This window comes from Anomaloglossus baeobatrachus, chromosome 12 (genome assembly GCF_048569485.1).
Source record: "Anomaloglossus baeobatrachus isolate aAnoBae1 chromosome 12, aAnoBae1.hap1, whole genome shotgun sequence".
Lineage (NCBI taxonomy): Eukaryota > Metazoa > Chordata > Amphibia > Anura > Aromobatidae > Anomaloglossus > Anomaloglossus baeobatrachus.
Window position 1 is genome coordinate 9,872,467 of NC_134364.1, and position 67,792 is coordinate 9,940,258.

The following is a 67,792-nucleotide window of genomic DNA, read 5'->3' on the forward strand; positions in this document are numbered from 1 at the left end:
ATTATTCAACCCCTAGGTGTAATATTTTGTGGAATAACCCTTGTTTGCAATTACAGCTAATAATCGTCTTTTATAAGACCTGATCAGGCCGGCACAGGTCTCTGGAGTTATCTTGGCCCACTCCTCCATGCAGATCTTCTCCAAGTTATCTAGGTTCTTTGGGTGTCTCATGTGGACTTTAATCTTGAGCTCCTTCCACAAGTTTTCAATTGGGTTAAGGTCAGGAGACTGACTAGGCCACTGCAACACCTTGATTTTTTCCCTCTTGAACCAGGCCTTGGTTTTCTTGGCTGTGTGCTTTGGGTCGTTGTCTTGTTGGAAGATGAAATGACGACCCATCTTAAGATCCTTGATGGAGGAGCGGAGGTTCTTGGCCAAAATCTCCAGGTAGGCCGTGCTATCCATCTTCCCATGGATGCGGACCAGATGGCCAGGCCCCTTGGCTGAGAAACAGCCCCACAGCATGATGCTGCCACCACCATGCTTGACTGTAGGGATGGTATTCTTGGGGTCGTATGCAGTGCCATCCAGTCTCCAAACGTCACGTGTGTGGTTGGCACCAAAGATCTCGATCTTGGTCTCATCAGACCAGAGAACCTTGAACCAGTCTGTCTCAGAGTCCTCCAAGTGATCATGAGCAAACTGTAGACGAGCCTTGACATGACGCTTTGAAAGTAAAGGTACCTCACGGGCTCGTCTGGAACGGAGACCATTGCGGTGGAGTACGTTACTTATGGTATTGACTGAAACCAATGTCCCCACTGCCATGAGATCTTCCCGGAGCTCCTTCCTTGTTGTCCTTGGGTTAGCCTTGACTCTTCGGACAAGCCTGGCCTCGGCACGGGAGGAAACTTTCAAAGGCTGTCCAGGCCGTGGAAGGCTAACAGTAGTTCCATAAGCCTTCCACTTCCGGATGATGCTCCCAACAGTGGAGACAGGTAGGCCCAACTCCTTGGAAAGGGTTTTGTACCCCTTGCCAGCCTTGTGACCCTCCACGATCTTGTCTCTGATGGCCTTGGAATGCTCCTTTGTCTTTCCCATGTTGACCAAGTATGAGTGGTGTTCACAAGTTTGGGGAGGGTCTTAATTAGTCAGAAAAGGCTGGGAAAAGAGATAATTAACACAAACATGTGAAGCTCATTGTTCTTTGTGCCTGAAATACTTCTTAATACTTTAGGGGAACCAAACAGAATTCTGGTGGATTGAGGGGTTGAATAATAAATGACCCTCTGAATAAACTTTTCACAATTTAAAAAAAAAAAAAAAAAAAAGAAATAACATTCTTTTTTGCTGCATTTCACACTTCCAGGCTGGTCTACAGTCCAAATGTCACAATGCCAAGTTATTCCGAATGTGTAGACCTGCTAAATCTGCAGGGGGTTGAAGACTACTTGTAGGCACTGTATATTGCTGTACATAGGGGGCGGTATTATAGAGGTTATATTCTTGTTTATGGATGTGTAATCTGCCTTATTATGATGCGTGGCTGGAGGAATAATATGCTGTTGTTGGGGTCTTTCCCATGTGATTTGGGGGCTGCTTCTCTATTGCTCATGCTTGTATCCTTAATACATAAATATTTCACTTTTCCTCCGTTGCTCGCGGTCCAGGTCTCGTCTTCGCTGCTCGCGGTCCAGGTCTCTTCTTCGCTGCTCGCGGTCCAGGTCTCTTCTTCGCTGCTCTCGGTCCAGGTCTCTTCTTCGCTGCTCTCGGTCCAGGTCTCTTCTTCGCTGCTCGCGGTGCAGGTCTCTTCTTCGCTGCTCACGGTCCACGTCTCTTCTTCGCTGCTCGCGGTCCAGGTCTCTTCTTCGCTGCTCTCGGTCCAGGTCTCTTCTTCGCTGCTCACGGTCCAGGTCTCTTCTTCGCTGCTCGCGGTCCAGGTCTCTTCTTCGCTGCTCTTGATCCAGGTCTCTTCTTCGCTGCTCACGGTGCAGGTCTCTTCTTCGCTGCTCGCGGTGCAGGTCTCTTCTTCGCTGCTCTCGGTCCAGGTCTCTTCTTCGCTGCTCGCGGTGCAGGTCTCTTCTTCGCTGCTCGCGGTCCAGGTCTCTTCTTCGCTGCTCGCGGTCCAGGTCTCTTCTTCGCTGCTCTCGGTCCAGGTCTCTTCTTCGCTGCTCGCGGTGCAGGTCTCTTCTTCGCTGCTCGCGGTCCAGGTCTCTTCTTCGCTGCTCGCGGTCCAGGTCTCTTCTTCGCTGCTCGCGGTCCAGGTCTCTTCTTCGCTGCTCGCGGTCCAGGTCTCTTCTTCGCTGCTCGCGGTGCAGGTCTCTTCTTCGCTGCTCGCGGTCCAGGTCTCTTCTTCGCTGCTCTCGGTCCAGGTCTCTTCTTCGCTGCTCTCGGTCCAGGTCTCTTCTTCGCTGCTCGCGGTCCAGGTCTCTTCTTCGTTGCTCGCGGTGCAGGTCTCTTCTTCGCTGCTCGGTTCTGGGGTTAGCGGGTTCTCTGCGCTGGTGAAGTGTGGCGGTGACGTCAGGAGCCTCGCGCTGTGAAGAGGTGATTAGGCCTCATTGTCAGCAGTGAAGTGTCCGCGCTGCAGACGGGAGTGTGCGCGGCTCCAGCAATGGCAGAACAGAGACTTGTTTAGCTCTTGATGAGGATAAAACTTTCTTCCTCAGTATCAGTCACTCTGCGGAGGGATAAATCATGGAAGAAACCCCATAACAAGCTGGCAACTGCGGGGGCAGCGGGGGGCAGACTGCTGTGATTGGCCTTGCCTAGGGGCCACAAGCCCCGGGGACTGGACACCAAAAATAAAAAAGTCACAGCACCAAGTGCATTATAGTGCCCAGTACATAACAGAGCCCAGTACATAACAGAGCCCAGTACATCACAGTGCCCAGTGCATCACAGAGCCCAGTACATCACAGAGCCCAGTACATCACAGAGCCCAGTACATCACAGTGCCCAGTACATCACAGAGCCCAGTACATCACAGAGCCCAGTACATCACAGTGCCCAGTACATCACAGAGCCCAGTACATCACAGTGCCCAGTACATCACAGAGCCCAGTACATCACAGAGCCCAGTACATCACAGAGCCCAGTACATCACAGTGCCCAGTACATCACAGTGCCCAGTACATCACAGTGCCCAGTACATCACAGAGCCCAGTACATCACAGAGCCCAGTACATCACAGTGCCCAGTACATCACAGAGCCCAGTACATCACAGAGCCCAGTACATCACAGTGCCCAGTACATCACAGAGCCCAGTACATCACAGAGCCCAGTACATCACAGTGCCCAGTACATCACAGTGTCCAGTACATCACAGCACTGAGTACATCACAGTGCCCAGTACATCACAGTGCCCAGTGCATCACAGTGCCCAGTACATCACAGTGCCCAGTACATCACAGAGCCCAGTACATCACAGTGCCCAGTACATCACAGAGCCCAGTACATCACAGTGCCCAGTACATCACAGAGCCCAGTACATCACAGAGCCCAGTACATCACAGTGCCCAGTACATCACAGCACTGAGTACATCACAGAGCCCAGTACATCACAGTGCCCAGTGCATCACAATGCCCAGTACATCACAGAGCCCAGTACATCACAGAGCCCAGTACATCACAGAGCCCAGTACATCACAGAGCCCAGTACATCACAGTGCCCAGTACATCACAGCACTGAGTACATCACAGCACTGAGTACATCACAGCACTGAGTACATCACAGTGCCCAGTACATCACAGCACTGAGTACATCACAGCACTGAGTATATCACAGTGCCCAGTACATCACAGTGCCCAGTGCATCACAGTGCCCAGTACATCACAGAGCCCAGTACATCACAGTGCCCAGTGCATCACAGTGCCCAGTACATCACAGAGCCCAGTACATCACAGTGCCCAGTACATCACAGAGCCCAGTACATCACAGTGCCCAGTACATCACAGAGCCCAGTACATCACAGAGCCCAGTACATCACAGAGCCCAGTACATCACAGTGCCCAGTACATCACAGTGCCCAGTACATCACAGAGCCCAGTACATCACAGTGCCCAGTACATCACAGAGCCCAGTACATCACAGTGCCCAGTACATCACAGGCCCAGTACATCACAGTGCCCAGTGCATCACAGAGCCCAGTACATCACAGCACTGAGTACATCACAGCACTGAGTATATCACAGTGCCCAGTACATCACAGTGCCCAGTACATCACAGTGCCCAGTACATCACAGCACTGAGTACATCACAGCACTGAGTACATCACAGTGCCCAGTACATCACAGTGCCCAGTGCATCACAGTGCCCAGTACATCACAGTGCCCAGTACATCACAGTGCCCAGTACATCACAGAGCCCAGTACATCACAGTGCCCAGTACATCACAGTGCCCAGTACATCACAGTGCCCAGTACATCACAGTGCCCAGTGCATCACAGTGCCCAGTACATCACAGTGCCCAGTACATCACAGACCCCAGTACATCACAGTGCCCAGTACATCACAGAGCCCAGTACATCACAGAGCCCAGTACATCACAGTGCCCAGTACATCACAGTGCCCAGTACATCACAGTGCCCAGTACATCACAGTGCCCAGTACATCACAGTGCCCAGTACATCACAGTGCCCAGTACATCACAGGCCCAGTACATCACAGTGCCCAGTACATCACAGAGCCCAGTACATCACAGAGCCCAGTACATCACAGTGCCCAGTACATCACAGAGCCCAGTGCATCACAGTGCCGAGTATATCACAGTGCCCAGTACATCACAGAGCCCAGTACATCACAGTGCCCAGTACATCACAGAGCCCAGTGCATCACAGTGCCGAGTACATCACAGTGCCCAGTACATCACAGAGCCCAGTACATCACAGTGCCCAGTACATCACAGAGCCCAGTGCATCACAGTGCCGAGTACATCACAGTGCCCAGTACATCACAGTGCCCAGTACATCACAGGCCCAGTACATCACAGTGCCCAGTGCATCACAGAGCCCAGTACATCACAGCACTGAGTACATCACAGAGCCCAGTACATCACAGAGCCCAGTACATCACAGTGCCCAGTACATCACAGTGCCCAGTACATCACAGTGCCCAGTACATCACAGTGCCCAGTACATCACAGTGCCCAGTACATCACAGGCCCAGTACATCACAGTGCCCAGTGCATCACAGAGCCCAGTACAATCACAGTGCCCAGTACATCACAGAGCCCAGTACATCACAGAGCCCAGTACATCACAGTGCCCAGTACATCACAGAGCCCAGTGCATCACAGTGCCGAGTACATCACAGTGCCCAGTACATCACAGAGCCCAGTACATCACAGTGCCCAGTACATCACAGAGCCCAGTGCATCACAGTGCCGAGTACATCACAGTGCCCAGTACATCACAGAGCCCAGTACATCACAGTGCCCAGTACATCACAGAGCCCAGTGCATCACAGTGCCGAGTACATCACAGTGCCCAGTACATCACAGTGCCCAGTACATCACAGTGCCCAGTGCATCACAGCACTGAGTAATTTGCCGTCTCTAGTGAAGATTAGCATATTGATTCAAAACATATTCAGTTTGAGGTTCACAAAAATTTGGATTTACCGGGAATCTACAATTTTTTAATTTTTTTTTTAATGCAAATTGTGGTTCATTTTTTTAGAGTTGGGAAGGGGGTCAATAATGGAAAAAAAACTTAAGATGAAGATGGAAGAAAAGAACAAACTATTCAATTAGTGGCCCCAGGACAGGCGATGAGTGAGGTGTGTACAAGTGTGTATATATGTATATATACTGTATATTACTTTGCTTATTTCTTTTTTGTCTCCATTTATTATCCTTTGGAGTCTGGAGAGACTTTAGAGCATAAGAAATCTATTTCACCAGCAATTGGATTAATGTTCGTCCAGAAATCGAATTTCACTGCCTAATTGGAGGGAATCTGGCAGATTTGAGCTTTGGCAGATCGTGCCGTCCTCATCCACTCGTTTGTGCTCCTGATGATCCATCTCTGGATGATAAATCTCCGGTTTAATCTCCTGAGCCGCTAACGTTCCTCGAGCATCTACATAAAAAGAAGGAAGAATTGATGCCGTGACGAGCGGCTCCAGATCATCACCATGTTACATAGAGAAGCCGCACACCTCACTGACACATTGTAACAGCCCCTCTGCTGTGAGCACATCCTAGTTTCTGAAGTTCCAGAGTTTTTGTGTGATGGAAAGCGTGGTGTAGGACCGGGCAGTGGCGGTGCCCCCATAGTTCGGCTGTTGGCAGTGCCAGGCAGTGGGTGCAGCTGGGGGGCACTGTGGTGTGACAGGACCGGGCAGTGCCAGGCAGTGAGCGCAGCTGGAGGGCACTGTGGTGTGATAGGACCGGGCAGTGCCAGGCAGTGGGCGCAGCTGGGGGGGCACTGTGGTGTGATAGGACCGGGCAGTGCCAGGCAGTGGGCGCAGCTGGGGGGCACTGTGGTGTGATAGGACCGGGCAGTGCCAGGCAGTGGGTGCAGCTGGAGGGCATTGTGGTGTGATAGGACCGGGCAGTGCCAGGCAGTGGGCGCAGCTGGGGGGCACTGTGGTGTGATAGGACCGGGCAGTGCCAGGCAGTGGGCGCAGCTGGGGGGCACTGTGGTGTGACAGGACCGGGCAGTACCAGGCAGTTGGCGCAGCTGGAGGGCATAGTGGTGTGACAGGACCGGGCAGTGCCAGGCAGTGGGCGCAGCTGGGGGGCACTGTGGTGTGATAGGACCGGGCAGTGCCAGGCAGTGAGCGCAGCTGGGGGGCACTGTGGTGTGATAGGACCGGGCAGTGCCAGGCAGTGAGCGCAGCTGGAGGGCACTGTGGTGGGATAGGACCGGGCAGTGCCAGGCAGTGGGCGCAGCTGGAGGGCACTGTGGTGTGATAGGACCGGGCAGTGCCAGGCAGTGGACGCAGCTGGAGGGCACTGTGGTGTGATAGGACTGGGCAGTGCCAGGCAGTGGGCGCAGCTGGAGGGCACTGTGGTGTGATAGGACCGGGCAGTGCCAGGCAGTGGACGCAGCTGGAGGGCACTGTGGTGTGATAGGACTGGGCAGTGCCAGGCAGTGGGCGCAGCTGGAAGGCATTGTGGTGTGACAGGACCGGGCAGTGCCAGGCAGTGGGCGCAGCTGGAGGGCACTGTGGTGTGATAGGACCGGGCAGTGCCAGGCAGTGGGCGCAGCTGGAGGGCATTGTGGTGTGATAGGACCGGGCAGTGCCAGGCAGTGGGCGCAGCTGGGGGGCACTGTGGTGTGATAGGACCGGGCAGTGCCAGGCAGTGAGCGCAGCTGGGGGGGCACTTTGGTGTGATAGGACCGGGCAGTGCCAGGCAGTGGGCGCAGCTGGAGGGCACTGTGGTGTGATAGGACCGGGCAGTGCCAGGCAGTGGGTGCAGCTGGAGGGCACTGTGGTGTGATAGGACCGGGCAGTGCCAGGCAGTGGGCGCAGCTGGAGGGCATTGTGGTGTGATAGGACCGGGCAGTGCCAGGCAGTGGGCGCAGCTGGAGGGCACTGTGGTGTGACAGGACCGGGCAGTGCCAGGCAGTGGGCGCAGCTGGAGGGCATTGTGGTGTGACAGGACCGGGCAGTGCCAGGCAGTGGGCGCAGCTGGGGGGCATTGTGGTGTGATAGGACCGGGCAGTGCCAGGCAGTGGGCGCAGCTGGAGGGCACTGTGGTGTGATAGGACCGGGCAGTGCCAGGCAGTGGGCGCAGCTGGGGGGCATTGTGGTGTGACAGGACCGGGCAGTGCCAGGCAGTGGGCGCAGCTGGAGGGCACTGTGGTGTGATAGGACCGGGCAGTGCCAGGCAGTGGACGCAGCTGGAGGGCACTGTGGTGTGAAGTGTGGGGGTCTCCAGCCTTGGCATCACTAATAGAACATTAACCATCCAGCCGACAAATAACTGGCATTATCCATGGTGTCAAGTGCCCGGATGCAGCTGAGCTGTGGACTTCATGTCATAACTAAGTCCATATGTCACATTGTCACCGGCACATTTCATTAACACTTTAATTACAGGCTGATGCCAGGCAATGCTGTGCCCAATACCAGGGGGCAAATGGCAGCATCTGACAAGCGGCAGTGACTCTAGATCTAGTGATCCTGGGTGAGAAGATCCCACGAGCAGCGGCTGCTGGTAACCCGCCTGTCACAGGTATCCGGAGACAATATCCGGGGCTCAGATGCTCCATCCACAATACACAGGGGTCCGCAGTGTAATCATCGGATAGACCAAGCTGAGGCACCACAACTCCCAGCATGCCATCTCCATGTGACGCCCTGACAAAACCAGGGTGTCGCAGGAGACTGCATCCAGCTTTCAGATGCAGGACTCTCTCCTCCTTGGACTTCATCACCCCACACAGGTACAACACCAGCCACAAAGCCTACTCACCCCCAGGACAAAAGGGACACACCAGTGGGCGGGGCCAGGCAGATGGTGACGCCCACCTAGGGGTCCTGAGGTGTCAGGGGTGGGAACACGTCAGATGAGGTGAGGAGTAGAGTGGTGGAGACGAGTCAGATTAGTCTGGACAGAGGAAGTGAGAGGAGTGAGGTGGAGGTCGGGGGTTGTAGCTCCCGGACTACCGGACTACCTGAGCTGACTAGGCAGCAGACGGCAGAGCAGGGCCACAGGTGACAGAGATCCGGTTGGGGGAGACCTTAAGTGGACCGGGGCAGGGTTGTAGCCCGCCGGTGCCGATACTGGGGATCTGGTCCGGAGGCCGTGCACAGTCGGGGTACCTGGACCCTAGTGCGAGGACAGCTGCAAGCCCCTTGTCAATTAACCAGCAGGGGACAAGATTCCAAGTCTTGTCCCACTAACAGCCCAGATAGAGCGAGACGGAAGCCCAACGCGGAAGACAGGGCGTCTGCAAGTGCCTGCAAAAATCCCAAGGGTCAGATCACGCGGGCCACAGCTCCCACGGAAAAGTCACCGGGAGTGGACTTTCCCCGTTTCATGCGGACTAGTCAACACATGAGACACATAACTAGAAGTGCAGGAGGAAGGGTCCCTGTCCTGTCTACCGGTGTGCGGGACCCGAGCACACCCCTCCGGAGGCTACCGGTATCCGGCACTTGGTTTACTATCTGGACTCTGTGTGACTTTATTCAAAATAGTGGGTACACCGGAGGGTGTGCACATTCCGGAGGGGGGCGTCCAGGTTACAGCGGGTCCCTAATAAAGAGTATAAGTTATTACTGCCCCTGTATGAGGTGAGTGTGGTCCCGGGCCCCACAGCTGCACTTCTGACTTGTGCTGTGTGGGCAGGGGCTGGGGGTCTTTTAATCGCTAAACCGTCCCCCTGCTCCATAATGGCCGATACATCGACATGCCGGCTTAGACATGGAGCCGTCCAGCCCGTCACATACCGGTCACGGCATCATAAGAACTGCTGATAACATTACATTACTGATATATGGAGACACATCACAAGGGTATTCTGTGTCCCCAGGATGGGAATCATTCGCTGGGGTCTGACAGATGAGACCACCACAAATCGCGACCCAGGAACCAGATCGGCAGAGGGCTGATGTGAATGAGAAGAGGTTCGGGCGCTCATCCTTCACTCCAGTCATTGACCGTGAGCCTCCGAGCATTGTCCCTGGGCCCCAGAGCCTTGATCTCAGAATCCTAGGGGATGGGGGGTCCTGGGGGTCTCACTCCTGGCGATCAGTAAGTTATAGATGGAGGAAAGACCCTTTAATAATTTATTATAAACTTTGGCGAGTGGATGAATCTTCATGATTTCAGCTCTGCAGGTCACTATTTTTTATTTAGAATGAAACGGCTGAGATGACAGTGATGTGGAGCCTTTCCGGATTATTAAAGGGGTTGAACAAAAATCTCCTGTGAAATGTTTAGGAATTGCAGCGGGACATTGTGGGTCGGGTCCTCTGTATATAGCGCTCCCCCTGCGTCATCCTGGATGCCCCCTTTAACACTAGAACTACTGGACTCGTGACACCTATATAGAAATACATGGAGCAAAGTAGTAAATGACTACCTCAGTAGTTCTAGTGTTAAACTTCACACCGCGTCGCCATTTCCACTGTTTAGTGATGTTGTTCTCATTAAAATGGTGCATGCGTGTTCCACAGTCTCTGGCGCCATTTTATTGAAGACACTTTGAAGTCGACTATGAGCGGCAGTGACACGTGTGCAGGCGAAAAAGAAAAATAAATCGCATGTGCCGATGCCGCTCATAGTCGACTCCAAAGTGTCTTCAATAAAATGACGCCGGAGACCGTGATACACGCAAGCGCTGACTACAACGTCATATTAATGAAGACAACATCACAATAGCAATGCGAACATGCATACATCCTGTATTATACTCCAGAGCTGCACTCACTATTCTGCTGGTGCAGTCACTGTGTACATACATTACATTACTGATCCTGAGTTACATCCTGTATTATACTCCAGAGCTGCACTCACTATTCTGCTGGTGCAGTCACTGTGTACATACATTACTGATCCTGAGTTACCTCCTGTATTGTACTCCAGAGCTGCACTCACTATTCTGCTGGTGCAGTCACTGTGTACATACATTACTGATCCTGAGTTACCTCCTGTATTATACTCCAGAGCTGCGCTCACTATTCTGCTGGTGCAGTCACTGTGTACATACATCACATTACTGATCCGGAGTTACCTCCTGTATTATGCTCCAGAGCTGCGCTCACTGTTCTGCTGGTGCAGTCACTGTGTACATACATTACTGATCCTGAGTTACCTCCTGTATTGTACTCCAGAGCTGCACTCACTATTCTGCTGGTGCAGTCACTGTGTACATACATTACTGATCCTGAGTTACCTCCTGTATTATACTCCAGAGCTGCGCTCACTATTCTGCTGGTGCAGTCACTGTGTACATACATCACATTACTGATCCGGAGTTACCTCCTGTATTATGCTCCAGAGCTGCGCTCACTATTCTGCTGGTGCAGTCACTGTGTACATACATCACATTACTGATCCGGAGTTACCTCCTGTATTATACTCCAGAGCTGCACTCACTGTTCTGCTGGTGCAGTCACTGTGTACATACATTACTGATCCTGAGTTACCTCCTGTATTATACTCCAGAGCTGCACTCACTATTCTGCTGGTGCAGTCACTGTGTACATACATTACTGATCCTGAGTTACCTCCTGTATTATACTCCAGAGCTGCGCTCACTGTTCTGCTGGTGCAGTCACTGTGTATATACATACATTACTGATCCTGAGTTACCTCCTGTATTATACTCCAGAGCTGCGCTCACTGTTCTGCTGGTGCAGTCACTGTGGCTTTCTCTTCGCACTGACTGTCCCATCGTGTGATTTCCTCTCTGTGATAAGCAGTTGATTGAGCAGGAAAAAAAAACAAAAGCAAAAGTTCCCAAATGATTAATTTAATGAATCGACTGCAAATGTGAAGAATAAATCAGACGGACGGAATCACATAAACCTCCGCAGAGCGGCAGAGAGCGATCCATCAGATTCATGATTTAATGATCCGCTCCAAGTAATCAGTTCAGACGTTCACTCGACGGAACAATCCATCCACATAATTAATGTATAAGAGAATAGTATCATTGCCGCCCCTCCCCCGAGGACCACGTACCCCGAAAATATATCTGGGGTATATCACAGACCGTGGGATATAAATCCTCCTATAAGGGGGATATTCCCTCCGGAGCCGGGGCCACAACTGATAACAAAGGAATCATCCCCTGGAAATGCATCAAAATCTCTTCTATTACTATCACATTTGTTCTTTTGTGACGAGAACTGTCTTCCACTGCTCTGAAATACTCTGTGCTGCGGTGAACCGTGCTCCGTCACACAATGAAAGGCCTCCTTCACACGTGTGCATAAAAAAACTCTACGGGTGTCACAGTCCATGGTCATCATCCGTGTGTCATTCATGTGCCACGTACCGAAATCAGATGCATTCAAGAAATTAATGATTTTGATGTGTTATAGCTATAGATAGATAATGGACAAAGGGGCGGGTAGGTGGGCGGGCCCAGCTTTCTATTAACCAAATAACTAAATGAAAAAGTGAGGTCCTCCCTATTTTTTATAACCAGCAAAGGTAAAGCAGACAGCTGGGGGCTGGTATTATCAGGCTGGAGGGGTTCATGGTTATTCGGCTCTTCCCAGCCTAAAAATAGCAGCTCACAGCCACCCCAGAAGTGGCACATCAATTGATGTTCCAATTCTGGAGCATCGCCTGACTCTCCCCTAGTGCGGTGGCAGTCAAGGTAATGGTAGTTAATGAGATCAGAGCTCTCTTTTCCTAAAATACTCTGTGCTGCTGGGACCTGCTCCTTACTCTATGTATATCTGTGTACTCCTATAAGATCAGCACTCTCCTCTCCTGAAATACTCTGTGCTGCAGGGACCTGCTCCTTCCTCTATGTATCTCTGTGTCCTCCTATAAGATGAGCGCTCTCCTCTCCTGAAATACTCTGTGCTGCTGGGACCTGCTCTTTCCTCTATGTATCTCTGTGTCCTCATATAAGATCAGCACTCTCCTCTCCTGAAATACTCTGTGCTGCTGGGACCTGCTCCTTCCTCTGTGTATCTCTGTGTCCTCCTATAAGATGAGCTCTCTCCTCTCCTGAAATACTCTGTGCTGCTGGGACCTGCTCTTTCCTCTATGTATCTCTGTGTCCTCATATAAGATCAGCACTCTCCTCTCCTGAAATACTCTGTGCTGCTGGGACCTGCTCCTTCCTCTGTGTATCTCTGTGTCCTCATATAAGATCAGCACTCTCCTCTCCTGAAATACTCTGTGCTGCTGGGACCTGCTCCTTCCTCTATGTATCCCTGTGTCCTCCTATAAAATCAGCCCTCTCCTCTCCTGAAATACTCTGTGCTGCTGGGGCCTGGTCCTTCCTCTATGTATCTCTGTGTCCTCCTATAAGATCAGCGCTCTCCTGTCCAGAAATACTCTGTGCTGCTGGGACCTACTCCTTACTCTATGTATATCTGTGTACTCCTATAAGATCAGTGCTCTCCTGTCCTGAAATACTCTGTGCTGCTGGGACCTGCTCCTTACTCTATGTATATCTGTGTACTCCTATAAGATCAGCGCTCTCCTGTCCTGAAATACTCTGTGCTGCTGGGACCTGCTCCTTCCTCTATGTATCTCTGTGTCCTCCTATAAGATCAGCCCTCTCCTCTCCTGAAATACTCTGTGCTGCTGGGACCTGCTCCTTCCTCTGTGTATCTCTGTGTCCTCCTATAAGATGAGCTCTCTCCTCTCCTGAAATACTCTGTGCTGCTGGGACCTGCTCCTTCCTCTATGTATCTATGTGTCCTCCTATAAGATCAGCGCTCTCCTGTCCTGAAATACTCTGTGCTGCTGGGACCTGCTCCTTCCTCTATGTATCTCTGTGTCCTATAAAATCAGCCCTCTCCTCTCCTGAAATACTCTGTGCTGCTGGGACCTGCTCCTTCCTCTGTGTATCTCTGTGTCCTCCTATAAGATGAGCTCTCTCCTCTCCTGAAATACTCTGTGCTGCTGGGACCTGCTCCTTCCTCTGTGTATATCTGTGTACTCCTATAAGATCAGCACTCTCCTCTCCTGAAATACTCTGTGCTGCAGGGACCTGCTCCTTCCTCTATGTATCTCTGTGACCTCCTATAAGATCAGCGCTCTCCTCTCCTGAAATACTCTGTGCTGCTGGGACCTGCTCCTTCCTCTATGTATCTCTGTGTCCTCCTATAAGATCAGCCCTCTCCTCTCCTGAAATACTCTGTGCTGCTGGGACCTGCTCCTTCCTCTGTGTATCTCTGTGTCCTATAAGATGAGCTCTCTCCTCTCCTGAAATACTCTGTGCTGCTGGGACCTGCTCCTTCCTCTATGTATCTATGTGTCCTCCTATAAGATCAGCGCTCTCCTGTCCTGAAATACTCTGTGCTGCTGGGACCTGCTCCTTACTCTATGTATATCTGTGTCCTCCTATAAGATCAGCGCTCTCCTCTCCTGAAATACTCTGTGCTGCTGGGACCTGCTCCTTCCTCTATTTATCTCTGTGTCCTCCTATAAGATCAGTGCTCTCCTCTCCTGAAATCCTCTGTGCTGCTGGGTCCTGCTCCTTCCTCTATGTATCCCTGTGTCCTCCTATAAGATCAGCGCTCTCCTCTCCTGAAATCCTCTGTGCTGCTGTAATGCCATTCTCCCCCTCTGTGTCGCCTTTCAGTCTGATCTCTCAGAATTCTCACAGATAAATAAATAGTGAAATGAAGGAAGACGCCAAAAGAAAAGGAAACAGCGGAAATCTCCATCACTGACAATGTGCGGCGCCCCCTGCTGGTGAGTCATTGACCTGCTGGGATTGGATTCTGCTTCTTCCATAATTCCCAGCGAATTATATAGATACACAGCTCAGCACAGTATCACACAGGATAGGATTAGATACACGGCTCAGCAGACAGTATCACACAGGATAGGATTAGATACACGGCTCAGCAGACAGAATCACACAGGAGAGGATTAGATACAGAGCTCAGCAGACAGTATCACACAGGACAGGATTAGATACAGAGCTCAGCAGACAGTATCACACAGGAAAGGATTAGATACACAGCTCAGCACAGTATCACACAGGACAGGATTAGATACAGAGCTCAGCACAGTATCACACAGGACAGGATTAGATACAGAGCTCAGCAGACAGTATCACACAGGAGAGGATTAGATACACAGCTCAGCAGACTATCACACAGGAGAGGATTAGATACACAGCTCAGCAGACAGTATCACACAGGAGAGGATTAGATACACAGCTCAGCAGACAGTATCACACAGGAGAGGATTAGATACACAGCTCAGCAGACAGTATCACACAGGGGAGGATTAGATACATGGCTCAGCAGACAGTATCACACAGGAGAGGATTAGATACATGGCTCAGCAGACAGTATCACAAAGGAGAGGATTAGATACACGGCTCAGCAGACAGTATCACACAGGAGAGGATTAGATACACAGCTCAGCAGACAGTATTACACAGGAGAGGATTAGATACACGGCTCAGCAGACAGTATCACACAGGAGAGGATTAGATACACGGCTCAGCAGACAGTATCACACAGGAGAGGATTAGATACACAGCTCAGCAGGCAGTATCACACAGGATAGGATTAGATACACGGCTCAGCAGACAGTATCACACAGGAGAGGATTAGATACACAGCTCAGCAGGCAGTATCACACAGGAGAGGATTAGATACACGGCTCAGCAGGCAGTATCACACAGGAGAGGATTAGATACACAGCTCAGCAGAGAGTATCACACAGGAGAGGATTATATACACAGCTCAGCAGACAGTATCACACAGGAAAGGATTAGATACACAGCTCAGCAGACAGTATCACACAGGAAAGGATTAGATACACAGCTAAGCAGACAGTATCACACAGGACAGGATTAGATACACAGCTCAGCAGACAGTATCACACAGGAGAGGATTATATACACAGCTCAGCAGACAGTATCACACAAGATAGGATTAGATACACAGCTCAGCAGACAGTATCACACAGGAGAGGATTAGATACACAGCTCAGCAGACAGTATCACACAGGAGAGGATTAGATACACAGCTCAGCAGACAGTATCACACAGGATAGGATTAGATACACAGCTCAGCAGACAGTATCACACAGGAGAGGATTAGATACACAGCTCAGCAGACAGTATCACACAGGAGAGGATTAGATACACAGCTCAGCAGACAGTATCACACAGGATAGGATTAGATACACAGCTCAGCAGACAGTATCACACAGGAGAGGATTAGATACACAGCTCAGCAGACAGTATCACACAGGAGAGGATTAGATACACAGCTCAGCAGACAGTATCACACAGGAGAGGATTAGATACACAGCTCAGCAGACAGTATCACACAGGAGAGGATTAGATACACAGCTCAGCAGACAGTATCACACAGGATAGGATTAGATACACGGCTCAGCAGACAGTATCACACAGGAGAGGATTAGATACACAGCTCAGCAGACAGTATCACACAGGAGAGGATTAGATACACAGCTCAGCAGACAGTATCACACAGGAGAGGATTAGATACACAGCTCAGCAGACAGTATCACACAGGAGAGGATTAGATACACGGCTCAGCAGACAGTATCACACAGGATAGGATTAGATACAGGGCTCAGCAGACAGTATCACACAGGAGAGGATTAGATACACAGCTCAGCAGACAGTATCACACAGGAGAGGATTAGATACAGCTCAGCAGACAGCATCACACAGGAGAGGATTAGATACACAGCTCAGCAGACAGTATCACACAGGAGAGGATTAGATACACAGCTCAGCAGACAGTATCACACAGGAGAGGATTAGATACACAGCTCAGCAGACAGTATCACACAGGAGAGGATTAGATACACAGCTCAGCAGACAGTATCACACAGGAGAGGATTAGATACACAGCTCAGCAGACAGTATCACACAGGAGAGGATTAGATACACAGCTCAGCAGACAGTATCACACAGGAGAGGATTAGATACACAGCTCAGCAGACAGTATCACACAGGATAGGATTAGATACAGAACTCAGCAGGCAGTATCACACAGGAGAGGATTAGATACACGGCTCAGCAGACAGTATCACACAGGAGAGGATTAGATACACGGCTCATCAGACAGTATCACACAGGAGAGGATTAGATACACGGCTCAGCAGACAGTATCACACAGGAGAGGATTAGATACACAGCTCAGCAGACAGTATCACACAGGAGAGGATTAGATACACAGCTCAGCAGACAGTATCACACAGGAGAGGATTAGATACACAGCTCAGCAGACAGTATCACACATGAGAGGATTAGATACACGGCTCAGCAGACAGTATCACACAGGAGAGGATTAGATACACGGCTCAGCAGACAGTATCACACAGGAGAGGATTAGATACACAGCTCAGCAGACAGTATCACACAGGAGAGGATTAGATACACAGCTCAGCAGACAGTATCACACAGGAGAGGATTAGATACACAGCTCAGCAGACAGTATCACACAGGAGAGGATTAGATACACAGCTCAGCAGACAGTATCACACAGGAGAGGATTAGATACACAGCTCAGCAGACAGTATCACACAGGAGAGGATTAGATACACAGCTCAGCAGACAGTATCACACAGGAGAGGATTAGATACACAGCTCAGCAGACAGTATCACACAGGATAGGATTAGATACAGAACTCAGCAGGCAGTATCACACAGGAGAGGATTAGATACACGGCTCAGCAGACAGTATCACACAGGAGAGGATTAGATACACAGCTCATCAGACAGTATCACACAGGAGAGGATTAGATACACGGCTCAGCAGACAGTATCACACAGGAGAGGATTAGATACACAGCTCAGCAGACAGTATCACACAGGAGAGGATTAGATACACAGCTCAGCAGACAGTATCACACAGGAGAGGATTAGATACACAGCTCAGCAGACAGTATCACACATGAGAGGATTAGATACACAGCTCAGCAGACAGTATCACACAGGAGAGGATTAGATACACGGCTCAGCAGACAGTATCACACAGGAGAGGATTAGATACACAGCTCAGCACACAGTATCACACAGGAGAGGATTAGATACACAGCTCAGCAGAGAGTATCACACAGGAGAGGATTAGATACACAGCTCAGCAGACAGTATCACACAGGAGAGGATTAGATACAGCTCAGCAGACAGTATCACACAGGAGAGGATTAGATACACAGCTCAGCAGGCAGTATCACACAGGAGAGGATTAGATACACAGCTCAGCAGACAGTATCACACAGGAGAGGATTAGATACACAGCTCAGCAGACAGTATCACACAGGAGAGGATTAGATACACAGCTCAGCAGACAGTATCACACAGGAGAGGATTAGATACACAGCTCAGCAGACAGTATCACACAGGAGAGGATTAGATACACAGCTCAGCAGACTTTGACTGACTTTAATTTCCCCAAGAATCTCAGTAGAAGTGTCTGCATTCTTCGTTCTTGTATATTTCTGCTTTCATTAGTTTTCTATCATTCTCCATCACTTTCTTAGTTATTTTCCTCTGGTGTCTGCACCATCCCTGCATAGACTCTGACTCCACCTTCCCCGTTGTTATGGTGACGCGGCCATTTTCCGCTTCGCCTTCCTTTGTCTGTCTAAGTTTGATCAGTGGCGGCCGCCGTCCAGTGACGTATTTCCGGTGACAGAGCAGCGGCAGACATGGTGAGTGAGCAGGTTTTACCCCGGTAACCGGGAGATTTACCGGCACTGACTGTGCACGGAGGGGGAAGATCACATAGAGACCGAGGGGAGAGATAATGTATACACCCCCTATATACACTGATTGTATATACAACCCCTGTATACACTGATTGTATATACACCCCCTGTATACACTGACTGTATATACACCCCCTATATACACTGATTGTATATACACCCCCTGTATACACTGATTGTATATACACCCCCTGTATACACTGATTGTATATACACCCCCTGTATACACTGATTGTATATACACCCCCTGTATATACACTGATTGTATATACACCCCCTGTATACACTGACTGTATATACACCCCCTATATACACTGATTGTATATACAACCCTATAGATGCTGATTGTATATACACCCCCTGTATACACTGATTGTATATACACCCCCTGTATACACTGATTGTATATACACCCCCTGTATACACTGATTGTATATACACCCCCTGTATACGCTGATTGTATATACACCCCCTGTATACACTGATTGTATATACACCCCCTGTATACACTGATTGTATATACACCCCCTGTATACGCTGATTGTATATACACCCCCTGTATACACTGATTGTATATACACCCCCTGTATACACTGATTGTATATACACCCCCTGTATACGCTGATTGTATATACACCCCCTGTATACTCTGTATATACACCCCCTGTATACTCTGTATATACACCCCCTGTATACTCTGTATATACACCCCCTGTATACTCTGTATATACACCCCCTGTATACTCTGTATATACACCCCCTGTATACTCTGTATATACACCCCCTGTATACTCTGTATATACACCCCCTGTATACTCTGTATATACACCCCCTGTATACTCTGTATATACACCCCCTGTATACTCTGTATATACACCCCCTGTATACTCTGTATATACACCCCCTGTATACTCTGTATATACACCCCCTGTATACTCTGTATATACACCCCCTGTATACTCTGTATATACACCCCCTGTATACTCTGTATATACACCCCCTGTATACTCTGTATATACACCCCCTGTATACTCTGTATATACACCCCCTGTATACTCTGTATATACACCCCCTGTATACTCTGTATATACACCCCCTGTATACTCTGTATATACACCCCCTGTATACTCTGTATATACACCCCCTGTATACTCTGTATATACACCCCCTGTATACTCTGTATATACACCCCCTGTATACTCTGTATATACACCCCCTGTATACTCTGTATATACACCCCCTGTATACTCTGTATATACACCCCCTGTATACTCTGTATATACACCCCCTGTATACTCTGTATATACACCCCCTGTATACTCTGTATATACACCCCCTGTATACTCTGTATATACACCCCCTGTATACTCTGTATATACACCCCCTGTATACTCTGTATATACACCCCCTGTATACTCTGTATATACACCCCCTGTATACTCTGTATATACACCCCCTGTATACTCTGTATATACACCCCCTGTATACTCTGTATATACACCCCCTGTATACTCTGTATATACACCCCCTGTATACTCTGTATATACACCCCCTGTATACTCTGTATATACACCCCCTGTATACTCTGTATATACACCCCCTGTATACTCTGTATATACACCCCCTGTATACTCTGTATATACACCCCCTGTATACTCTGTATATACACCCCCTGTATACTCTGTATATACACCCCCTGTATACTCTGTATATACACCCCCTGTATACTCTGTATATACACCCCCTGTATACTCTGTATATACACCCCCTGTATACTCTGTATATACACCCCCTGTATACTCTGTATATACACCCCCTGTATACTCTGTATATACACCCCCTGTATACTCTGTATATACACCCCCTGTATACTCTGTATATACACCCCCTGTATACTCTGTATATACACCCCCTGTATACTCTGTATATACACCCCCTGTATACTCTGTATATACACCCCCTGTATACTCTGTGTATACACCCCCTGTATACTCTGTGTATACACCCCCCGTATACTCTGTGTATACACCCCCCGTATTCTCTGATTGTGTATACACCCCCCGTATTCTCTGATTGTGTATACACCCCCCGTATACGCTGATTGTGTATACACCCCCCGTATAGGCTGATTGTGTATACACCCCCCGTATAGGCTGATTGTGTATACACCCCCCGTATAGGCTGATTGTGTATACACCCCCCGTATAGGCTGATTGTGTATACACCCCCCGTATAGGCTGATTGTGTATACACCCCCCGTATAGGCTGATTGTGTATACACCCCCCGTATAGGCTGATTGTGTATACACCCCCCGTATAGGCTGATTGTGTATACACCCCCCGTATAGGCTGATTGTGTATACACCCCCCGTATAGGCTGATTGTGTATACACCCCCCGTATAGGCTGATTGTGTATACACCCCCCGTATAGGCTGATTGTGTATACACCCCCCGTATAGGCTGATTGTGTATACACCCCATCTATATGCTGTATAAGCACTATATACAGAGAATGTATATAGAATCAGTGTATTTATTAGCTGCTATATTGCCCCATATCCCCCCATGCCTGTATTCTGGCCCCTCTCAGTGATTTCTTGCCTTACATGTCTGACCATTCCCCGCTCTCCCCCCTCACTATCATGGACTCTGACTTTCCCCATTGTCACCACCTCTGCTACATAGAGCTCCACTCAGGCCCCGCAGTGTCTGCAGATACCAGCCTCTGCCCGTTCCAGCCTCCATCGCCCCAGTGCAGCCTCTGCCCGTTCCAGCCTCCATCGCCCCAGTGCAGCCTCTGCCCGTTCCAGCCTCCATCGCCCCAGTGCAGCCTCTGCCCGTTCCAGCCTCCATCGCCCCAGTGCAGCCTCTGCCCGTTCCAGCCTCCATCGCCCCAGTGCAGCCTCTGCCCGTTCCAGCCTCCATCGCCCCAGTGCAGCCTCTGCCCGTTCCAGCCTCCATCGCCCCAGTGCAGCCTCTGCCCGTTCCAGCCTCCATCGCCCCAGTGCAGCCTCTGCCCGTTCCAGCCTCCATCGCCCCAGTGCAGCCTCTGCCCGTTCCAGCCTCCATCGCCCCAGTGCAGCCTCTGCCCGTTCCAGCCTCCATCGCCCCAGTGCAGCCTCTGCCCGTTCCAGCCTCCATCGCCCCAGTGCAGCCTCTGCCCGTTCCAGCCTCCATCGCCCCAGTGCAGCCTCTGCCCGTTCCAGCCTCCATCGCCCCAGTGCAGCCTCTGCCCGTTCCAGCCTCCATCGCCCCAGTGCAGCCTCTGCCCGTTCCAGCCTCCATCGCCCCAGTGCAGCCTCTGCCCGTTCCAGCCTCCATCGCCCCAGTGCAGCCTCTGCCCGTTCCAGCCTCCATCGCCCCAGTGCAGCCTCTGCCCGTTCCAGCCTCCATCGCCCCAGTGCAGCCTCTGCCCGTTCCAGCCTCCATCGCCCCAGTGCAGCCTCTGCCCGTTCCAGCCTCCATCGCCCCAGTGCAGCCTCTGCCCGTTCCAGCCTCCATCGCCCCAGTGCAGCCTCTGCCCGTTCCAGCCTCCATCGCCCCAGTGCAGCCTCTGCCGGTTCAGCCTCCATCGCCCCAGTGCAGCCTCTGCCCGTTCCAGCCTCCATCGCCCCAGTGCAGCCTCTGCCCGTTCCAGCCTCCATCGCCCCAGTGCAGCCTCTGCCCGTTCCAGCCTCCATCGCCCCAGTGCAGCCTCTGCCCGTTCCAGCCTCCATCGCCCCAGTGCAGCCTCTGCCCGTTCCAGCCTCCATCGCCCCAGTGCAGCCTCTGCCCGTTCCAGCCTCCATCGCCCCAGTGCAGCCTCTGCCCGTTCCAGCCTCCATCGCCCCAGTGCAGCCTCTGCCCGTTCCAGCCTCCATCGCCCCAGTGCAGCCTCTGCCCGTTCCAGCCTCCATCGCCCCAGTGCAGCCTCTGCCCGTTCCAGCCTCCATCGCCCCAGTGCAGCCTCTGCCCGTTCCAGCCTCCATCGCCCCAGTGCAGCCTCTGCCCGTTCCAGCCTCCATCGCCCCAGTGCAGCCTCTGCCCGTTCCAGCCTCCATCGCCCCAGTGCAGCCTCTGCCCGTTCCAGCCTCCATCGCCCCAGTGCAGCCTCTGCCCAGGCAATTCTCGCTTCTGGACCTCAGGATATTTCTCGTCCTGGAGATGGCGGCTTGTTGGACATATTGGGGGGGTTATACAGGTCACGACCTCTGAACTCTGCAGGCCCCTCGCTCTTCCCCGCCGTGTACCCTGCTAATGTCACCAAACTCTTCTCTTCTGTGATTTCCAGGGACAGAGTCAGAGTGGAGGACACGGCCCCGGAGGAGGGAAGAAGGACGACAAGGTAAGCGCAGACCCCCCATCCGCTGCAGCCGGGAACGGCGCCTGTGTGCAGCCGGGTACGGCGCCTGTGTGCAGCCGGCATCCTCTCCTGGGCCGCAGAGAACGGGACACCAGTGACCGCTCCACGGATCTTCAGCGTCTTCATAAAACAATAAGACTGATCTACAGAAGTGCGAGAATCTTGAGTGTGCGGGCGGTGTCGGTATCTTTGTCGGTGTCGTCTTCGCTGGTAGATCTCGGCTCGCGGTCAGGTGGTCACTTCTTGTTTCTGTCCAGAGGATTTGCAGCTTTTCCATTTTATTCAGTTCTTGATACATTTTTGCTGCTGCAAACACATTGTATCGAGAGTCCAGCCGCAATAACTGACAGCAAGCAGAGATCCTGACCTCGGGAAGAATTGTCACCGTCTGTTAGAAAGATTAGACCCTTCCATTATCTCCTATGGTCATTACATGTGACCCCACCGGAATACTCCTGATAATCCGACGCTCTGTGGCCCTCACATCCTGATAATCCGACGCTCTATGGCCCTGACATCCTGTAATCCGGCGCTCTATGGCCCTGACATCCTGTAATCCGGCGCTCTATGGCCCTGACATCCTGTAATCCGGCGCTCTATGGCCCTGACATCCTGTAATCCGGCGCTCTATGGCCCTGACATCCTGTAATCCGGCGCTCTATGGCCCTGACATCCTGTAATCCGGCGCTCTATGGCCCTGACATCCTGTAATCCGGCGCTCTATGGCCCTGACATCCTGTAATCCGGCGCTCTATGGCCCTGACATCCTGTAATCCGGCGCTCTATGGCCCTGAGATCCTGATAATCCGGCGCTCTGTGGCCCTGACATCCTGATAGTCCGACGCTCTGTGGCCCTGACCTTCTGTAATCCGGCGCTCTGTGGCCCTGACATCCTGATAATCCGACGCTCTGTGGCCCTCACATCCTGATAATCCGACGCTCTGTGGCCCTCACATCCTGATAATCCGACGCTCTATGGCCCTGACATCCTGTAATCCGGCGCTCTATGGCCCTGACATCCTGTAATCCGGCGCTCTATGGCCCTGACATCCTGTAATCCGGCGCTCTATGGCCCTGACATCCTGTAATCCGGCGCTCTATGGCCCTGACATCCTGTAATCCGGCGCTCTATGGCCCTGAGATCCTGATAATCCGGCGCTCTGTGGCCCTGACATCCTGATAGTCCGACGCTCTGTGGCCCTGACCTTCTGTAATCCGGCGCTCTGTGGTCCTGACATCCTGTAATCCGGCGCTCTGTGGCCCTGACATCCTGATAGTCCGACGCTCTGTGGCCCTGACCTTCTGTAATCCGGCGCTCTGTGGTCCTGACATCCTGTAATCCGGCGCTCTGTGGCCCTGACATCCTGATAATCTGACGCTCTGTGGCCCTGACATCCTGATAATCCGACGCTCTGTGGCCCTGACCTTCTGTAATCCGGCGCTCTGTGGCCCTGACATCCTGTAATCCGGCGCTCTGTGGCCCTGACATCCTGATAATCCGACGCTCTGTGGCCCTCACATCCTGATAATCCGACGCTCTGTGGCCCTGACATCCTGATAATCCGACGCTCTGTGGCCCTGACATCCTGATAATCCGACGCTCTGTGGCCCTGACCTTCTGTAATCCGGCGCTCTGTGGCCCTGACATCCTGTAATCCGGCGCTCTGTGGCCCTGACATCCTGATAATCCGACGCTCTGTGGCCCTCACATCCTGTAATCCGGCGCTCTATGGCCCTGACATCCTGTAATCCGGCGCTCTATGGCCCTGACATCCTGTAATCCGGCGCTCTATGGCCCTGAGATCCTGATAATCCGGCGCTCTGTGGCCCTGACATCCTGATAGTCCGACGCTCTGTGGCCCTGACCTTCTGTAATCCGGCGCTCTGTGGTCCTGACATCCTGTAATCCGGCGCTCTGTGGCCCTGACATCCTGATAATCTGACGCTCTGTGGCCCTGACATCCTGATAATCCGACGCTCTGTGGCCCTGACCTTCTGTAATCCGGCGCTCTGTGGCCCTGACATCCTGTAATCCGGCGCTCTGTGGCCCTGACATCCTGTAATCCGGCGCTCTATGGCCCTGACATCCTGTAATCCGGCGCTCTATGGCCCTGACATCCTGTAATCCGGCACCTGACCACAATGGGTTCATGCTGGATTATTGTCCACATCTGAAGATGATGGTGAAGCCTCCGCCGCTGTCACTTCAGTCCTAGAATTGTAGCAGTCGCCATCATTTCTGGGAGCAGAGACATGTAGGTGACTGATCAGACGTCTGATGATCCGGCGCCGGATTACTGGACCCCCCTCCACATTGATAGAGACCCCCGTCGCAGCCTCGCTCTGTGCAGTGATTGATAGATTTATTTTACATGGCAGGATAAGAAGAAGAAGTATGAGCCGCCCGTCCCCACCAGAGTCGGGAAGAAGAAAAAGAAGACGAAGGGTCCGGACGCCGCCAGTAAACTCCCGCTGGGTGAGATCAGCGCTGCCGCCACTGCAGATTACTGTCCAGGGGGAAACTCATAAAAGCAGAGGCCTCCTTAAAGGGGTCCTCCAGCGCATCAGGGAGGGGGGTGAAAATGCGTTTGTAGCCATTATCCAGGTATGGACCCGGCAGAGATCCTGCAACTGCCCTATAAATTCCAAGACCTGACAAGTGGCCATCACCGCCCCCCCCTCCCCCCCCCCCGCAACAGTGTACAAACCCTTTAACATCTGTTCTTAGTTATATAGTAAAGCCTTAAAGGGGTTGGAAGTGATGACGAGTTAAAGGGGTTGTCCTGCACCGTTCACTGCCACATCAGGAGGTGATTGACATTACACCAATCTGCCGACATTGATACATCAATCGCCTCCCAATGCGGGTGTGAGTGGTGGCAGACATCCCCTTTAAACCATTGTCCTCTTTCAATTTCTTAACTTCTATTCAGACAGCCTATCTGTTCCTGGGAAAGTTGGGTCAGAAACATCTTAGGTTACATGCGCACGCTGCGTTTTTTGCTGCGTTCTTGGTGCAGTTTTAGCTGCAGTTTGTGAACACCAAAAGATGCAGCGTGCGCATGAAGCCTTAACCTCCAGTGCCGCCGCCACAGAGGGAGTCACCCGGCTTTCCCGGTGTCTTGATTGGTGAATGTGCCCGATTCTCCGGCGGAGCTTCTATGTCTATAATCCCTGACTTACTAGTTGGATAAGCCGCTCAGTACTGTGGGAAAGCTGGGTGACCGTGATGAGGCCCAGTGGCTGCTGACGTGTCTCTGTCTCTCCAGTCACCCCCCATACTCAGTGCCGGCTGAAGCTGCTGAAGCTGGAGAGGATCAAGGACTATCTGCTGATGGAGGAAGAGTTCATCAGGAACCAGGAGCAGATGAAGCCGCTGGAGGAGAAGCAGGAGGTGCGCCGGGGCGCGTGGCGGGGCGGAGGGCCGGGGCGCATGGCGGGGCGGAGGGCCGAGGCGCATGGCGGGGGGCCGGGGCGCATGGCGGGCTGGAGGGCCGAGGCGCATGGCGGGGCGGAGGGCCGGAACACATGACAGACGTCCAGGGAACGTGGTGGGGCGGACGTCCGGGGTGCGTGGAGAGGGGTGGAGGGCCGGGGAGCGTGTCATGGTGGCTTCCAGGTGACGCTATTGTGTGTGATTTTCTGGCAGGAGGAGAGATCCAAGGTGGACGACCTGCGGGGAACGCCCATGTCGGTGGGAACCCTGGAGGAAATCATTGATGATAACCACGCCATCGTCTCCACCTCGGTGGGATCGGAGCACTACGTCAGTATCCTCTCATTCGTGGACAAAGATCTGCTGGAGCCGGGGTGCTCCGTCCTCCTGAACCACAAAGTGAGTAGCTGGGGGAGTGGAGCATGACGTGTACAAGGGCCCAGACTGTGTATCACCCTGCTGTATTCAGCTCCTTTATAAACATCTGTGCTTGCTGTCAGTGAAGAGAAATGGCTGTATAATCTCCCTGTACCCCTCCGGGTGGAGCTGTATAATCTCCCTGTACCCCCCCCCCCCCCCGGGTGGAGCTGTATAATCTCCCTGCACCCCGGGTGGAGCTGTATAATCTCCCTGCACCCCGGGTGGAGCTGTGTAATCTCCCTGCACCCCGGGTGGAGCTGTATAATCTCCCTGCACCCCGGGTGGAGCTGTATAATCTCCCTGCACCCCGGGTGGAGCTGTATAATCTCCCTCCACCCCGGGTGGAGCTGTATAATCTCCCTCCACCCCGTGTGGAGCTGTATAATCTCCCTGCACCCCGGGTGGAGCTGTATAATCTCCCTGCACCCCGGGTGGAGCTGTATAATCTCCCTGCACCCCGGGTGGAGCTGTATAATCTCCCTGCACCCCGGTTGGAGCTGTATAATCTCCCTGCACCCCGGGTGGAGCTGTATAATCTCTCTGCACCCTGGATGGAGCTGTATAATCTCCCTGCACCCTGGATGGAGCTGTATAATCTCCCTGCACCCCGGATGGAGCTGTATAATCTCCCTGCACCCCGGGTGGAGCTGTATAATCTCCCTGCACCCCGGGTGGAGCTGTATAATCTCCCTGCACCCCGGGTGGAGCTGTATAATCTCCCTGCACCCCGGGTGGAGCTGTATCCTCTTCTGGCCTCCGGTGCTCCATCTCTTATCCTCTTGGCTTATTCCCAGGTCCACGCAGTGATCGGGGTCCTCATGGATGACACGGACCCCCTGGTGACGGTGATGAAAGTGGAGAAAGCCCCCCAGGAGACGTACGCCGACATCGGAGGGCTGGATAACCAGATCCAGGAGATCAAGGTGCGCCGAGCCGATCACACCCGCTATATAGAGACGGGATCCTGCGTCGTAACCCCTTCCTGGAAAGACAGATTTAAGTTTTTGTGCTTTTTTTTTTCCCTCTCCCATTTCCAAAAGCCATTACTTTTTTTTCTCTTTTCTTTCATACGAGGCCGCGGCCGATCTTTGTGATGAGTTGTCGCCGCTCACTGCACCATATAGCGCTGACATTGGTCTCATGTTAGGAAGGGGTTAAAATCCGTTCATTTCCATCTATGCAGCTTTTCATGTCTTCCTGCTGTAAAACGTTCACAGCAGAAAATCTGAAGCTGAAAAAACCGCCGCGGATTTTGTGGCACATGTCGCGGATTTTGTGGCACATGTCGCGGTTTTTGTGACGCATGTCGCGGATTTTGTGGCGGATTTTGTGGCGCATGTCGCGGATTTTGTGACGCATGTCGCGGATTTTGTGGCGCATGTCGCGGATTTTGTGGCTCGCGCCGCGGTTTTTGTGATGTGCCGCTGATCTCTGCCGTGCTCTTCAGGATTGTCCAGCGCTCAGTGTTGTGTGATCTCTGCCCTGTAGGAATCGGTGGAGCTGCCCCTCACCCACCCCGAGTACTATGAAGAGATGGGCATCAAGCCCCCTAAAGGCGTCATTCTGTACGGCCCCCCTGGCACAGGTACGGCCCCCGCACCCCGCCGTCTCATTTTATACCTATTTTCTATCCTTCTATATATGAACTGACCGATCCCCACAGGTAAAACCCTTCTGGCCAAAGCCGTAGCCAACCAGACGTCGGCCACCTTCCTGCGGGTGGTGGGCTCGGAGCTGATCCAGAAATACCTGGGGGATGGGCCCAAGCTGGTGCGCGAGCTGTTCCGGGTGGCCGAGGAGCACGCACCCTCCATAGTGTTCATCGATGAGATAGATGCCATCGGCACAAAGAGGTAGGAACGCGGAATGCTAATATTTCTGGACATGCTGGTTGTTGTAGTTCGGCAGGTGTTACTTTTCCATTAATTTTGGGTTTGATGCCCGATGATGTTAATGGGGTTCTCCGGGATTTCTCACCTCTGAGGGCGTCGTCTGGACCTGTGCGGAGCCGGCAGGTATCGCCCGTGTCCAGATCTGACGCCCGACAGCGACAATACGTCCTCTGCGACTCGCCGGAGAGTTCCTGGTGCGTGAACCATCATCTGATGTCCTCTGTTCTTCCAGATACGACTCCAACTCCGGGGGCGAGCGCGAGATTCAGAGGACCATGCTGGAGCTGCTCAATCAGCTGGACGGGTTTGATTCCCGGGGGGACGTCAAAGTCATAATGGCGACCAACAGAATAGAGACCCTGGATCCCGCCCTAATTAGGCCAGGTATATACGAGAATATCCGGAGTCACAGCCCACCACACACGGGGGATGGGCGCTGGAGCAATGCAGCAATCCCACCGACGTCTGCCGGACACATGGCCGCACCGGACGGCACACAGGACTCCGCACAACTGAGAGGCGACCAGGACCCCAGACACGGGGCTGCAGTGTGCCCGGGGTCTCTCTCTGGCTGCGGTGGGCCCGGGGTCTCTCTCTGGCTGCGGTGGTCCCGGGGTCTCTCTCTGGCTGCGGTGTGCCCGGGGTCTCTCTCTGGCTGCGGTGTGCCCGGGGTCTCTCTCTGGCTGCGGTGGGCCCGGGGTCTCTCTCTGGCTGCGGTGGTCCCGGGGTCTCTCTCTGGCTGCGGTGGGCCCGGGGTCTCTCTCTGGCTGCAGTGGGCCCGGGGTCTCTCTCTGGCTGCAGTGGGCCCGGGGTCTCTCTCTGGCTGCGGTGGGCCCGGGGTCTCTCTCTGGCTGCGGTGGGCCCGGGGTCTCTCTCTGGCTGCGGTGGGCCCGGGGTCTCTCTCTGGCTGCGGTGGGCCCGGGGTCTCTCTCTGGCTGCGGTGGGCCCGGGGTCTCTCTCTGGCTGCGGTGGGCCCGGGGTCTCTCTCTGGCTGCGGTGGGCCCGGGGTCTCTCTCTGGCTGCAGTGGGCCCGGGGTCTCTCTCTGGCTGCGGTGGGCCCCGGGGATCATGACATTTTTGGCTCTGACGCTTTCCTGTGATGTGATGTTGTAGCGTCCGTGCTGTGGACACAGCCTGTGACCTCTTCTTACAATCTCAGGTCGTATCGACAGAAAGATAGAATTTCCTTTACCCGACGAAAAGACCAAGAAGAGAATCTTCCAGATCCACACGAGTCGCATGACGCTGTCGGACGACGTCACCCTGGACGATCTGATCATGGCCAAAGACGACCTGTCCGGAGCAGATATAAAGGTGCGTCTCCTCCGCCCTCAGTATTCAGTGACCGCCCGTCTCCTCCGTCCTCAGTATTCAGTGACCGCCCGTCTCCTCCGCCCTCAGTATTCAGTGACCGCCCGTCTCCTCCGCCCTCAGTATTCAGTGACCGCCCGTCTCCTCCGCCCTCAGTATTCAGTGATCGCCCGTCTCCTCCGCCCTCAGTATTCAATGACCGCCCGTCTCCTCCGTCCTCAGTCTGCTCGATCACTGCTCCCCTCATTCTCTATGGAGCTGCAGAGCGCTGCACTCAATCGCTGCTCCCCTCATTGTCTATGGAGCTGCAGAGCGCTGCTCTCGATCGCTGCTCCCCTCATTGTCTATGGAGCTGCAGAGCGCTGCACTCGATCGCTGCTCCCCTCATTGTCTATGGAGCTGCAGAGCGCTGCTCTCGATCGCTGCTCCCCTCATTGTCTATGGAGCTGCAGAGTGCTGCTCTCGATCGCTGCTCCCCTTATTCTCTATGGAGCTGCAGAGCGCTGCTCTCAATTGCTGCTCCCCTCATTGTCTATGGAGCTGCAGAGCGCTGCACTCGATCGCTGCTCCCCTCATTCTCTATGGAGCTGCAGAGCGCTGCACTCGATCGCTGCTCCCCTCATTGTCTATAGAGCTGCAGAGCGCTGCACTCGATCGCTGCTCCCCTCATTCTCTATGGAGCTGCAGAGCGCTGCACTCGATCGCTGCTCCCCTCATTCTCTATGGAGCTGCAGAGCGCTGCACTCGATCGCTGCTCCCCTCATTCTCTATGGAGCTGCAGAGCGCTGCACTCGATCGCTGCTCCCCTCATTCTCTATGGAGCTGCAGAGCGCTGCGCTCGTTTTTTCCTAGCTGCCCCTTAGATAATAAACTGAGCTCATTCAGATTGAATTTGTGATAAACCCAATTACGTGCATTTATGTTAAAAGAAAAAGTTCCCCTAAAAAGTGTGACTGCAGAACAGATACCAGAACCCGCCTCGCCCCTTGTACCCTCCATGGTGGGGGATGCGGCTTTCAGATCTTGGATTACTCTGTAGATCCCCCCGTGTAACGCAGCGGTGTTCGGGGTGTTGGGCCTTCCGCGCAGTGTCGGTGTGCAGGATTATGGCTCGGGCTGTGGCGGGAGATTAGGATTGGGCCGTCCGCGCAGTGTCGGTGTGCAGGATTACGGCTCGGGCTGTGGCGGGAGATTAGGATTGGGACGTCCGCGCAGTGTCGGTGTGCAGGATTACGGCTCGGGCTTTGGCGGGACATTAGGACAGGATATGAATATTCCGCGTATAACTGATGTGCCGTCTCCCCGCAGGCGATCTGTACAGAGGCCGGGCTGATGGCGCTCCGCGAGAGGAGGATGAAAGTCACCAATGAAGATTTTAAGAAATCTAAAGAGAACGTGTTGTACAAGAAGCAGGAGGGCACGCCGGAGGGGCTCTACCTGTAGCCTCACATATTGCACGCCGGAGGGGCTCTACCTGTAGCCTCACATATTGCAGTGTTTCTTCCCTTATCAGTGTAAGGGTCCCGGTGTCTGCTGCAAAATTGGACGACTCCCCCCATCATCCGCAGAGAACGTTTTGTTACCCCGCGATGGGCGCCGTCATTATAAGTCATCACATCTGCATTCTGTTACTATAGACTGTGCCCCCTGAATACAGACGGGGGGTCCGGGGCGGCTGCTGGGGGACGTGTGAAATAAAAAAAGAAAATAACCTCAACTGGTGTAATGTCTCTGTAACCAAGAAGGGGGGGGTCATGGATTGTGTCCGTCTCTGGGAAAGTCGTGGCTGTCACCCAGCTTTCCTGAGAAGAGATAAGTCTCGTAGGTTGGGTGGGGGCCGTTCTGAGAAGCGCTGAGTTCCTGCGCGAGCACGGAGTGGTATACGGGTGGTATACACCGCTCCGAGCCTCGGCCCTTGTGTGATCTCATAGAGCCCATCGATCAGCAGGGAAAAGGTAAAAAAACAAGTCAGACTTTGGAGTTTACTAGAAACCGTCCTCTTTATTCAGGAGTGATCATAGCTCGGCCCGTCCCTCCGCGCCGGCTGATAATGCTCCAGCTCCTGACCCTGAAAAATAAAAATCATCACCTCCCGATCCTGAGAGAATGCGCAGTGCCAGAATTTACTGCAAACCCGCATTTATTGAGAACTGAACATGACGTGCGGGGATCGGAAAAGCTGCGCTCGGCCGATGTCTGCCGGGAAACATGCCGGACTAGTCCTGACGGCAGATGCCGATGTGGCCACCAGTATCTGGCGTGAAGGGACCGGTGCGATGTCTGGTGACGCAGCGAGAATTACTGATACACCACGGCCGTCTGATAACAGAACTGCACACATCTGATCAATGGCGGCTTTCATTACATGGTAACACCGGATCGGTGCGTCTGTGCCCTGAGATATCGGCGCCTGCACAGATCCGTGTGCCGGATTCCAGGGTAGGCCGCGGGTCTCCATGTCCGGTCCGAGTCACGGAGGAGAGGATACGACAGAGAAACGCTCACCTCAATGACGTCAAACTGGCCGTGCTCCTGCTCCGCTCTCCGCTGCAGCACCGCCTGCAAACACAGAGCGGGGGACGGGTGTTTGGTTTTTGTTTTTTTTTTTGTTTTTGCAAATGTTGAGTTTTTGCAATCTTCATGTAATAATTCTGTAATTTGGGAGCAGCGACGATGCACCGGACCCCACTGTTACTGACCCCTTAATGGGGCGACTGCACGAGAGCGGCGCCATCTCTGCTGATACACCTGCATTGTGGGGCTGTATATATTCATACAGGATAAGACGTGTATCTAATATATAAAGCTGTGTGTGTGTGTGTGTGTGTGTGTGTATATATGTCTGTGTATATATGTGTGTGTGTGTGTGTGTGTGTGTGTGTGTGTGTGTCTGGGATTGGCCTCTGCACCGTCGCAGCTGCAGCTACAGCCACAAAATTTTGCACACTCACACTTCTGGACCCCGAGAGCGTCATAGGCTATGTTTTGAGGGGAAATTTTAACCCCGCGCTTTAGTTATTCACCAAAAAACCTGCCTCCATTAAAGCGAATGGAGCTGGGAGCCACAGTGCAGCCAGAACTTCACAAGAATGCGCGGCCACGCCCTTATATGGAATGTTGGCGTGTCACAATGCAGCCAGGGAAAGAGGCAGACACAGAGAGGGAAAGAGGCAGACACAAAGAAATAGAGACAGACAGACTGACAGGGAGAGAGACAGACAGACAGGGTAAGAAACAGACGTAGACAGGGTAAGAGACAGACACAGACAAAGAGACAGACTGACAAGGAAAGAGGGAAAGAGAGACACAGGTTAAGAGACAGACACAGACAGACAAAGAGACAAACACAGACAAAGAGACAGACACAGGGAAACAGACAGGGAAAGAGACAGACGGGGTAAGAGACAGACAAAGACAGGTAAAGAGACAGACAAAGAGAAAGAGCGAGGTAAAGAGACAGAGAGGGAAAGTGACAGAGATAGGGAAAGAGATAGACAGGGAAACAGCAGTTATTAACCCGGGTGAAGCCGGGTAGTACAGCTAGTATAGTATATATATAACTGCATCACATATACTTACAAACACTGCGATCCCCGTGAGAATAGCCAGAGAGAGATGATGATGATGATGATGGCGGCGAACCCCGGAGAAATACTTTTCATGTTGATTCGAGGAGGTTCATTGTCAAAAAAGAAAACCCGGATGGATTCCACGTCGACCTCCAGGGTCCGTCCGTCCAGGGGAAGGCTGAAGCCGCTCAGCTTTAGCTGTGAACGATGAATCATTATCATCCCATTACAATCAATGGTAAATGCGGCCGTTCTTCTAGTAGCGCTGATATACGGGCGCAGGCAGTACCTAGTGATGTCCTGCAGGGGGCGCACTTAGTATGTACACCATTTGCAAGTTTAGAGGGAGCCGCTAGTGTAAGTCAGTGTCTGGCCTTCTAACAGGTTGTGCTACATGGGGGTCTGAAAATAATTACATGCCCCCCCCCCAGCGCACATCACGTGATATTATTGTTCCCTGTTTACCGGGCTGGACCTTCACAGATAGTGCAATCATTTCCATAATGTAGAGCGGCAATATCTGATTAGTGGGAGCCTGACTCCCACCTAGCAGCCTGAAGGGGCCATGTCTAGGCCAGCACTGATCCTCCAGACCACCAGGACAGCACTGATCCTCCAGACCACCAGGACTTCGCTGATCCTCCAGACCACCAGGACTTCGCTGATCCTCCAGACCACCAGGGTAGCACTGATCCTCCAGACCACCAGGGTAGCACTGATCCTCCAGACCACCAGGCCCGCACTGATCCTCCATACCACCAGGCCAGTACTGATCCTCCAGACCACCAGGCCAGCACTGATCCTCCAGACCACCAGGCCAGCACTGATCCTCCAGACCACCAGGCCAGCACTGATCCTCCAGACCACCAGGGTAGCACTGATCCTCCAGACCACCAGGCCAGCACTGATCCTCCAGACCACCAGGACCGCACTGATCCTCCAGACCACCAGGGCTTCCGCTCCCCTCCCGTCTCATCTCCCACTCGATGTAATACGCCACCGTTGCGATGTCCATAGGAGGCTTCGTCCCATTGGTAGAGAATAATTTCATGGTGACTTCGTGGCTGAGCTCGTGAACCTGCAACGGGCGAGATATTAACACTTACACGGTACATCACCCAGCTTTCCTAGTGTCCTGAATGGCGATTCTACCCTAATTGTCCCTTCGTGTAAATCCGGTTTATTATTGCACTTTACAAACTTTCTGTCATTTGTTCATTTCATTTGTTTAATGCAAAATAAATAACTGGATACAATGTAACAAATTCTCCAAATTCACCACCTGCCCCCTATACGGACTGCTGCAGCCCCCGGATTATTCACCCCTTCATGACCAGGGTCATTAGCACTTAGCTGAGCCCCTCTGGCTGTTGTGACCTGCTGCAGATGTGATGCAGATCCAGACTCCGGCATCTGGCAGCGTCTCTGAGGAATCTTAGCCAAGGACAATGGTCTCCAGGCCACTAATATTCTTGTGTTGTCAAGACAGTGGTCCAAAAAGTTAAAATGGGTCTCCACCACTGGATAACCCCTTCTTGCTCAGTGATATATACAGTGGAGCATGGTGGGGGCTCAGCGATGTCTACAGTGGAGCATGGTGGGGGCTCAACGATGTCTACAGTAAAGCATGGCGGTGGCTCGGTGATGTCTATAGTGGAGCACGGCGGGGGCTCAGTGGTGTCTATGGTAAATCATAGTGGGGGCTCAGCGATGTCTACAGTGAAGCATACTGGGGGCTCAGTGATGTCTACAGTGGAGCACGGCGGGGGCTCAGTGATGTCTACAGTGGAGCACGGCGGGGGCTCAGTGATGTCTACAGTGGAGCACGGCGGGGGCTCAGTGATGTCTACAGTGAAGCATAGTGGGGGCTCAGTGATGTCGACAGTGAAGCACGGTGGGGGCATTCAAAATTGCATTTCTTTGTCGCTCCATTGGGAGACCCAGACAATTGGGTGTATAGGCTATGCCTCCGGAGGCCGCACAAAGTATTACACTAAAAGTGTAAAGCCCCTCCCCTTCTGCCTATACACCCCCCGTGCTCCCACGGGCTCCTCAGTTTTTATGCTTTGTGCGAAGGAGGCAGACATGCACGCACAGCTCCATAGATTGGTCAGCAGCAGCTGCTGACTATGTCGGATGGAAGAAAAGTGGGCCCATATAGGGCCCCCAGCATGCTCCCTTCTCACCCCACTCTTGTCGGCGGTGTTGTTAAGGTTGAGGTATCCATTGCGGGTACGGAGGCTGGAGCCCACATGCTGTTTTCCTTCCCCATCCCCCTTAGGGCTCTGGGTGAAGTGGGATCCTATCGGTCTCCAGGCACTGAGACCGTGCTTCATCCACAACTCCTGGGAGCCTGCTGGATAGGAGCCGGGTATCGTTCAGGGACATGGCCCTGCTACTTGGAGGTACTCTGTGTCCCCGTGGGGACCGAGCACAGCAACACTCCAGCATTGCTGGGTGTGCTAGTGCACCGGGGACCGCGGCGCTGACCGGGTTAAATGTGCCATTACACACTCAGCGTCGCTGATTGTGTTTATGTAGGGGGACTACCGCGCTGACCGCCGCCGCCATGTTTAACACTGAGGCGCGGCTGGGACTTGTAGTGCGCCGGGGACTTCCGCGCGGCCGCGCTTTTACGGCGGCCACGCTTATTACTCGAGTCCCCGGCTTTTGCGGCCTAGTCTTTCCTCCTCCCGCCCACAGCCCTGACAAGCAGGGGAAGGGCGGGACGCTGTACAGACGAGCAGCAATGAGGGCTGGAGAATGCTTTGCATACTCCACCCCCCTCACTGTGCACTGTGGGGCACCAGTTCCCGCACTTTCTGGGTCACGCCCACGGCTCCCTCCTCTCCTCAGGACGCCGGCAGCCATTCCTGTCAGCTCCTTGGACGCTGCAGAGGGGGACAAATTCTGGGAGACCCAGGCAGGGATTCTGGTGGCCTCACAACCGCTTTAAGCGGGTGGTAAGCAGCACCTGTGGTGCTAGCCCCATTGTGCAGAGGTGTAATTATATGTTTATGGTATATACTTTACACTGTATAGTGCACAGTTGTTTTCTGGCTATATACTCTATTGTGTTGCTCAGGGAAGACAATAGCATGGCGCCCACAAAAGGCAGGGGTGCCAAAACACAGGCTTACTATGCTGCCTGCGCCGCATGTACGACGCCGCTACCGGCAGGTTCCACTGACCCTCACTGTGTGCACTGCTCGGCCCCTACTGCACTTGCTCAGCCAGAGCCTCTGCTAAGAGGGGCCCAGGGGGAGCTACCTGCTAACACTGTCCAGGTGACAGGGACGGAGTTTGCAGTCTTTACAGATAAACTCTCTGAAACTATGGCTAAGATACTAGAAGCCTTGCAGTCCAGACCGGTATCTCAGCACAGGGACTCTGTTGAGTCATTGTTCCCTGGCCCCCCTCAGTTGGACCAACAATGTCCCCCCGGGGTATCTCATAGATCCCAGGCTGGGGGCTCTGACACGGACCCCAGCCCCAGACCGACTAAGCGAGCTCGCTGGGAAATTCCCTCGACATCTTCATATTGTTCAGGGTCTCAGCGGGGGGAATCTCTGGTTGATGACGCGGAGACAGCTGATCAGGATTCTGATCCTGAGGCCGCTCTCAATCTTGATACTCCGGATGGGGACGCCATAGTGAACGACCTTATTGCGTCCATCAATCGTATGTTGGATATTTCTCCCTCAGCTCCTCCGGTGGAGGAGTCAGCTTCTCAGCAGGAGAAATTCCGTTTCAGGTTTCCCAAGCGTACACCGAGTATGTTTCTGGACCACTCTGATTTCAGAGAGGCAGTCCAGAATCACCATGATTGTCCAGATAAGCGTTTTTCTAAGCGCCTTAAGGATACACGTTATCCCTTTCCCCCTGACGTGGTCAAAGGTTGGACTCAGTGTCCCAAGGTGGATCCTCCAATCTCCAGACTGGCAGCTAGATCCATACTTGCAGTTGAAGATGGGGCTTCACTCAAAGATGCCACTGACAGGCAGATGGAGCTCTGGTTGAAATCCATCTATGAAGCTATCGGCGCTTCTTTTGCCCCAGCATTCGCAGCCGTATGGGCGCTACAAGCTATATCAGCAGGTCAAGCGCAAATTGACGCAGCCACACGCACTTCCGCGCCGCAGGTGGCGTCCATAACCGCTCAGACGTCAGCAATGGCGTCTTACGCTATTAATGCTGTCCTGGACTCTGCGAGCCGTACGGCGGTTGCATCCGCCAATTCGGTGGTACTCCGCAGGGCCTTGTGGCTACGGGAATGGAAGGCAGATTCTGCTTCCAAAAAGCGCTTAACTAGTTTGCCAATTTCTGGCGACCGATTGTTTGGCGAGCGTTTGGATGAAATCATCAAACAATCCAAGGGAAAGGATACATCCTTACCCCAGCCCAAACCGAACATACCCCAACAGAGGAGGGGGCAGTCGAGGTTTCGGTCCCTTTGGGGCGCGGGCAGGTCCCAATTCTCCTCGTCCAAAAGGCCTCAGAAAGATCAAAGGAACTCTGATTCATGGCGGTCTAAGTCACGTCCAAAAAAGACCACAGGAGGTGCCGCTACCAAAGCGGCTTCCTCATGACTTTCGGCCTCCGCAATCTGCATCCTCGGTCGGTGGCAGGCTCTCCCGCTTTTGCGACACCTGGCTGCCACGGGTAAAAGACCGCTGGGTGAGAGACATTCTGTCTCACGGTTACAAGATAGAGTTCACCTCTCGTCCCCCGACTCGATTCTTCAGGTTATCCCCGCCTCCCGAGCGAGCCGAGGCTCTTCTGCAGGCGCTGGGCACTCTGAAGGCAGAAGGAGTGGTGGTCCCTGTTCCTCTTCAGCAACAGGGTCACGGTTTTTACTCCAACCTGTTTGTGGTCCCAAAGAAGGACGGGTCTTTCCGTCCTGTCCTGGACCTGAAACTGCTCAACAAACACGTAAAGACCAGGCGGTTCCGGATGGAATCCCTCCGCTCCGTCATCGCCTCAATGTCCCAGGGAGATTTCCTTGCATCGATCGATATCAAAGATGCTTATCTCCACGTACCGATTGCTCCAGAGCACCAGCGCTTCTTGCGCTTCGCCATAGGAGACGAACACCTGCAGTTCGTGGCACTGCCGTTCGGCCTGGCAACAGCCCCACGGGTTTTCACCAAGGTTATGGCTACTGTAGTAGCGGTCCTCCACTCTCAGGGTCACTCGGTGATCCCTTACTTGGACGATCTCCTGATCAAGGCACCCTCTCAAGAGGCATGCCAACACAGCCTCGACGCTACTCTGGAGACTCTCCAGAGTTTCGGGTGGATCATCAATTTTCCAAAGTCAAATCTGACACCGGCCCAATCGCTGACATACCTTGGCATGGAGTTTCATACCCTCTCAGCGATAGTGAAGCTTCCGCTGTTCAAGCAGCGGTCGCTACAGAAGGGGGTACAATCTCTCCTTCAAGGTCAGGCACACCCCTTGAGGCGCCTCATGCACTTCCTGGGGAAGATGGTGGCAGCAATGGAGGCAGTCCCTTTCGCGCAGTTTCACCTGCGTCCTCTTCAATGGGACATCCTTCGCAAATGGGACAGGAAGCCGACGTCCCTCGACAGGAACGTCTCTCTCTCTCAGGCGACAAAAGCTTCCCTTCGGTGGTGGCTTCTTCCCACTTCATTATCGAAGGGGAAATCCTTCCTACCCCCATCCTGGGAGGTGGTCACGACGGACGCGAGTCTGTCAGGGTGGGGAGCGGTTTTTCTCCACCACAGGGCTCAGGGTACGTGGACCCGGCAAGAGTCCTCACTTCAGATCAATGTTCTGGAAATACGGGCAGTGTATCTTGCCCTGAAAGCGTTCCAGCAGTGGCTGGAAGGCAAGCAGATCAGAATTCAGTCGGACAACTCCACAGCGGTGGCTTACATCAACCACCAAGGCGGCACACGCAGTCGGCAAGCCTTCCAGGAAGTCCGGCGGATCTTGATGTGGGTGGAAGCCACGGCCTCCACCATCTCTGCAGTTCACATCCCGGGCGTGGAAAACTGGGAAGCAGATTATCTCAGTCGCCAGGGCATGGACGCAGGGGAATGGTCCCTTCACCCGGACGTGTTTCAGGAGATCTGTTGCCGCTGGGGGGTGCCGGACGTCGACCTCATGGAGTCCCGGCACAACAACAAGGTACCGACGTTCATGGCACGGTCTCAAGATCCCAGAGCTATGGCGGCAGACGCCTTAGTTCAGGATTGGTCGCAGTTTCAGCTCCCTTATGTGTTTCCTCCGCTGGCACTGTTGCCCAGAGTGTTACGCAAGATCAGGGCCGACTGCCGCCGCGTCATCCTCGTCGCTCCAGACTGGCCGAGGAGGTCGTGGTACCCGGATCTGTGGCATCTCACGGTCGGCCAACCGTGGGCACTACCAGACCGACCAGACTTGCTGTCTCAAGGGCCGTTTTTCCATCTGAATTCTGCGGCCCTCAACCTGACTGTGTGGCCATTGAGTCCTGGATCCTAGCGGCTTCAGGATTATCTCAAGAGGTCATTGCCACTATGAGACAGGCTAGGAAACCAACGTCCGCCAAGATCTACCACAGGACGTGGAAAATTTTCCTGTCATGGTGCTCTGCTCAGGGTTTTTCTCCCTGGCCTTTTGCCTTGCCCACTTTTCTGTCCTTCCTTCAATCTGGACTTGAAAAGGGTTTGTCGCTCGGCTCCCTTAAGGGACAAGTCTCAGCGCTCTCTGTGTTTTTCCAGAAGCGCCTAGCCAGACTTCCACAGGTACGCACGTTCCTGCAGGGAGTTTGTCACATCGTTCCTCCTTACAAGCGGCCGTTAGAACCCTGGGATCTGAACAGGGTGCTGATGGTTCTTCAGAAACCACCATTCGAGCCAATGAGGGATATTTCTCTCTCACGCCTTTCGCAGAAAGTGGTCTTCCTAGTAGCAGTCACCTCTCTTCGGAGAGTGTCTGAGCTAGCAGCGTTGTCGTGCAAAGCCCCTTTCCTGGTGTTTCACCAGGACAAGGTGGTTCTGTGTCCGGTTCTGGAATTTCTCCCTAAGGTGGTATCCCCTTTTCATCTCAATCAGGATATCTCCTTACCCTCTTTTTGTCCTCATCCAGTTCACCAATGTGAAAAGGATTTGCACTTGTTAGATCTGGTGAGAGCACTCAGACTCTACATTTCTCGTACGGCGCCCCTGCGCCGCTCGGATGCACTCTTTGTCCTTGTCGCTGGCCAGCGTAAAGGGTCACAGGCTTCCAAATCAACCCTGGCTCGGTGGATCAAGGAGCCAATTCTCGAAGCTTACCGTTCTGCTGGGCTTCCGGTTCCCTCAGGGCTGAAGGCCCATTCTACCAGAGCCGTGGGCGCGTCCTGGGCTTTGAGGCACCAGGCTACGGCTCAGCAGGTGTGTCAGGCGGCTACCTGGTCGAGCCTGCACACTTTCACGAAACACTATCAGGTGCATACCTATGCTTCGGCGGATGCCAGCCTAGGTAGACGAGTCCTTCAGGCGGCGGTTGCCCACCTGTAGGAAGAGGCCGTTTTACGGCTCTCTTACGAGGTATTATTTTACCCACCCAGGGACTGCTTTTGGACGTCCCAATTGTCTGGGTCTCCCAATAGAGCGACAAAGAAGAAGGGAATTTTGTTTACTTACCGTAAATTCCTTTTCTTCTAGCTCCAATTGGGAGACCCAGCACCCGCCCCTGTTTTTTTGTGTGTACACATGTTGTTCATGTTGAATGGTTTCAGTTCTCCGATATTCCTTCGGATTGAATTTACTTTAAACCAGTTTATAATTTTTTCCTCCTTCTTGCTTTTGCACCAAAACTGAGGAGCCCGTGGGAGCACGGGGGGTGTATAGGCAGAAGGGGAGGGGCTTTACACTTTTAGTGTAATACTTTGTGCAGCCTCCGGAGGCATAGCCTATACACCCAATTGTCTGGGTCTCCCAATTGGAGCTAGAAGAAAAGGAATTTACGGTAAGTAAACAAAATTCCCTTCTTAATGTACTAAAAAATGGGGGGAAAAAATCTGTGTGTGAAGACATGGTGAAAAATGCATTTCTGCCATTGTTTTCCCAAAATTCATTATGTGTGAAGAATGACCTTAAAATCAGATTCTTCAGGAATGAACACGTCACAGAGATGTCCCCATTTAACAAAGAAAAAATAAGAATCAATCTGCCGGTGTCACCATTTATTGAGACTTTTACCATTGCAGAGTCTTCAGGTTGGAGCTTTCTGGCTCCTCTGCGCTCAGACGACGTTTTGATTTATACGTTTTGGGGAACAGAGAACATTGCGATCGATAGTTATTGTTTTTCAAGAGCCAGAGGTGATAGAAAAGCAGAGAATGATTGGGAAAAAAAGTGACAAAACCCAGAGTCAAAATAGAAGAAGAACATCTACGTCTTTCCTTAGGAACAGAAGATTCTCACCAAGATAAGATCAGAAGTGACAAAATTACTAATTGGAAACAATCTCATATTTATATACATAGTATATTCAGACACAATATAATAAGAATATTCAGACGCAATATTGTGGAGGTCGTCTGAGCTATAGCTTGTTTGTTTAAACCTAAAATGTAATAAGAGTATGTGTATGTAAATAATCAAAATATAGATGTAGTTGTATAATTATCTGTCTGTCTATGTAGCAATTGCACAGACCTATAATATAATTCAAAGCTGTATAGTCATGAAGGGGTTACCAAGAATAAGTGAACAGATGTACAAACAATGGAAGTATTTTAATGATGAGTAAAGGTCTTATCAGTAGTGTTCACACAGAAAGAATGTTTTAGCGAACAAAGATGTGTTTCATAACATGCTGAGAGAAATTAAGGAGTGAAATACTCCTTACTCCCTGTTTAGCTTCAAGGCTGAAGTGGCATTTTTGTATAATTAAGTTTCTTTCAAAATACACGAGTCAGTTGATGACGCCGGCTGAAGGAGAGAACATGTCTGTGTGTTCATTGTCTGATACATTGATATATCGGCACTGATATACAGCTAATACGGCACCGTCTCTGGATTCCCTGTATGAAGATACCATTAGCAGTCTTCACCCAAAATTCCTCCCTTGACAATATATCACTTCTTTTATTGGCAGTAATATATGTATATATATATGTTACCGCCAATAACAGACGTGATATATTGTGTCTGTGTCATTATACCTGATAGAATAAGAATATTCAATCTGAGATGATCCAGTTGGAATCCACTAGATCCTGAGTACAAGTCCACGTAAAATAAATAGAAATATCATTCTTTTATTGATTTCATATACATTAAAGTATTATTTTAAATATTATATTAGTATTGAAGTATAGAGAGTGATCGTCCTGAGGGCGACTTAGCGGTTAGTGTTGTTATTTTATAGTGCTGGGGTCCTGGGTACGAATCCCACCAGGGACCACATCTGTAGGTTGTTCCTTGGAACTTTGTTTGTGTTTATTTGTCAACAATGAGATCAATGGAACAATAGGGAAAAAATCTAATTTCTATTATTATTGTTTCCTCTTAGGGAATTTGATCCTTTAATGATTTGATTCCTTATTCTATAAGAAGTATCATGTCCTTTAGACATGGCTCAGTGGTTAGCAAAGATGTTCTGCAGCATTGTGGTCCTGAGTTCAACTCCCACCAGGAGTAAAAGCTGAAGGGCTCTTTGTTTATATCATTATATAGAAGAAATAAATATGTTATATACTGCTGGTAAGTATCATATCCTGTTTTCTTTGGGATCCTAGAAATAGTGGTTGACATCTGCAAGGAGTCTTTGGTGGGTTTTCTGCTCCTCAATCTGTGCTGTGTAAGAAGCATTCACCCTGGTGGCTCAGTGGTTAGCACATAGACTTTGCAGTACTGAAGATCTAGGTTCAGTGCTCATCAGGGACAACATATAAATTCAAATATTTATTTGGTTATTTAAATTTATTTTGGGGAATAAAATAATTTCCTTTTCACCGTAGACTGGTTTAGTTCGCTATGCTTTGCCTTCTATAGATTGTGATCCGGACGCTCCTCCTGGTTCTGATGAATTGTCTTATTATATAATGTCTGATATTTTCTGCATACGTCTCCTCTGAATTGTAAAGTGCTGCAGAATATATAATTATATTATTAATAATAATAATAATTATTATTTATTATTATTATTATTATTAATTATTAATATTATTATTATTATTATTTAGAAGAATTGACTGCTCTTTATCTTTGTTAGGCCAGTGGCTCAGTGGTTAGCGCTGCTGGGTTGTTTGCTTTTTCCTCCAGAACCGAGGTCCCAGGTTCAATTCCCACGGAGAGTATTAAGTGAAGGCGCAGCCGATGATTTCATTATATAGAAGAAATGGCTGATGTTCATTTTGTTTAACCCAGTGGCTCGGTGGTTTGTGCCGCTGGGTTTTTTTCCTCCAGAACTGAGGTCCCAGGTTCAATTCCCACCGAGGATATTTGTGAAGGAGCAGCCGATGATTTCATTATATAGAAGAGATGCCTTCCATTCATTTCCATTTGGCCAGTTGCTCAGTGGTTAGTGCTTCTGGTTTTCTTTTTCCTGCAGAACTGAGGTCCCAGGTTCTGTTCCCACTGAGGATATTCGTGAAGGAGCCGGTGATGATTTCATTATATAGAAGAAATGGCTGGCCTTTATTTTGTTTAGCCCAGTGACTCAGTGGTTAGTGCCGCTGTTTTTTGGTGTTTTTTTTTTTGCAGAACTGAGGTCCCAGGTTGAATTCTCACCGAGGATATTAAGCGAAGGAGCCGGCGATTATTTCATTATATAGAAGAAATGAAGCTTCTCCATCAGAAGCAGCTCTGTGGCTTGTTGGTAAGTGCCAGAGCCCTGCTGCGCTGGAGTCCTGGGTTCAGTCCCCACCATGGATACCACTTGGGTTCTGTGTGTTCTCAAGGTGTTGGGGTCCCCCCTTCCCTCCCTCACTGCAGAGACATCCAGGCAGGATCATTACACTGTGAACCCCCCAATATCTTGCACTTTTCTGGTGTAATATATGGGGGCTGGTGAACATTCACTAGCTTGGACTTAGAAAAAAAATTTTTTTTTTTTCCCCTCTACATCCTAAGTTTTTTTTCTTCATCTATCTTAACTCCCCCAGAGCACAATATATTGGGGCTCACAGTGTAATGAGGCCTCTGCAGCGCAGGAGGACACACACAGAATGCCATGTCTATGGGGAATTAAACCCAGGACTCCAGCGCAGCAGGGCTATGGCACTTACCAATGAGCCACATCTGACAGAGGAGCTTCATCTCTTCTATATAATGAAATCATCGCCGGCTCCTTCACGTAATATCCTCAGTCAGAAATGAATTGGGGGGGGGGGGACAGATCAGGAGCAGTAACCACTGAGTCACTGGGCTACCCCGACACAGACCACTCATTTCCGCTATATAATGCGATACACACAGAGCAAATGATCACATCCAGCGCAGGAGCAAAAGGAAAATGTTTTTTCTTCGAAAATAGATTATTTCTCTGGCAAAAGAAAATCATTCAAATCTAAGGAAGGAAAAGATTCTTAATGTCATCTGTGTTGGGAGCAGAACCCAGAACCTCAGTGCTGCAAAACATGCACGCTAACCACCGAGCCACCGAGGACACACACCGCATGGCAGTTATCTTGTATCTACACTGTGTTCCAAATTATTATGCAAAACATATTTTTTCATATTTTCCTAAATTAACTTTCTGAATTGCAGTCATTGTTATTTTCCAGTCTCTACTATTCGAGTATAATTGAAATGTTTTTGATCACACTGCCTATGAAAACAGTATATTTTTAAAAATAATAAACACTCAAAATGCATGTTCCAAATTATTATGCACAGCAGAGTTTTCAACCTTTTTACTTTTATTTTGAAAAACAAAATGGTGAATTGTGACATTCTAAGCATTATCAGCTTATTACAAAATGAAATCAAACAGTTTTCAAGTCAAATCTTAATTCTAGGTGATGTTACATTTGCACATAGGACCCCTTGTTTGAAAGAAGCTTCTCTCGTCCATTGAATTTGTCAGTTTTTGGATGGTTTGTGCTTCAATTGTTTTGCATGTGGACAGAATACCCTCCCTGAGCTGTTTCTTAGATGTGAACTGCCTCCCGCCATCATAGACACTCCTTTTGATGATGCTCCAGAGGTTCTCAATGGGGTTGAGGTCAGGGGAAGATGGTGGCCACACCATAAGTTTGTCCTCTTTTATGCCCATAGCAGCCAGAGATGCAGATGTGTTATTTGCAGCATGAGACAATGCATTATCATGCATGAAAATGATCTTGCTGCGGAATACACGGTTCTTCCTCCTGAACCATGGCAGGAAGCGCTGTTTTAGAAACTCCACATAGATTATGGAGTTCATCTTTACCCCTTCAGGGATCCTAAAGGGGCCGACAATCTCTCTCCCCATGATTCCAGCCCAAAACATTACTCTTCCTCCTCCTTGTTGGCTCCTTAGCCGTGTTTTCATGGGGTGTCCATCAACCAGCCATCCTCTACTCCATCCATCTGGACCATCGAGCGTTGCACGGCACTCATCGGTGAACAAAACAGTTTGGAAGTCAGTCTTCATGTATGGTTTGGCCACTGGAGGCGTTTCTGCTTGTGTGCAGTGGATAGAGGTGGTCGACAGCATGGCTTACGCTGCAAACCTCTGAAGGACCCTGCATCTTGTTGTTCGGGGGACGTTGGAGGCACCAGCAGCTTCAAAAACTTGTCTGCTGCTAGGACAAGGCATTGTAGCAGCTGCTTTTTTAACCTGATGCAATTGCTTGTTGGAAAGAGTCCTCAATTTCTCCTTATCAGCACGCACACGCGTGTGCTGTGAATCCGCTACATACTACTTGATTGTGCAATGATCACGATGAAGTGTCTTGGCAATGTTGATTGTAGTCATGCCTTCACCTAAATACTCCACAATTTGATGCTTCTCAGCAGCCGACACAGCCTTTTTCTTTCCCATTTTGGCAAAAAATGAAGCTGCTTAATAATGTGGAACAGCCTTCTTAAGTAGTCTTGCCTTTATTTGGACACACCTGCCAAACTAATGTGCACAGGTCTCTGCAATTGCTTTCAGTGATATCAAGAGTCCTGACACACATCACCATCAATGAGTTTAAATGACAGACAAAAATTTCTAACCTCATCACTCCTAAACTCTTTTTGCATAATAATTTGAACACAGTGTAGTACAGGGGTGGGGAACATTTTTTTTTTCTGTCAAGAGCCATTTGGATATTTCTACCATCATTCGGGGGGCCGCACAAACTGATCAACCTGAAAACTACATTAATATATATGGTCAAACAATTAATGAACTCATCCCTAATGTGGTAGAGCATATACAACACAGGAGACGCTGAGGGGCACATACAGCACTGGGGAGGCTGTGACTGCCACTGCTGCCTTCATCTGTGGGATAGGAGAACATTGTGTACAAGAATATAACTAGTATAATACTGCCCCTATGTACAAGAATATAACTACTATAATACTGCCCCCTATGTACAAGAATATAACTACTATAATGCTTCCCCCTATGTACAAGAATATAACTTCTATAATACTGCCCCTATGTACAAGAATATAACTACTATAATACTGCCCCTATGTACAAGAATATAACTAGTATAATACTGCCCCCTATGTACAAGAATATAACTACTATAATACTGCTCCTATGTACAAGAATACAACTACTATAATACTGCCCCTATGTACAAGAATATAACTACTATAATACTGCTCCTATGTACAGGAATATATCTACTATAATACTGCCCCCTATGTTACAAGAATATAACTACTATAATACTGCTCCTATGTACAAGAATATAACTACTATAATACTGCTCCTATGTACAAGAATATATCTACTATAATACTGCCCCTATGTACAAGAATATAACTACTATAATACTGCCCCTATGTACAATATAACTACTATAATACTGCCCCTATATACAAGAATATAACTACTATAATACTGCTCCTATGTACAGGAATATATCTACTATAATACTGCCCCTATGTACAAGAATATATCTACTATAATACTGCTCCTATGTACAAGAATATAACTACTATAATACTGCTCCTATATACAAGAATATATCTACTATAATACTGCCCCTATGTACAAGAATATAACTACTATAATACTGCCCCTATGTACAATATAACTACTATAATACTGCTCCTTTGAGGTATAATAAATGGTGCTCTCCAGGCTCCTCACTCAAATTTGGGGGGATTGGCTAATTGTAATGATGGACGGTGTCAGGACATGATTCTCCTTCTTGTCATATATTCTCCATATCCTGGTTGTTCTCTCGGTATTCTAGATTCACTGACCATGTTGGTGATTTATCATTAATTCGGGGTGAATCTTGTGACACTTGGAATCACAGGAGCACTTATGTCCCCGATCAGCGATATATCCGTGGACATCAGATTATTAATGTCCTGGATTTCTCCCATTTCCATTGTGTCCTGTGATGTCCCTGGTGTGGATGGAGATGTCTCTGGTGTGGATGGAGATGTCTCTGGTGTGGATGGAGATGTCCCCGGTGTGGATGGAGAACTCCCCGGTGTGGATGGAGATGTCCCCGGTGTGGATGGAGATGTCTCTGGTGTGGATGGAGATGTCCCTGGTGTGGATGGAGATGTCCCTGGTGTGGATGGAGATGTCCCTGGTGTGGATGGAGATGTCTCTGGTGTGGATGGAGATGTCCCTGGTGTGGATGGAGATGTCCCTGGTGTGGATGGAGATGTCTCTGGTGTGGATGGAGATGTCCCCGGTGTGGATGGAGAAGTCCCCGGTGTGGATGGAGAAGTCCCCGGTGTGGATGTAGAACTCCCTGGTGTGGATGGAGAAGTCCTGGTGTGGATGGAGATGTCTCTGGTGTGGATGGAGATGTCTCTGGTGTGGATGGAGAAGTCCCCTGGTGTGGATGTAGAACTCCCTGGTGTGGATGTAGAACTCCCTGGTGTGGATGGAGAACTCCCTGGTGTGGATGGAGAAGTCCCTGGTGTGGATGGAGATGTCCCTGGTGTGGATGGAGATGTCCCTGGTGTGGATGGAGATGTCCCTGGTGTGGATGGAGATGTCCCAGGTGTGGATGTAGAACTCCCTGGTGTGGATGGAGATGTCTCTGGTGTGGATGGAGATGTCCCAGGTGTGGATGTAGAACTCCCTGGTGTGGATGGAGATGTCTCTGGTGTGGATGGAGATGTCTCTGGTGTGGATGGAGATGTCCCAGGTGTGGATGTAGAACTCCCTGGTGTGGATGGAGATGTCTCTGGTGTGGATGGAGATGTCTCTGGTTGTGGATGGAGAAGTCCCTGGTGTGGATGTAGAACTCCCTGGTGTGGATGGAGATGTCCCAGGTGTGGATGGAGAAGTCCCTGGTGTGGATGGAGAAATCCTGGTGTGGATGGAGAAGTCCCTGGTGGGATGGAGATGTCCCTGGTGTGGATGGAGATGTCCCTGGTGTGGATGTAGAACTCCCTGGTGTGGATGGAGATGTCCCAGGTGTGGATGGAGATGTCCAGGTGTGGATGGAAAAGTCCTGGTGTGGATGGAGATGTCCCTGGTGTGGATGTAGAACTCCCTGGTGTGGATGGAGATGTCCAGGTGTGGATGGAGATGTCTCAGGTGTGGATGGAGAACTCCCTGGTGTGGATGGAGAAGTCCCTGGTGTGGATGGAGATGTCCCAGGTGTGGCTGGAAAAGTCCCTGGTGTGGCTGGAGATGTCCCTGGTGTGGATGTAGAACTCCCTGGTGTGGATGGAGATGTCCCAGGTGTGGATGGAGATGTCCCAGGTGTGGATGGAGATGTCCCTGGTGTGGATGGAGATGTCCCTGGTGTGGATGGAGATGTCCCAGGTGTGGATGGAGATGTCCCAGGTGTGGATGGAGAACTCCCTGGTGTGGATGGAGAATGCCCTGGTGTGGATGGAGATGTCCCAGGTGTGGATGGAGATGTCCCAGGTGTGGATGGAGAAGTCCCTGGTGTGGATGGAGATATCCCCGGTGTGGATGTAGAACTCCCTGGTGTGGATGGAGATGTCCCTGGGTGTGGATGGAGATGTCCCTGGTGTGGATGGAGATGTCCCAGGTGTGAATGGAGATGTCCCAGGTGTGGATGGAGATGTCCCAGGTGTGGATGGAGAACTCCCTGGTGTGGATGGAGATGTCCCCGGTGTGGATGGAGATGTCCCCGGTGTGGATGGAGATGTCCCCGGTGTGATGGAGATGTCCCCGGTGTGATGGAGATGTCCCCGGTGTGATGGAGATGTCCCTGGTGTGGATGGAGAAGTCCCAGGTGTGGATGGAGAACTCACTGGGTGGATGGAGAACTCCCTGGTGTGGATGGAGATGTCCCTGGTGTGGATGGAGAAGTCCCTGGTGTGGATGGAGAACTCCCTAGTGTGGATGGAGATGTCCCTAGTGTGGATGGAGATGTCCCTGGTGGGATGGAGATGTCCCTGGTGTGGATGGAGATGTCCCTGTGTGGATGGAGATGTCCCTGGTGTGGATGGAGATGTCCCTGGTGTGGATGGCGATGTCCCTGGTGTGGATGGCGATGTCCCTGGTGTGGATGGAGAGAGTCCCTGGTGTGGATGGAGAAGTCCCTGGTGTGGATGGAGAAGTCCCTGGTGTGGCTGGAGATGTCCCTGGTGTGGCTGGAGATGTCCCTGGTGTGGCTGGAGATGTCCCCTGGTGTGGATGGAGAAGTCCCTGGTGTGGATGGAGAAGTCCCCGGTGTGGATGGAGATGTCCCTGGTGTGGATGTAGAACTCCCTGGTGTGGATGGAGATGTCCCTGGTGTGGATGGAGATGTCCCTGGTGTGGATGGAGATGTCCCAGGTGTGGATGGAGAAGTCCCTGGCGTGGATGGAGATGTCCCAGGTGTGGATGGAGAACTCCCTGGTGTGGATGGAGAAGTCCCTGGTGTAGATGGAGATGTCCCCGGTGTGGATGTAGAACTCCCTGGTGTGGATGGAGATGTCCCAGATGTGGATGGAGAAGTCCCTGGTGTGGATGGAGAAGTCCCTGGTGTGGATGGAGATGTCCCAGGTGTGGATGGAGATGTCCCAGGTGTGGATGGAGAAGTCCCTGGCGTGGATGGAGATGTCCCAGGTGTGGATGGGGAACTCCCTGGGTGGGATAGAGCATTCCCTAGTGTGGATGGAGAAGTCCCTGGTGTGGATGGAGAACTCCCTAGTGTGGATGGAGATGTCCCTGGTGGGATGGAGATGTCCCTGGTGTGGATGGAGATGTCCCTGGTGTGGATGGAGAAGTCCCTGGTGTGGATGGAGATGTCCCTGGTGTGGATGGAGAAGTCCCTGGTGTGGATGGAGATGTCCCTGGTGTGGATGGAGATGTCCCAGGTGTGGATGGAGAACTCCCTAGTGTGGATGGAGATGTCCCTGGTGTGGATGGAGATGTCCCTGGTGTGGATGGAGATGTCCCTGGTGTGGATGGAGATGTCCCAGGTGTGGATGGAGAACTCCCTAGTGTGGATGGAGATGTCCCTGGTGTGGATGGAGATGTCCCTGGTGTGGATGGAGAAGTCCCTGGTGTGGATGGAGAAGTCCCTGGTGGGATGGAGATGTCCCTGGTGTGGATGGAGATGTCCCTGGTGTGGATGGAGATGTCCCTGGTGTGGATGGAGAAGTCCCTGGTGTGGATGGAGAAGTCCCTGGTGTGGATGGAGAAGTCCCTGGTGGGATGGAGATGTCCCTGGTGTGGATGGAGAAGTCCCTGGTGTGGATGGAGATGTCCCTGGTGTGGATGGAGATGTCCCTGGTGTGGATGGAGATGTCCCTGGTGTGGATGGAGAAGTCCCTGGTGGGATGGAGATGTCCCTGGTGTGGATGGAGATGTCCCTGGTGTGGATGGAGATGTCCCTGGTGTGGATGGAGATGTCCCTGGTGTGGATGGAGAAGTCCCTGGTGTGGATGGAGAAGTCCCTGGTGTGGATGGAGAAGTCCCTGGTGTGGATGGAGAAGTCCCTGGTGTGGATGGAGATGTCCCTGGTGTGGATGGAGAAGTCCCTGGTGTGGATGGAGATGTCCCTGGTGTGGATGGAGATGTCCCTGGTGTGGATGGAGATGTCCCTGGTGTGGATGGAGAAGTCCCTGGTGTGGATGGAGAAGTCCCTGGTGTGGATGGAGAAGTCCCTGGTGTGGATGGAGAAGTCCCTGGTGTGGATGGAGAAGTCCCTGGTGTGGATGGAGATGTCCCTGGTGTGGATGGAGAAGTCCCTGGTGTGGATGGAGAAGTCACTGGTGTGGATGGAGATGTCCCTGGTGTGGATGGAGATGTCCCTGGTGTGGATGGAGAAGTCCCTGGTGTGGATGGAGAAGTCCCTGGTGTGGATGGAGAAGTCCCTGGTGTGGATGGAGAAGTCACTGGTGTGGATGGAGATGTCCCCGGTGGGATGGAGAAGTCCCTGGTGTGGCTGGAGAAGTCCCTGGTGGGATGGAGATGTCCCGGGTGTCGATGGAGAAGTCCCTGGTGTGGCTGGAGATGTCCCTGGTGGGATGGAGATGTCCCTGGTGGGATGGAGATGTCCCGTCCTCCATAGAGCGGTTCTCTTCTGCTGTATATATCGGCATTCTTTCCTCCTCCTCGGTGGTGTCAGCCGCTTCTCTGGCAGACATTTTTGGCTGTAATACCTGGCTGTTCGTCTCTGACCTGCCCTCCGCACGTTCCTCCTCATATCGGCCAGGACCAGGAACCTTTGGATGAAGTTCGGGAGGCTTTTAGTGCTCATGATCTGGTGACCATTCAGAGAGACTATCAGCACAGAATGACTGCTCAAACCAAGCACAGGCGCTCAGTGCATGAGGGCGGGGCCCAACATTTCCGTGCACCATCCCACCAGCCTGTTTTCTGTCTCCTCCCTTCTGTGGCTCTGTGAAGCCTGAGCTGTCAATCAATGGAGGGGAGGGTGGAGACAGAGGGGAAACAAAGGTGCACGGAAATGTTGTGCCAAACTCCAGTGCTTGGTTTGATCAGTCATTCTGTGCTTTAACTCTTTGAGGAAGCTTTTATTGGTTGCGGCCATCGGTTTCTGCTGGGGTATCATAGAATAAAAATCTGCAGATTTATAGAAGACATCACTTGTTTTTTGTTTCTACGGTGGTCCAGGTTGCGAAGGCGTCTGTCTCCGGAGTCCCCCTCCGTGTCTGCCGATCGGACACTTTCCAGGCCTGATTGTCAGGGCTGCAGACTGGAGCCTCGGAACCTAAGACACAAGGATCTACCAGGATCACATACTCAAATCCAGTAGGATCAGGTGCTGGGCATCGGCCTCTTCTGTGCTCGGGCACGGTGATGGCATCCCATAATCCACACAGAACCAGGACGTCCGGGTCCAGACCGAAGCCCTCCGACTTCTGGATGACACCCATATACCTCATTTAATATCAGCCCATAGGATGCGATAGGCAGGATGGTCCCCAATGTCCCCAGTGATGGTCCCCAGCGATGGTCCCCAGCGTCCCCAGTGATGGGCCCCAGTGATGGTCCCCAGCGTCCCCAGTGTTGGTCCCCAGCGATGGTCCCCAGCGTCCCCAGTGATGGTCCCCAGCGATGGTCCCCAGCGTCCCCAGTGATGGTCCCCAGCGTCCCCAGTGATGGTTACCAAGGATGGTCCCCAGCGTCCCCAGTGATGGTCCCCAGTGATGGTCCTCAGTGATGGTCCCCACTGATGGTTTCCAGTGATGGTCCCCAGTGATGGTCCCCAGTGATGGTCCCCAGTGATGGTCCTCAGTGATGGTTTCCAGTGATGGTCCCCAGTGATGGTCCTCAGTGATGGTTTCCAGTGATGGTCCCCAGTGATGGTCCCCAGTGATGGTCCTCAGTGATGGTTCCCAGTGATGGTTTCCAGTGATGGTCCCCAGTGATGGTCCCCAGTGATGGTCCCCAGTGATGGTTTCCAGTGATGGTCCCCAGTGATGGTTCCCAGTGATGGTTCCCAGTGTCTATGCAGCAGTTGGCCAGCTGGGTCCTCCCAGGTTTCCCAGTGACTAGGAAGCATGGAGACCTTTGTGCAGCCGGTCTATCTGATACTTGTGGGTGAATCTGGGCATCCCCGATGGGTCCAACCTCTTAGACGACCCCCTCCTCCTGCAGATCGCACAGTGGCCGGGCCCGGTCCTCCCGGTCCTCCCGGTCCTCCGTCATATTTACATCATACATGGCAGACGTTCTGCTCCCCCCTGCTCGGTGACCACATGATGGACGAGGAGTTACATTGCATCCAGCATCTAACATTGCAATAAACGAATGAAACAAAAATAGAAATGTCTCCAATGTAATAATAATCCGGATTTATAATGGGGGGGGTCGGGAGGGGGCGGGGTTTGTGTGGAGGGGGCGGGGTGATTTTTATTGCTCCAATATTTTGAAGAAACAGAACGCGGCAGATTTCGGGTCCTAAGAAGAAACAGATCAGATCAGAGGTAAAAGACATCACTGAGTAGAATAAACAGAAAATAAAGGAGCGCGGATCCGTCCTCACCGTCACCTGTAAGATCCGCGGCGTCTTCAGGAGGAACCGCGACACTTTGCTGATCAGAGTCCTGTGGATACAAAACAGAAGAGACGTAAGAAAAAGGAATAAAGCAACGATCCGGGTACAAGAAGCCGACAATGTCCGAGGAGACGGGGAAATATCCCACAAACACCGCGGGAGATAAATCACCGGCTGAACCGCGAGAAAAGCGACTCATCCGTCCAGAAAACATCTCTGCACTCCGAAACCGGCGAGGATGGACGTGACGGATTCACTGAAGTGAAGTGCAGTGCAAAGAATGGCGGATGCTTTCTAGCTGGTTACAGACAGGGGCAGGGGGTCTCCAGGGTCTGCACATGGACAGGGGCAGGGGGTCTCCAGACTCCGCACATGGACAGGAGCAGGGGGTCTACAGACTCCGCACATGGACAGGAGCAGGGGGTCTCCAGACTCTGCACATGGACAGGGGGTCTCCAGACTCCGCACATGGACAGGGGCAGGGGGTCTCCAGACTCCGCACATGGACAGAGGCAGGGGGTCTCCAGACTCCGCACATGGACAGGAGCAGGGGGTCTCCAGACTCCGCACATGGACAGGAGCAGGGGGTCTCCAGACTCCGCATATGGACAGGAGCAGGGGGTCTCCAGACTCCGCACATGGACAGGGGCAAGGGGTCTCCAGACTCCGCACATGGACAGAGGTAGGGGGTCTCCAGACTCCGCACATGGACAGGAGCAGGGGGTCTCCAGACTCTGCACATGGACAGGGGGTCTCCAGACTCCGCACATGGACAGGGGCAGGGGGTCTCCAGACTCCGCATATGGACAGGGGCAGGGGATCTCCAGACTCCGCACATGGACAAGAGCAGGGGGTCTCCAGACTCTGCACATGGACAGGAGCAGGGGGTCTCCAGACTCTGCACATGGACAGGGGCAGGGGGTCTCCAGACTCCGCACATGGACAGGAGCAGGGGGTCTCCAGACTGCGCACGTGGACAGAAGCAGGGAGTCTCCAGACTCCACACATGGACAGTAGCAGGGGGTCTCCAGGCTCCGCCCATGGACAGGGGCAGGGGGTCTCCAGACTCCGCACATGGACAGGTGGTCTCCAGACTCCGCACATGGACAGAAGCAGGGGGTCTCCAGACTCCGCACATGGACAGGAGCAGGGGGTCTCCAGAATCCACACAGGGGCAGGGGGTCTCCAGGCTCCGCCCATGGACAGGGGCAGGGGGGGTCTCCAGACTCCGCACATGGACAGAAGCAGGGCGTCTCCAGACTCCGCACGTGGACAGAAGCAGGGAGTCTCCAGACTCCGCACATGGACAGGAGCAGGGGGTCTCCAGACTCCGTACATGGACAGGGGCAGGGGGTCTCCAGGCTCCGCCCATGGACAGGGGCAAGGAGTCTCCAGACTCCGCACATGGACAGGGGCAGGGAGTCTCCAGACTCCGCACATGGACAGGGGGTCTCCAGACTCCGCACATGGACAGGGGCAGGGGGTCTCCAGGCTCCGCCCAAGAACAGGGGCAGGGGGTCTCCAGGCTCCGCCCATGGACAGGGGGGTCTCCAGACTCCGCACATGGACAGAAGCAGGAGGTCTCCAGACTCCGCACGTGGACAGAAGCAAGGAGTCTCCAGACTCCGCACATGGACAGGAGCAGGGGGTCTCCAGATTTCGCACATGGACAAGGGCAGGGGGTCTCCAGGCTCCGCCCATGGACAGCGGCAGGGAGTCTCCAGACTCCGCACATGGACAGGGGCAGGGAGTCTCCAGACTCCGCACATGGACAGGGGGTCTCCAGACTCCGCACATGGATAGGGGGTCTCCAGACTCCGCCCATGGACAGGGGCAGGGAGTCTCCAGACTCCGCACATGGACAGAAGCAGGGGGTCTCCAGACTCCGCACATGGACAGGAGCAGGAAGTCTCCAGACTACGCACATGGACAGGGGCAGGGGGTCTCCAGACTCCGCACATGGACAGGAGCAGGGGGGCTCCAGACTCCACACATGGCCCCCTGTGCCCGCACTCACCTGCGCACCGCCTCCTCCTTCCCCGTCAGTAGAGAGGCGTCCGCTCTGAAGGAGAAATGAATCTGGATGAGGCTGAAAATCAAAGAAAGTTGCGATTAGAAGATAAGAATCCAGCACCGAGACGAAGACGGAAACTTTTTCTTTATGGTTTCATTACATATGAAATAAAAAAGAAGCAACTAATGTGATGAAAAGCTCCCTCTGTCTTCAGTATGCAGCCCCCATGCACGCCCATGTGCAGGACAAGGTGACTTTATATCCATTGTGCTGTGATACTATTATTTTCTGGGATTTCAGCCGCTGTCACCAAAGATCCGGGAATCTGGAATATCACAATCCGGAGATGTGTCTCCGTACCGCACACTGACGAGCTTCTCACACTTCGGGTCCTCCCCAGTCTTATCCGTCACCCGGACCCCCGCACTGTCCACGCACCAACACACGCTGGAATCATCCTCACATTGTTTGGGTTTAAAGGCGCCGCTCTCCTCACACTCCGGATCATACATGTTATCACTCTCCACCTTACTGAGGCCGGCGGGACCCCGAAAAGTGCGGCTCCGGTGCAACATCTCAAGGTGCATCAGACGACACTTGGGGGTCACTGCAAAAGAAAGACATAAAAATATCACACCGGGCAACAACTACACCCATCATCACCAGAGATCAGCAGTGACATCACTGAGAACACCGCCTATCCATCACCAGAGATCAGCGGTGACATCACTGAGAACACCTCCTATCCATCACCAGAGATCAGCGGTGACATTACTGAGAACACCGCCTATCCATCACCAGAGATCAGCGGTGACATCACTGAGAACACCTCCTATCCATCACCAGAGATCAGCGGTGACATCACTGAGAACACCTCCTATCCATCACCAGAGATCAGCAGTGACATCACTGAGAACACCGCCTATCCATCACCAGAGATCAGCGGTGACATCACTGAGAACACCTCCTATCCATCACCAGAGATCAGCGGTGAAATCACTGAGAACACCGCCTATCCATCACCAGAGATCAGCGGTGACATCACTGAGAACACCTCCTATCCATCACCAGAGATCAGCGGTGACATCACTGAGAACACCTCCTATCCATCACCAGAGATCAGCAGTGACATCACTGAGAACACCGCCTATCCATCACCAGAGATCAGCGGTGACATCACTGAGAACACCTCCTATCCATCACCAGAGATCAGCAGTGACATCACTGAGAACATCGCCTATCCATCACCAGAGATCAGCAGTGACATCACTGAGAACACCTCCTATCCATCACCAGAGATCAGCAGTGACATCACTGAGAACACCTCCTATCCATCACCAGAGATCAGCGGTGACATCACTGAGAACACCTCCTATCCATCACCAGAGATCAGCGGTGACATCACTGAGAACACCTCCTATCCATCACCAGAGATCAGCAGTGACATCACTGAGAACATCGCCTATCCATCACCAGAGATCAGCAGTGACATCACTGAGAACACCTCCTATCCATCACCAGAGATCAGCAGTGACATCACTGAGAACATCGCCTATCCATCACCAGAGATCAGCAGTGACATCACTGAGAACACCTCCTATCCATCACCAGAGATCAGCAGTGACATCACTGAGAACATCGCCTATCCATCACCAGAGATCAGCAGTGACATCACTGAGAACACCTCCTATCCATCACCAGAGATCAGCAGTGACATCACTGAGAACACCTCCTATCCATCACCAGAGATCAGCGGTGACATCACTGAGAACACCTCCTATCCATCACCAGAGATCAGCGGTGACATCACTGAGAACACCTCCTATCCATCACCAGAGATCAGCGGTGACATCACTGAGAACACCTCCTATCCATCACCAGAGATCAGCGGTGACATCACTGAGAACACCGCCTATCCATCACCAGAGATCAGCAGTGACATCACTGAGAACACCTCCTATCCATCACCAGAGATCAGCAGTGACATCACTGAGAACATCGCCTATCCATCACCAGAGATCAGCAGTGACATCACTGAGAACACCTCCTATCCATCACCAGAGATCAGCGGTGACATCACTGAGAACACCTCCTATCCATCACCAGAGATCAGCGGTGACATCACTGAGAACACCTCCTATCCATCACCAGAGATCAGCAGTGACATCACTGAGAACATCGCCTATCCATCACCAGAGATCAGCGGTGACATCACTGAGAACACCGCCTATCCATCACCAGAGATCAGCGGTGACATCACTGAGAACACCGCCTATCCATCACCAGAGATCAGCGGTGACATCACTGAGAACACCTCCTATCCATCACCAGAGATCAGCAGTGACATCACTGAGAACACCGCCTATCCATCACCAGAGATCAGCGGTGACATCACTGAGAACACCTCCTATCCATCACCAGAGATCAGCGGTGACATCACTGAGAACACCGCCTATCCATCACCAGAGATCAGCAGTGACATCACTGAGAACACCTCCTATCCATCACCAGAGATCAGCAGTGACATCACTGAGATCACCTCCTATCCATCACCAGAGATCAGCGGTGACATCACTGAGAACACCACCTATCCATCACCAGAGATCAGCAGTGACATCACTGAGAACACCTCCTATCCATCACCAGAGATCAGCGGTGACATCACTGAGAACACCTCCTATCCATCACCAGAGGTCAGCGGTGACATCACTGAGAACACCGCCTATCCATCACCAGAGATCAGCGGTGAAATCACTGAGAACACCGCCTATCCATCACCAGAGATCAGCGGTGAAATCACTGAGAACACCGCCTATCCATCACCAGAGATCAGCGGTGACATCACTGAGAACACCTCCTATCCATCACCAGAGATCAGCGGTGAAATCACTGAGAACACCTCCTATCCATCACCAGAGATCAGCGGTGACATCACTGAGAACACCTCCTATCCATCACCAGAGATCAGCGGTGAAATCACTGAGAACACCGCCTATCCATCACCAGAGATCAGCGGTGACATCACTGAGAACACCTCCTATCCATCACCAGAGATCAGCGGTGACATCACTGAGAACACCTCCTATCCATCACCAGAGATCAGCAGTGACATCACTGAGAACACCGCCTATCCATCACCAGAGATCAGCGGTGACATCACTGAGAACACCTCCTATCCATCACCAGAGATCAGCAGTGACATCACTGAGAACATCGCCTATCCATCACCAGAGATCAGCAGTGACATCACTGAGAACACCTCCTATCCATCACCAGAGATCAGCGGTGACATCACTGAGAACACCTCCTATCCATCACCAGAGATCAGCGGTGACATCACTGAGAACACCGCCTATCCATCACCAGAGATCAGCAGTGACATCACTGAGAACACCTCCTATCCATCACCAGAGATCAGCAGTGACATCACTGAGAACATCGCCTATCCATCACCAGAGATCAGCAGTGACATCACTGAGAACACCTCCTATCCATCACCAGAGATCAGCGGTGACATCACTGAGAACACCTCCTATCCATCACCAGAGATCAGCGGTGACATCACTGAGAACACCTCCTATCCATCACCAGAGATCAGCAGTGACATCACTGAGAACATCGCCTATCCATCACCAGAGATCAGCAGTGACATCACTGAGAACACCTCCTATCCATCACCAGAGATCAGCAGTGACATCACTGAGAACACCTCCTATCCATCACCAGAGATCAGCGGTGACATCACTGAGAACACCTCCTATCCATCACCAGAGGTCAGCGGTGACATCACTGAGAACACCGCCTAACAGTGGAGCGGGCGATGTAGATACTGTACATATATCTTCTGCGGACTCACGCTGGTCGCAGTGGACGGTCAGGGGTTCGTATCCGCTGTACACGGCCTCGCACGTCCCGCAGCGGTTCAGGTGACAGGTGGCGTACTGGTTGTACTGACAGGACGAATCCTCGCAGACCTCATCGTAGTCGCAGTTCTCATGAGCAGGAAAAGCGTCCGGACACTCATCATCTGTGAGCGACAACACGGGGAGATGTAGTCGGATGTATAATATGAAACGTCAGGTGTGAATACTCGCAGTGTTATACTGCGCTACAGTGTAATATTATCATCAGACATGAGGGCAGTACACAGCACAGCAAGGCAGGATACAGCAAAGCAGGACCAAGCACAGCTGGGCAATACACAGGAGGGCATGATACAGCACAGCAATACATTATACAGCACAGAAGGGCAGGACACAGCACGGCAGGGCAGGACACAGCACGGCAGGGCAGGACACAGCACGGCAGGGCAGGACACAGCACGGCAGGGCAGGACACAGCACGGCAGGGCAGTAGTAACACTGTCACATGTGATGTCAGCACATTATATAACACATAGTAACAGGCTGTAATCAGGAGTGGACACTGCAAGACATATTCAATGAATAGACATTATCAGGTGCAGGAAACCACATACCTGGTACTGGGGAGACGCCCGACAAAGACCCCAATAACAGCAGACAAATCCCAAATCGGCAGGACCTTATAGCATCCATATGAAATCACCGACCCCGTCCACCTCTGCAGAAGCGTCTCACCTACAGCCGGTTCCACTTGAATGGAGACAGGTTTAGACTCCTCCCCCCCCTCCCCGGGAGACTGTGAGGGCACATATATTATACCGTGGAAATAATGAAGGCCAGTGACATTGAAAACACAGGAGCGGCAATCAATAACCACATTATCAATTCCCACAGAATACACATACAGGGAAAGTTAGCGCAATTCTAATGCTCCAGAGCTGCACTCACTATTCTGCTGGTGCAGTCGCTGTGTACATACATTACATTACTGATCCTGAGTTACCTCCTGTATTATACTCCAGAGCTGCAGTCACTATTCTGCTGGTGCAGTCACTGTGTACATACATTACATTACTGATCCTGAGTTACCTCCTGTATTATACTCCAGAGCTGCACTCACTATTCTGCTGGTGCAGTCGCTGTGTACATACATTACATTACTGATCCTGAGTTACCTCCTGTATTATACTCCAGAGCTGCAGTCACTATTCTGCTGGTGCAGTCACTGTGTACATACATTACATTACTGATCCTGAGTTACCTCCTGTATTATACTCCAGAGCTGCACTCACTATTCTGCTGTAAGAGCAGTAAGTAGAGTGAGCAGTCAGATGTCGGTGTTGTGCACAGGTCCGGTACATTTCCGCCCGGTGAAGCTTTCCCCTTTATTTCTTCTCCCCCCGGCGATTCTTCATCTCTCAGGATTTGCTGTATTTGGCTGGCAGTCAATGCTGGCGCTGATACACTGTAACAGACCCTCAGCAGTGTGATTCCCTCCATTCTTTTGTTGAGGATAAGAATTGAGTAACCAAAAATACTTAATTCAGCCATTTCATAGACTCAGGTATATAGTTTAGTAGATGTACACTAACACACATATTTATGAATGCTTTTGTTTCTTACTAACACGTATATATGTTACATATTTAGTGACTTTCCTTAACACAGTATATATCAGTATATGTAACTTAAAAATGGCTGCCACATCCTATCTACACCCAAGATGATGAACAAAGGAGAATTCCTAAAGTTTAGACTAATCCAGCAGAGACTATGCAAATTCCTATACGTCCTGAGTCCGGCCGGCGATACTTGATTGGACCATACTTTGTCTACACCCCTTACTTCTCCTGAACTGTATAAAGTTTCAAACAATAAAGAGAGCCAGTTGCTCATCGTCTGTCATGGAGAAGGTTCATAACTGATACAGTGTCCGTTGTTTACTTCTCGAAGTGCACTCATGACATTATAATTTGGAACAGCAGTCAGATCCCGAGAGACCGCTTGAGTCTCATCCTCAACAGCTGGCGCCCAACGTGGGGCTACCGTAAGAAATATTGGCTGAATTTCTCTCTCAGATACAGGAGGCCATTTCCCAGTACCCGGGGGTCCCCCCGACAAAGAGCTGATCACTCTCAAAAATCACAGGTGAGCTTCATATACATTGTATGTGACGATTTGCCTGTGAGTCGGGGATTTTTTGGTGAAAAAGTTTGGCCTTTGATCTGGGAGGGAAATTGACGCTGCAGACCTCAGCTGGGTGTAGGTCGTTAATGATCTGGCTGCTAGTACTGCTGGAGGTTGTTACGCAGCTGCTAGAAGGATCAGAAGGAGGGAGGGGGCTGTAAATTCTTCGCTCTGACTTAGTTCTCAAAGAGTTAATTACTTGTGACTGTTGAAATCAGTGGCAGCAAGGAGGGGGGTTAGCAGTTACCCAGGCTACTTGAGTTAGGCACAGAGAGAGGGGGGGGGGGTCAGAACCCAGGGACACCGCTGCAATCTTTACACTGAGAATGAACAAGAAGGGGGCAATCACCCACTGCTGCAGTCCTTATATAGAGAGAAAGTAGTTGGCTTATACGTTTTCAGTATTTTAAAATTGTGAGTTTATTTTTGGAACAGAGAGATAAGGGAACTGGCGTTTCCCCCTGTGTTTGTATCACATCTATTGCCGTGTTTATAGCCAGAGAAATAGGAACACATGGAGAACGGTATATAAGTATCCATGTGTTGGACGCGAGAATTGTGTCCTCTTTACATGGCAAGGAGGGGGAGGGGTTCAGGTGGATTATAGTGTTTGAATCAGCGTATTCCCCTGAGTATTAACTCATGCACTGCTGTGTAAGAAGCCGGAAATAGGGACGTATGAGGAACAGTATATTGTATTCATACGTTGGACGTCGTAAGTGTGTCCTTATTACACAGCAGGGGAGGTGGGAAAAGGGCTCAGATTGGAACCGGCGGTCCAATTAGAGCACTATATATACTCTGTTCCAGAAAAAAAAATCGGCTTTTTCTGCAGGAGCCGAGGACGCTGTCACTCCAGTCAGTAGAAAATTGAAGAAAGTATATGTTGTATAACTGTGTTGACAGATGGTCCAAAAAGATGGACATGGGTAATGTAAAGAATCTATGATGAGATTGTGAAGTTATCACTCCTTAGTTCAGTTTCAAAGAAACTCCTAACAGGATCCTTCTACCAAAGAAAAGATGGGGAAGAAACTGGCAGCATAGCCCCCATTCGCGAGCTGGAATGCACACTGCCTGCACATCTGGAAATGGGGGCTAGATAGCTCCGGAGAAATAGTAGAAAGAAAAAAAAAACTGACAGAGTGTTAAATGTACATGTAATTGTGCTAGGTTTTCTATCTTCAGAGCACGTTATGATAATTAGGAGATTTTGGGGGATTCTTTTAGCCTAGTGAGAATATTGAGAGTTTACAAGTATAAACTTTATTATGTTGAATCCCTTGTTCTGCATAGGAATCATGCATGTAGGTGTTTATAGAATTGTAGCCAATAGCAGAGCGCATAAATGCATAATAATGTAGACACGCCCCGTATACACCCTGCTTGGTCCGGCCCCTCTCGGTGGTTCTTTGTCCAAAGCTCGCAACCCATCCCCTTTAAACTTTTTTTCTTTTTTTTAGGGGGGAGAGGTGTTTTCTAGTATATACATAAAACATTTAAATAGTATATTTGCTTTCTCAGCTATCCAATAAATGTAAGTCAGAGACAAATAAGTGAATCTTTTAAAGAATTGGTAAATAGAAAGAAGTAACTGTCCACATAAAATCAATTGGTATTCTAAAAGTCCAGCAGCATTATATTTTACAATAGAATAGAGGTAGGTAAATACATATTTTTGTACTGTATTAGCTAATCTAAAAAATCTTAGAAGACTTACCCCAATGATGTCAGAAGGTATCATATCCATTTGTAGAAAGAAAAAAGAAAAATATATAATGCATCCAGCGGAGATGTGTATTGTGGAGAGTAAGAGGTTTCAAAGCTGTCTTCTTTAAAATCAGAGGAAGATGAGTTTTTTTCCACCCCCTTTCTCTCTGGCTTCTACTAAAAGAGAATGGAATGTCGCCACTCCCAGCTAGAGGATATCCATTAACCCTTTAAGTTCAGGATTTCACATTTTTAGTTTCCTGCTCATACCTGAATGATTAAATTAATTTTGTAGGGAAAATTAGATTTCATGAGATATGCGAATTAGTTTCTGTGTTGTTTTGTTTTTTAATGGCGATTTATTCGAATATATTTTTATTTTTGTGACTCTGTATACAGACTCTACTCCCTTTTCGGTTTTTACGATTCTTTCTAAACAATTTATATTTTTGCAGGTTAGCCGCCCAGTCACTGCTGTCATCTAACCATGTTATCAAAGGTTTTCTTTTCTTTATGGATACAGTATATACGAACTGTGTTGTCTATTGTAAGGTTTTAAAATTCCCCAGCAATGTATATTGTTGTAAGATATACGTTATTTTAAGTGTTTGTCCAATTTTAGTTTCTAGTATGTAGCTAATTTATTACCTGCTATCTTATTTTTTCTTTTAGGGAATACCAACATAAAAACTCTGAATGTTGCCATATTGGTAAACAAAAACAAAAAAGAAAAGTGGGGAAGAAGTTATTTATTATATTCTCCAACAATAGAGGGCGCAGCAGGCATATTAGATAGGCTTTGAAGCTGGCCTTTCCCTTGCAACAGTTATGTTTACTAGACTACTATGAAGCATGACTGGTATAAGAATAATCTAATATATATTTTTTAATCTAATGTATATTTTTTTTAGTTTTTTGTTTTCATAGACGGAACAAGATGCTGGTTGATTCTACACTGGATATGCTACAGTTTACACAACATGAGGTAATCAAAATTTGAACCACTCCCTCCCCTCCTATCGGTGCAGGAGGCAGGGACGTATTAATGTCCTCTCTAGATGGGTACGGCAGAGTGGGTAAGATGATTAGAGGTGTTTGTAGGTTGTAGATTTTTTCCTGTTGTCAAATGAGCTAAGGTATGCTGAAGAGAAAGTCTAGATCTAAACTGATTGAATCGGATGGAGATCCTCGCACAGGTGCAGCTGACCAAGGAGCAGTGAACGGGCCTAGAGTTGAAGAGTCCTTTACCAATACAGACCAGTACTATACCTCGGTGACACCTGTCACGTCAGTGACTTCTGTCACTCCTTGTGTTCTTAAATCCCAACAGGAACAAGCGATTCAACAAGGAATGGAGTGTGACATGCAGGGAGCCAGCTGACTGAGGAAGGTCTGTGGATAAAGGGTGGTAAGCTTTCTCCGCTATGAGAGCTCTTCTCAATGATGGCCCAGGTAACATTTGTGAAAGACAATTGTCAGTGTGTGCTTTGGTGACACCGGGGTTCAGTACTCAAGTGGACAGACTCACCCAGTCTTGTAAGACATGTGCCTAAAACGAAATGAGAAAAAACCGTAAAGAATCTGCAGAAACACCCTGCACCTGCTCTACCCATTTTTAGAGACTGCAAACTGATTATAGAAGTATATCATGAGCACGTTGTATGCAAGTCTGTGCGTGTTGTGTAGATTTCTTTCCAGGTTTGGTCATAGGCATTCTAGTGCAGAAAACGATATTATTGCTGAGAAGCACATGATGGTGGTATGTAAAAAAAAATAAATGGGTTTACAAAAAACGTGTATATTTTATAGAAAAGTGGAAACTGGCAAATTGTGAACAAAATGTATGTTTTGTTTTCTTTTCGTAATAAACAGGTCTTTATGTAAGTTATTTTTTGGTTTAGCACAGGCATGTATATTTTTATATAATTGATTAAATAGTGTGATAAACAGGTGTATTTTCCAATTCCAGATTTTAAATCAGAGCTAGTAGCATATGGTCTCCAGTCAGGAGACTGATTGATTCTAAAGGACAAGCGAGAAAGAACCATGAGTCAACACTAGATGAGCCGATCCAACCGCAGAAACATCTATGGATCCACACCTCGCATTGCAGAAGGGTCGATCAACCAGAGCTGCACTGAGCGTTCTGCTCATATTTATCCTTTTCAAAAACCTGTACAGTCTCAGACCACCATTGCCAAAACAGTTAGAAGAGAGGACTTAGAGAACCTTGAGACATGGGAAAGTCCAACTACAAAGGGTGAGGACTCGCCTAGGGGTCCTTGGTCTCAAACCGGTGAAGAAAACCCTTTCCCTTCTCCACCCATGCCTCAACGTTCAGTTAGGCAGGTTTTTCCAACAGATCTTTCTACCTCTCTTTCTAAGGGAATACAGTACCGTTAGAATTCAGAAATGGCAGAAATAAGTCTTTAGGGGGGACTGTTGAGGATAAGAATTGAGTAACCAAAAATACTTAATTCAGCCATTTCATAGACTCAGGTATATACAGTTAGGTCCAGAAATATTTGGACAGTGACACAAGTTTTGTTATTTTAGCTGTTTACAAAAACATGTTCAGAAATACAATTATATATATATAATATGGGCTGAAAGTGCACACTCCCAGCTGCAATATGAGAGTTTTCACATCCAAATCGGAGAAAGGGTTTAGGAATCATAGCTCTGTAATGCATAGCCTCCTCTTTTTAAAGGGACCAAAAGTAATTGGACAAGGGACTCTAAGGGCTGAAATTAACTCTGAAGGCGTCTCTCTCGTTAACCTGTAATCAATGAAGTAGTTAAAAGGTCTGGGGTTGATTACAGGTGTGTGGTTTTGCATTTGGAAGCTGTTGCTGTGACCAGACAACATGCGGTCTAAGGAACTCTCAATTGAAGTGAAGCAGAACATCCTGAGGCTGAAAAAAAAAAAAATCCATCAGAGAGATAGCAGACATGCTTGGAGTAGCAAAATCAACAGTCGGGTACATTCTGAGAAAAAAGGAATTGACTGGTGAGCTTGGGAACTCAAAAAGGCCTGAGCGTCCACGGATGACAACAGTGGTGGATGATCGCCGCATACTTTCTTTGGTGAAGAAGAACCCGTTCACAACATCAACTGAAGTCCAGAACACTCTCAGTGAAGTAGGTGTATCTGTCTCTAAGTCACCAGTAAAGAGAAGACTCCATGAAAGTAAATACAAAGGGTTCACATCTAGATGCAAACCATTCATCAATTCCAAAAATAGACAGGCCAGAGTTACATTTGCTGAAAAACACCTCATGAAGCCAGCTCAGTTCTGGAAAAGTATTCTATGGACAGATGAGACAAAGATCAACCTGTACCAGAATGATGGGAAGAAACAAGTTTGGAGAAGAAAGGGAACGGCACATGATCCAAGGCACACCACATCCTCTGTAAAACATGGTGGAGGCAACGTGATGGCATGGGCATGCATGGCTTTCAATGGCACTGGGTCACTTGTGTTTATTGATGACATAACAGCAGACAAGAGTAGCCGGATGAATTCTGAAGTGTACCGGGATATACTTTCAGCCCAGATTCAGCCAAATGCCGCAAAGTTGATCGGACGGCGCTACAAAATACAGATGGACAATGACCCCAACCATACAGCCAAAACTACCCAGGAGTTCATGAGTGCAAAAAAGTGGAACATTCTGCAATGGCCAAGTCAATCACCAGATCTTAACCCAATTGAGCATGCATTTCACTTGCTCAAATCCAGACTTAAGACGGAAAGACCCACAAACAAGCAAGACCTGAAGGCTGCGGCTGTAAAGGCCTGGCAAAGCATTAAGAAGGAGGAAACCCAGCGTTTGGTGATGTCCATGGGTTCCAGACTTAAGGCAGTGATTGCCTCCAAAGGATTCGCAACAAAATATTGAAAATAAAAATATTTTGTTTGGGTTTGGTTTATTTGTCCAATTACTTTTGACCTCCTAAAATGTGGAGTGTTCGTAAAGAAATGTGTCCAATTCCTACAATTTCTATCAGATATTTTTGTTCAAACCTTCAAATTAAACGTTACAATCTGCACTTGAATTCTGTTGTAGAGGTTTCATTTCAAATCCAATGTGGTGGCATGCAGAGCCCAACTCGCCAAAATTGTGTCACTGTCCAAATATTTCTGGACCTAACTGCAGTTTAGTAGATGCAAACTAAAGCACATATTTATGAATGC

General features: G+C 50.7%; 2 protein-coding genes across 2 annotated transcripts; one reads left to right on the forward strand and one right to left on the reverse strand.

Annotated features, from left to right (window-relative positions):
* The first annotated feature begins 18,188 nt into the window (after nt 1–18,188).
* Nucleotides 18,189–31,419, forward strand: PSMC1 (proteasome 26S subunit, ATPase 1). Its single transcript, XM_075330755.1, has 11 exons — nt 18,189–18,243; nt 22,572–22,625; nt 25,023–25,119; nt 25,913–26,037; nt 26,293–26,478; nt 27,294–27,422; nt 27,988–28,084; nt 28,163–28,352; nt 28,624–28,775; nt 29,551–29,705; nt 31,011–31,419. The coding sequence occupies exons 1-11, from the start codon at nt 18,241–18,243 to the stop codon at nt 31,143–31,145; spliced, it is 1,323 nt and encodes a 440-aa protein (XP_075186870.1). The 5' UTR covers nt 18,189–18,240; the 3' UTR covers nt 31,146–31,419.
* Nucleotides 31,420–31,707: 288 nt separating this feature from the next.
* Nucleotides 31,708–60,607, reverse strand: LOC142257758 (epithelial cell adhesion molecule-like). Its single transcript, XM_075329933.1, is given in 11 exon segments — nt 31,708–31,770; nt 32,208–32,261; nt 33,282–33,314; nt 33,317–33,469; nt 33,521–33,527; nt 34,255–34,349; nt 53,808–53,868; nt 55,837–55,908; nt 56,194–56,440; nt 59,690–59,860; nt 60,311–60,607. Coding segments are annotated over 11 exon segments (1,035 nt in total). The 5' UTR covers nt 60,390–60,607.
* Between the last annotated feature and the right edge of the window lie 7,185 nt (nt 60,608–67,792).

Coding starts and splice junctions, on each gene's coding strand:
- PSMC1 (XM_075330755.1), top strand. Junction 25,120..25,912: donor CGCCAGTAAACTCCCGCTGG/GTGAGATCAGCG, acceptor CTGTCTCTCCAG/TCACCCCCCATACTCAGTGC. Junction 28,353..28,623: donor GATGCCATCGGCACAAAGAG/GTAGGAACGCGG, acceptor CTGTTCTTCCAG/ATACGACTCCAACTCCGGGG.